Source organism: Hippopotamus amphibius, chromosome 9 (assembly GCF_030028045.1).
Source record: "Hippopotamus amphibius kiboko isolate mHipAmp2 chromosome 9, mHipAmp2.hap2, whole genome shotgun sequence".
Classification (NCBI taxonomy): Eukaryota; Metazoa; Chordata; class Mammalia; order Artiodactyla; family Hippopotamidae; genus Hippopotamus; species Hippopotamus amphibius.
This window is the reverse complement of record NC_080194.1, coordinates 35,664,718-35,736,806: the sequence shown is the minus strand read 5'-3', so window position 1 is coordinate 35,736,806 and position 72,089 is coordinate 35,664,718. Positions and strand designations below refer to the sequence as shown.

General features: G+C 41.1%; 2 protein-coding genes across 7 annotated transcripts in view; one reads left to right on the top strand and one right to left on the bottom strand.

The window, feature by feature from the left end:
* TUB (TUB bipartite transcription factor) overlaps window positions 1–10,271 on the top strand; it is a 24,496-nt gene extending 14,225 nt beyond the window's left edge. For both annotated transcript variants that reach the window (XM_057749738.1, XM_057749737.1), the window contains 8 exons: window positions 1–85; window positions 1,101–1,222; window positions 1,634–1,831; window positions 2,105–2,217; window positions 3,081–3,198; window positions 4,504–4,602; window positions 4,827–4,998; window positions 5,491–10,271. The exon at window positions 1–85 is cut by the window's left edge and continues 83 nt beyond it. In XM_057749738.1, coding sequence (XP_057605721.1) covers window positions 1–85; window positions 1,101–1,222; window positions 1,634–1,831; window positions 2,105–2,217; window positions 3,081–3,198; window positions 4,504–4,602; window positions 4,827–4,998; window positions 5,491–5,624 — 1,041 coding nt within the window. In that variant the 3' untranslated portion in view covers window positions 5,625–10,271. The remainder of the gene's footprint in view (window positions 86–1,100; window positions 1,223–1,633; window positions 1,832–2,104; window positions 2,218–3,080; window positions 3,199–4,503; window positions 4,603–4,826; window positions 4,999–5,490) is intronic.
* A 2,772-nt stretch (window positions 10,272–13,043) lies between these two features.
* On the bottom strand, window positions 13,044–71,413 carry RIC3 (RIC3 acetylcholine receptor chaperone). 5 transcript variants are annotated; one of them, XM_057749739.1, is made up of 6 exons: window positions 71,290–71,413; window positions 45,726–45,952; window positions 44,659–44,734; window positions 42,675–42,768; window positions 32,674–32,906; window positions 13,044–15,147 (listed from the first exon to the last, which is right to left on the bottom strand). In XM_057749739.1, the coding sequence occupies exons 1-6, from the start codon at window positions 71,411–71,413 to the stop codon at window positions 14,693–14,695; spliced, it is 1,209 nt and encodes a 402-aa protein (XP_057605722.1). In that variant the 3' UTR covers window positions 13,044–14,692. The 5 variants fall into 5 exon arrangements, with proteins under 5 accessions (XP_057605722.1, XP_057605724.1, XP_057605723.1 ...); XM_057749741.1 differs by having other exon boundaries at window positions 32,674–32,822; XM_057749740.1 differs by having other exon boundaries at window positions 32,674–32,819.
* Window positions 71,414–72,089: the final 676 nt, after the last annotated feature.

Sequence of the window (72,089 nt, the reverse complement as noted above, 5' to 3'; positions counted from 1 at the left end):
CACGCCCGGGATGCGGGGGAGACGGCCGCTGGTGGGGGCACACGGCCCAGCGGGCAGGACATTCGTGCCACGATGCAGAGGAAGGGTGAGCTCCGTGGGGGTCCAGGACACCCCCAAAGGTCAGCCACAGGTTCTCTGATGCACCCTTCTTGGGGAGCATGGCCTTCCTGTGTCTATTCTAGCCCCTCCCAGGCCCTGGTTGGGGGCACACTTGGAGACCAATGAGAAACTTGGACAGGGGCCCCTGAAAAGGTTAAGGGAAAGAAGTGTGAACAGAGGTAACCAGCCAGCCCATAGCCCGGCCCTGTCTCTCTCTATCCCCATCTCCTGCCCCCAGGGTGGCCCAGGTTTGGGGATAGATATCCTTTCCCTTTGGTTCCTTTGAAAAAGCTCCTTCTTGCAGAATGTTCCCCCTCTGTCTGCTGAGCTGGGGGAGCAGGGCCAGGAGGCTGAGATGCAAGGCAGATCCTCCAGGGAAACCTGCTGCCCACATAGTTTCCCACCATGAGCTCTGCCCCAGGGAGGTGGTGGAGGGAAGCCCTGCAGTGCACACATTCCAAGAAATCTCATTAGGGACAGCTTCCTGGAGAAAGGACTGCTGAGGCAGCTTGAGGTGAGGGAAGAAGGTGGGAGAAGCATGTAGACGGGTGGCCTGGGTAGGTTTCGGAGAGGAGTTGGTGGGCCCCATGCATCAGGCTGAGTAAGGAGTTGGGACTTTCCCGAGATATCATGGCCTATGCCAGCCAAGGCCTCTAGTAGGCCTGAGGCCAGAAATGGAGGCTCCCAGCGCAGGGCCAGCTCAACTCAGGCCTGGCTGCCCAGGAGATGGGGCACCCTGAGTGCTAGAGAGGGAGGGTGTGATGGCTGAAGCTGGGAGGGGTGCTGCGCCTGGGGATAGTGACCAGCCCCAGCTCACGTATGCACTGGGGAGAGAGGGGGTGTCCTTGTGTGCATCTGGATGTTATGTGTGGGAGTGTGTCGACGCACGTGTGTACCCGCAGCTCTGCATGTGTGTGTCCGTGTGTGGAGGGGTGACTCAGCCTGTAAACGGGTGTGCCTGTGTGACCACGCACCCCTTCCCGCTCCCCTTCCTGGCACAGGCGTCTCCAGCAGCATGAGCTTCGAAGAGGAAGAGGAGGATGAAGACGAGAACAGCTCTAGCTCCTCCCAGCTAAACAGCAACACCCGCCCCAGCTCCGCTACAAGCAGGAAGTCCATCAGGGTGAGTGAGGAAGTTCCTGCTCAGCAGGAGGGCGGATGGCAGCATCACCCAGGTGGGAGGGGAACCAAGGTGAAGTGGAGAGTTGGCTTTCCTGGGCCAGGGGTTGGGCCCAAGTGCCTATCAAGAGCTCCTCTGGCCCGGGCTCTTCTGTCCTTCCACGCTCTTCAGCCAGGCTGGAGTTGGACAGGATGGCCTCTGAGAACCTGCCCGTGTCCTCCATTCCCACCCCAGGGACTGCTGAGGTGAGGGAAGGGCTAGGAAGCTAGCTGCTGGCCTCAGGGCCAGGATAGCCGGGTCCACATCCTAGGGCACATCTCCTGCCACCACCACACGGGGGCAGTTTTGGATCCCAGACCACCCATTCCAGCTGCTCAGGGTCCCTATGGCTCAGGCCCCTCCTCTCCTCCACAGGAGGCAGCCTCAGCCCCCAGCCCCACAGCCCCAGAGCCGTCGGTGGATGTTGAGGTCCAGGATCTTGAGGAGTTTGCCCTGAGGCCAGCGCCCCAAGGGATCACCATCAAGTGCCGCATCACGCGGGACAAGAAGGGCATGGACCGGGGCATGTACCCCACCTACTTTCTGCACCTGGACCGCGAGGACGGGAGGAAGGTGAGGTTGGCCCGGACGTGCAGTTTCACCTGGTGGGCTTGAGGTGCCGGGGGCTGGAATGGGACTGGAAGCCTCAGCTCCAGCACTGACCTGCCGGTTCCCACAAAGAGACAGAAGCCTCTGTGCCTGGTCAGTGCATAGGTGCGCACACATGTATGTTCAAGAGCTGAAGCAAGGGAGTCACTCGAGTGAGCGCGGGTATGTGAATGGTACCCGTGACGGTATGTGGACCGGAGGCTGGGCCTGGAACTTGACCTTGCTCCACTCCCCAAGGTGTTCCTCCTGGCGGGAAGGAAGAGAAAGAAGAGTAAAACTTCCAATTACCTCATCTCTGTGGACCCAACGGACTTGTCTCGAGGAGGGGACAGCTACATCGGGAAACTGCGGTACCAGCACTCCCCCAGGAGGCCGGCAGGGGTGGGGCAGGCTCTGTAGAGGGCATCTCTTGTCCCTGAAGGAGATCCAGGCTAGGGGTCGGATCCTCTCCCAAGGTTCTCTCTGTCCATCAGATCAATCATAGGCCCAGATCTGTGCCAGCCTAGAGCCAGATTTGAAGACGGGCCTCACCTTGCCCTAACTTTCTCCCAGGCAGAGGGGATGCAGGCCCGCTAAGAGGGACAGATCAAACCCCAGCACGTCAGTGATGACGTAGGCCACCGTGGAGGAGCTGCTTGGCCCCATGGTCAGTGCCATAGGGGCAGGGCTTAAAGTGAGCCCTTGAGGGAAGAGAAAGCAACGTTAGGGTGGGGGAAGGCTCTGAGGTAGGCCTCAGGTGAGGGAGGGTATGTGAGGAAGAGTGCCAGATTTGGGAGCATAAATCAGGCTTAGAGGTCAGGAGCTAAAGCTGGAGATGGGGCTGGACCAAAACTCACAGGCTGAACGGGACAGAGTAGACTGTCTCCACCGTCCGTGGGGTGCTGAGTCCCCTCTGCAGTCTTGCCAGATGCCACTCTGGTGGCTCACCTTCCATGAGGGAAGCCACTCCTGTGCCTCCAGGGAGACTTTCTATGGAACTCAGATTTCCCTAAACTGAACTGAGATGCTCTTTGATTAAACTCAGAGTCTAAGTCGAGGCCTTCTGTCCATGAAGTGCCTTCAAACATGGGGATTCCGTGAGCAGTGTGCCCGCAGGTCTGCTCCTGGTTCAGCCCCGAATGCTTTGCAGGCTCCACATAGGACAGCCTCTGAGTTGCTCCCTGCCCTGGGGCAGAGGGTGCATGACCCTGTACTGATCGTGCCTGTCCTTCAGGTCCAACCTCATGGGCACTAAGTTCACCGTTTATGACAATGGAGTCAACCCTCAGAAAGCATCATCCTCTACTTTGGAAAGTGGGACCTTGCGTCAGGAGCTGGCTGCTGTATGCTACGTGAGTCGTGGGCTCCTGGGTCTCTGGTCTCCAAGTTAGACATGACACTTGGGACTCTCTACCCGTCTATGGCCTATTCCATCTAGCTTTATGGGCAGACAAGGAGGCACAGTGGAGTGGCCTCTGCCTGGGACAGAACACAGCTGGCCGTCTGCCTGGCAAGTTCTGGGAACTAGGCCTGGCTCTATGCAGCCGAGCCTGGATGCCTCCTGGAACGGAGGAGACAGGAGGCCTGGGTTCTTGCTGGTGCAGCCCTTCAATCCCCCCTCCGGTACTCAGGTCCTGAATGGACTATAACGCCCTTTGCACCATCATCTCATTGACTAATCAACCTAAGAGCTCGATCCTGTCTTCTTTATTATAGAGATGAGGAAACTGAAGATCAGAGGTTGGGTCACTTGCTAATGTCACACAGCTCACAGATGACCAAACTGGAATATAAACACGGGATTTCTCCATCTCATTTCAAAATGAGGGACTGGTGCCCTCAGCCTGGGGATCCATAGCTGTTTTGTGTGACCCAGTGGCGCCACCTGCTGGTCAGCTTTGGGGAGGCAGTCTGAATGTCCTCAGACGCGGAGCCCCAGGTGCTGTCTGAGGCGCGGAGGAGATAATGCTGTGAACAGAGAGGCACACGTAGACCCTCGTGGGGCCTGGACCCCTAGTGGGGGGAGATGAGCTGTACAACAGCCACATAAGAAAAACAGACATGACCTGATAGATGTGAGAAGGGAAAAATAAAGTAGGGAAGAGGGCCGTGAATGCCCTTTTAGGAAGAATGGCAGGGAGGGCCTTGCTGAGGGAGTGCTGAGGTAAAGGTCAGAAGGAAGTGAGAGCCAGCTGAGCAGGCGTCGGGGAGAACACAGAGCACGCACAAACCCTGGGTGCCTGGCGTGGGGGGACAGCAAGGAGGGCAGCGTGAACGCAGGGGAGGGTGAGTTCAGGTGAAGAGAGGCGGGTAATGGGGCCACAGTACGTGAGGGCTTGCAGGTCGAGGTGAGACCGTCCGCTTTTGCAGGATTAGAAATGGAGTATGATGGAGAGTGGGGAGTCAAGTATGACTCCAAGTAGTCTGAGCAGATGGTAGAATTGAGATGCCATGAACTGGAGCAAGGAGGGCTGTAAGAGAAGCTCGTTTGGGCAGAGTGGAGGTTCAGGAGCCCCGTTCTGGACGTGATACATTTAGAGATGCCTGCTAGACTCCCGGGTGGTGCAAGCTAGTTCATCTTTATTCCCGCCTCCCAGTCTCTCCAGCAGGTGAGTCCTCAGATGGCCAGTGTTGAGTTCTTTGTATCTATTTCCTAGGAGACAAATGTTTTAGGTTTCAAGGGGCCGCGGAAGATGAGTGTGATTGTCCCAGGCATGACCATGGTTCACGAGAGAGTCTCTATCCGGCCCCGCAACGTGAGTCTTCCCCCCCCATCCCACCCGCTTTCCCCGTCATCCCAGCCTCTGCATGAGCTTCTAAGGACAGGACTCCAGCTGGTGTGTATGTGTGGAGGAGACACGGTGTGAGAAGCCCTGGAAGTCTAGAGAAATCTAAGGGCTCCCACCCCTGGGGCAGATCCCTCTTTGGTCTGGTCATGGTGCCAAGGTCTGGCCTGGCTCAGCTGAGGCTGTCCTCCCAGGAGCATGAGACGCTGCTAGCACGCTGGCAGAATAAGAACACGGAGAGTATCATCGAGCTGCAAAACAAGACGCCTGTCTGGAACGACGACACGCAGTCCTACGTACTCAACTTCCATGGGCGCGTCACTCAGGCCTCCGTGAAGAACTTCCAGATTATCCACGGCAATGACCGTGAGTGTTTCTGCCCTGACTCAGTACTGTCCACATGATACTGGGGCCCTTAGCTCAGGGTCAGCTCACCTAGCCCTGCCGGTAGTAGAGGTCAGAGTTTAAGGACGTAGATTATACAGCTTAGATTAGATGTAAAGAACTTTCTAACCATCATGACCAGGAGGTCCTGGAAGAACCTCCTCTGGAGCCCTGACCCCAGATTCTGTTCACTCAGCAGAGTCTCATGTGTGGGAACACCCTTTCAATGGACTCTCTCTTCTTCCCTGTCTCCTGGTGTTCGTATGCATCTTTCTCCTTTGCTGTCTGTTCCATCTCTCCTGCCGCTTCTCCCAACTGGCCTGTGTTTTACCGCCTTTGGGATTCTCTTGGCACCTCTGCTTCTCACCTTCTCTTCCCTATCGTGATCTGGATGTCTGTCTGTCCTTCCCCATCTCCACCATCCCTGCTCTGCCCTTCTCTTCTGTCTCTGTCCACGCTCGTGCCTGGCTCCAGCGGACTACATCGTGATGCAGTTTGGCCGCGTAGCAGAGGACGTGTTCACCATGGATTACAACTACCCGTTGTGTGCGCTGCAGGCCTTTGCCATTGCCCTGTCCAGCTTCGACAGCAAGCTGGCCTGCGAGTAGAGGCCGCCTCTTGCCCTCTGGGGTTGCCCAGCCTGGAGTGGAGCTGCCTGCCTGCCTGTGGAGACAGTCCTGCTGACCCCCTGTACATAGGCCTCCTGCCAGGTCTGTGGGCTCCTGGGCCCAGCCATCCAGGAACTGGCTCCTCTGCCTCCGTTGCTGAGGCAGAGGAGTGGGGGGTCTGAGGGACCAGTGTGAATTGTTTCTGTGCCCCAAGATCAACACACACCCCCACTCTTGGGTTCGTATCCTGCTGCAATCACGTCTGCCAAGCTGAGCAGCCTCTTCAGCCGAGGAGGCAGGCGGAGGTGTAGAGGGACAGGAAGCACAATCCAGGGCTGCTGTGGCCCAACAGTCCACTCAGCCCAGGAGTCAGATGACAGCAGGGCCCCAACCGTGAGGGCCACAGTGAGTGTGTGTGTGTGAAGAGTGTGAGAGTGTTAGGGCACATCAGCTTTGTGTTAGCAGAGGGCTGGGCAGCCGAGCCTGGCCCTTACACCTACAGAAAGTCCGCCAGCTTCACGAGGCCTCAGCTGGACCTGGGAGGAGTTATGGGGGTGGGGAAAGGTGAGGGGCAGGACCTTGACAGGGTTGTAGGGGCCTGGCTGTGGTTGGGGGAATTGGCTGGTGGCCTAGGGTTTGAGCTTATTTGATTTCTCTAGGATTTCTCTGTGCGCGCAGAGGCAGCAGGAGGCAGGCCCCCAGGGCCAGATGTCTTAGAGGATGGGGCCTGCAGAATACAGGCTCAGCATATAGGCGGTGCATGGGACAGGTCTATCCTGGAGCCCTGTCAGCTGCCCCAGGAGCTCTCTGCTGAGTAGCCCCTGCACAAACCCCATGAAATCCCAGGACTGTGGCCCCAGACTGCACACAGGTAGGCGTGCCTGGGGCTCCTGCCTGTGCTTCAGCTCCCACTGCAGTCAGCCTAGGCTGTGGTTGCTGAGGGCTTGTATGTGGTTCTTCTTAGCTGGGAAGGGGACAGGGTGAAGAGAACAGGAAATATTTTAGAACAAGAAATCAGAGGTGGCAGGACCCTTAGAGATCATCTAGAAAATAGGACTTGCCCTGGGTCACCTGGCTAGTTAGGGGCAGAGTGTGGATTTTAGCTCCCTTGACTTCCTTGTTCTCACCAGCCCCCAAGAAACTGCTCTCTCTGGCCTTCCTGAGGCCCAGTTCACATGCCCATGCGCCTGATTTCAGAGACTTAGAAATGTCAAGAGGTGGTGAAATTGAAACCATTTCAGTGGGAAATCGGGCAGTTCCCTGCTCAGTGCTGTCTGAATTTTTGCACGTCCATCTGATCAGGACTGGCCTGGGTCTGGCTCCTCCCCGAGGGCAGGCCTTAGCAAGGCTGCTGCCCATTTTCCTAAGTGTGACACTGACAGGTGGGCTGTTAGTGTTCCAGGGCTGGGCCTGCTCCTCTGCCCTTCTCCTTGGATGGCACCATCTACTCTGGAGATGGGGAAGCGTGCATGTTTGTCGCTCACCCTGACAGGGGCTGCTGCCCAGATGGAGATGAGCATCGGTGAGAAGCAAGAGCTGTTCCTCAATTCCGAGCAGACATGTGCTTGGAAAGGCTACATAGAAGCTGGTTTTTTAAAAAGTAAAAATCATACTTTAAACACGTGAGCAAGGCTCTGAGGTGAAGGAATTGTTCTGACTGCAGTGGAATTAGCGTACTGTCATTTCCTGGTAATCTGGGTTTTCCCATGTTGAGTGCTTAAAGCAAGGCATTCTTGTTCTAGCAGGGATCTGCCCACACCTGGGGCACAGGTCTCTGTGAGAGGCCCCTCCAGTCATCCAGGCTTTAACATGGTCTAGTTTCTAGACAGCTCTTGACTTGGAACCATCTTGAGGGCACTAGAACTTTCTGTACTGCAGCTGGTCCACTTCCCAGTGAAATACTGTTGTGCTGTCCTCCTTTCCGTAGTCCCAGTTTGGCTCTTCCTTTCTTGACTTTGAGAAGAGAGACATGCTGACATTTAGAATGACGGAAACTAGATGATCTCTAAAGTCTAGTCAAGCTGTTTCTCTGGGTCAGTGATTTTAAGGTAGAATAGGTTGATTCTGGATCCTCGTGAGAGGGGGGATCCTGGTGGCAGAGTGGAAAATTCATCAGAAGCACAGTGGAGCACTCGTCCCCTGCTTTCTCCTCTAGTACACAGGGGAGGGGGTTGATGGGTGTTTTGGTAGGGCCAGGAATGTGGCCTGAGAGTTCCAGCCTAGGCAGAGAAAAGGGTAGCTCAGCAACAAAACTCTCTGTTGGGTACTGAGTGCCAAGCAAGAGCACTCGAGTCACCTGCTCAAGACCCCAGCCTCGCAAGGTCTGTTCTTAAGACCCCATCCTTGGTGATGCTGGTTTTCCTTGACCACCGGCCTCACAGCCATGGCCCAAAGACTCATAAAGCTGCCAGGGCCCCTGGAGATCACTTGGGCTCAGCTTCTCCCACAGCAAGAGTTCTTACCCTTCATACCCCCTACCCAGATGGTCCTTGGTTGGGCAGGGAACTTGGTGATGGAATGATCAATCCCTAAGGGTGTTGGGTAGCTGGGACCTTAGGCAGCTCCTCTGTAACTGCTCCTAGCTCTAACTCCTCCTGGGGCCACACCCCAAAACTCTATGCTCTCTGCCCCCAAACAGTTCTACAGAGCAGTGAAGTTCACTTCCCTAACTCTTCTCCAATTCTGGCTTTTCTTTCCTTCTGGCTCCAAGGTGCTCTGTGTCTGTCTGTGTGTCTCTGTGTCTCTGTGTGTATTTGGGGCAAAGGGCAATGTGTGAACAATCACTTGAGGTTTCCTATTATGATCGTATTTCTGTGGATGACTAGGAAAGGAATAAGGATGTAGTTATGATCACCCATGGATTTTGTTCATTCATTTCATGCTCTTTGATCAAAATGTATACTTGGGAAAGTACCAACTCTTTCTCCCAAGGCTGTGATTGGGAAGACACCATCCAAAAAAGTTTAGTTCTTCAGTTCCCACTTTGTATTACCTGAGGAAATTGGTGTGTTGTATGCATGCTTTTGGGTGAATTTGAACTTATTCTAGTTGAATGTGCCTTAAAAATCATGACACTAATTCAGAAGGAGCAGGTAAGGTCCTGACCCATGCTGAGGACAGGTGTTAGAAGCCAGGGAGTGTGAGAATCACAGGCTGGAAGAGACCCTTCGGGGCCCGCCTCCTTCAGTGACAAGAAGGGCAACAAAACTGTAGAAGTAGACATCTTTCTTTGCTCTGGAAATAGTGTGGCATTTACCTCTAAATGAATTTACCGTATATTTAGGGGCAGTTCTGAATTTAACAAGCCACAGTGATGATTTCAAACTAAGATGCCCGTGCTTTCCTTACAGTGAGGGGAGAGGCTGGGCTGGCCCTGTCCACAGCTCTGTTATGCAAGCACAAATTCCATCTCCTAGATGGAGTCCCTGGCTTTCCCTTCCTCCAGTAACACTGGCCTTCCCTCTCTATAGTTCCTCACCCCAGCTGAGATACCCCTGTGACCTCAGGATGCCAGGTGGTCCTCAGAGCACACTTTTCCAGATAGCCGAATGAGTCTGCTTTCTTCTGGTGCCCAGCACTGAATGGAGCCTGACTCCCCTGCACTCAGGGCCCAGTGTTGGGACCCTACACTGCCGTGGGCCCTGGTTTGTAGAACTGTAGCAGCCCCCAGGAACAGGCCAAAGGATGGGCTCTTGTTTGAGTACAGTGGGCACCTGTCTGCCATACCTCCAGTTTGCAATTTTCTGTCATCTCAGGATAAGGGGGGAAAGGTACAGCAGAAGCATGGGACAGGTTTGGTTTCTGAATTTTCCAACCAAGTTGAGAGGCAAGTGGGTCTTACAGAAAGCACTACTGCACTTAGTAACCATGCGGTTTTGAGCAAACCACGTGATTTTTCTAGGTCTGTTTTCTCACCTATAAAATGAGGAGGTTGGACTGTCATAGCTTGCAGTAGGATTCAGGGTGAATGGAAGTTGATCCTCACTTTCATCACTTTCTAGCTCATCACCGTGCCTTTTTTCTTTCCTAAGAAAGACGCCACACCCCTTTCCTCTTCTGTTCTATTGTCCCTGCCCCTTCCCTGTCAAGGTCCAGGCAGAGCTGGAGATGAGGCCAAGATCCAGGATTTCCTAGAGAGTAACAGAGTGGCTTAGCAAGGGAAGCCCAACTCTGGCCTCTTTAATCCTGCATTTGGTGACTGAGGGGACTTAGGATGGTGACACTTCTCTTGCTGGGAGCACACATATAGCCAGTTTTCATAACGCCTAGAATGTCTATGTCTATTTGCACAAGATTGTCTTTTCCTATTTGAGTGGTCAGACATTTTATTTTTGTTCAAAATTATCGAGTTTTAGACAAACTTGCAAAACTGTGCTTTTATTAAGTGACTTTTTGAATAAACTCTTTGGTATTCTGGAGCAAATGTATTTATTTATTGGTATGTGCAATGACAAAGTTGGTATTTTCCCATGTTGACATTATGTATGTTGTAGAACTTAGTGTTTGTCTAAGTACAGACCATATATCAACAAATTAAACTTGAACTGTTTCAACACTGCTGTGCACTTTTTTCCCCATATAAAAGGAAAAACGTTTCTTACCTAAAAAGTTTTTTCTACATCATTCATTCCTTCTTTTCTAAGAGCCTCAGGGGTGGGCAGGAGGGTGGTGGTAACAAGGGGATCTATAGCTTGTTTGGAAACGATCACATGTGGGAGGAAACTGTCTTTCCTCTGGCTGTGCTCTTCAAGTTTAAGGATGGTCAGAACCACACACACAGAGGCTGGGAAGGGCTGGAAGAAGGGTAAGGACAGAAGGTACTTAAGTTAGAGCATCCTCTGCAGGGTCGGCTGTGCCAGCTGGAAGAGTGGGCTGCTGCTTCCTAAGTAAACGCCTGTGGGCCTGGCCCATTGGAACAAGTATAGGGCCACAGAGCTGAAAAAAGGTGGGAAAGGCCCAAGTGGTAAAAATAACATGAAGACCCAGCCACTGGGATCCTCTAGCCCTTTGCAGAGCAGCCTAACCTGTTTAAACAGGACTTGGACACACTACACACTTGGGAATTTTCTTTTCAGCCTGTGGCAGATCTGAAGCCAAGAACAAGGCAGGCTGCAAGCAGACATGAAAGCTATGGGTCTGATCCTGAGGGAGGAGTCGAAACTGAAGTCACCAAGAGACTGCAGGACCTGTGCTCTGGGCCATTCCAGGTGGTCAGGCTAGCCTTGGAAGGTGTCAAGTGCGACAGCCCAGCAGCACAGGACTCGATGAGAGTGTGAGGCTGTTGATGACACTGGCATGAGCACGTAGCCCAGGCTACACCCTGGACAGACATTATACACAGCATCTCATTTAATCCTAACAACCCTGCACAGGGATATTGGTCCCAATTCATTAATGAGGAAATTGGTGCTTAGAGAAGTTAAGGAGTAATCTAAGAAAAAGGAGAAATTTGGCCGTTTTGCTTTGTATAAGAAAATGGGAAAGGAAAAACATTAGGTACATTTTAGAAAGATTTGTGTGAAAATGGTCAAGGCAAAGTCTGTGATACTTCAAAATTTTCTCATTGCTGGGTAGCTGAAGTATTAGGTTTTCCTCTGGAATATAAATAGTCTGAGTTGAGGGAATTTAAGAGTGTGATAATAAGTAGGGTTGGCTTATTTATTACCCCAGATCTGGAGTTTTTATGTGGTCAAGAGCATTTCCTACCTGAACTGTGGCCTCTCCCCTTGCCTCTGTCTCTGGGAAACAGCATATGCAGGGCACTACTAAAAAGGAAAGGTTTTTGTTGTTTAGTGGTCAGGTTAAAGACAAATCTCTTAAATAGCTCTGGGGAGGGTCCATAGAGAGTCCTGGTTTACAGCTATTATCCCAGCATAATTATTATTAAAGCTCCTTTTTCCCAAAATGTCCCAGTGTTGACCATAAGTCATTGGATCACCCAGGCCGTAGAAGGTTCAGAGAGTGGAGTCCTCACAAGCCATCTCTTCCAGAGGCCAAACGTGCCTCCACTCCTCAATGCAGCTCTCTGGGCCTGGCTCCTAAGCTCACATAGCACTAGTCCTGGAGCTAAGGAGGTACTCTCCTTGTGCTCTTACTCTGACCAGGAGAGGGGATCTCCTGGCTGGACCACCCACCTGATTTACTAAGCATGGTCCCAGTTGCTTCCTAGGCCAACTATCTGCCCACAGAGGTATGACTCTGTGTTCTGCCATGGTGCCTAAAATCCACTGCAGACCTAGGGCCAGGGGGCTGATCAAGTTCTCAGCCCAGATCAGTTCTGCAGAAATGAAGACCAGGAGGAAAGAGACAGCAGGCATGACGACAAAAACCAGTCCCGTGATTTTGGTCATCCTGGATTATATATACAAATATAGTAATCCCTGAAGAATAACATAATTCCGAAAAATCCAAAAAGGATTGCCTACTCGGAAATGATTGAAAAGTACATTAAAATTTTTGAAATATAAACACATAAATATATTCCTGCTATATAAACCCACCAAGAACCAGGGCAGCAAGAGCCATCATGAGGTCTTAGTACTTCCAGCAGGAACTATTTCCATAGAATAATTTCCCTCGAAGATTAACATTCCAAAAAAGAGTTCGATTATCTGACACCTTACATACCAGCCTCATCAAAATACCTGAACATCCTTTTATTTTCACACCCCACTGCACTCTGTAACACCACTCTTTCTGCCAAGAATGTCCTTTCTCTTCCTCGCACACCTGGAGAAGTTCTTAGCATCCCTCAAGACCCACCTCCTGTGTGAAGTTTCTTGGATGTACTTTAGCAAAAATGATCTTTTTTTTTGTGCTCCTATAGATTTGGGTCCATATCTCACTTACAGCATTAAACTCTGTACAATAAAAGTAAAGTAGCTACTGCTTATTGAGTGGTTATCATGTATGATATAGGATAGTGCTGTTTTATAGGCACTGATGATTTCACTTAATCCTCATAACTACCCTGTGAGACCTGGACTTTGACTCCCCAGCTTTAGAGATGAGAAAGCCAAGGTTCTTGGGGTTAAGGAGCTGGCCAGATTCTGTAAGTAGAGTAGACAAGGAAGGAATTGTGACCATTTCTCTGCCTGCAGAATTCACGATCTTGAGCCCTTTTATAGTTCACAGTTCATTTTTTAAAATAAATTGGATAAGGCTCCCACATTCCACTGAGTTTTCTTTTTTAAGGTAGGAATTGAGCTTTCTGTTCCCACTGCCTAGCTCTGCTAAATGAATAAATGAGTGAATAAGCTAGAAGGAAACAAATATATACCTCTAATAAGGGAATCATATCCTAAGGCAAAAAAGAAACTTGAACCAGGGTCCCAGAACTCTCCTCATAAATCAACCCCTCATTGTGAATGAAGAGAAAGAACACAGAAAATAATTTATCAAAGCAGTAAAGAGCACCTACATTTTTTTTTTACCTTCAGCATTACATTACATCTAGATTGTTTTCAGTATATTTTAAACTGCATTCTTTACAAGTGAATGAAATGTTCCACACAGAAACAGATATAATATGCTTTCTATAGACTCAGTCTTCAATGACTTTTCTCTGAAGTCATTAACAAGAAATGCATAGTGGTAGCTGACATATTATCTTAATATGATCCTGTACCAGTGACAGCAGTGTGTATGCTTATATGTGATTTAATAGTGATTAAACAATTTTCCTGGCCTCTTACTCAGGCACAGTGGAACTCTAAAAGCCAAGTCTACCTTTACATGATTTCTTAATTTTCAAGTCTTCCACATTTCATGACTGGGAATGTCCTCGGGAATGTGTCCTCTTTAAACTCAGGTCTTAGCTATAAACTGAATTCACTCATGCTTACTAGACAGAATACATCTTACCTCAAGGAGACACATGACAGGTGGCAGCTCAGAGATTAGGCTTTTGCTTTGGTCAAAATCCTCCCAGTCCTAACCTAGCTCCTACTGTGCCCAAGCTTTCTCAGTAGACTCAGATATCCAAATATGGAATGAATGATCCCTTCCCAGGCACTGCTGTATTGGGTCCCTGCAGCTTCCCTGCTGGGCTGGCACTTGGTCGACAAGCTTAGTCTTCCTCGTTTCTGTTCAATTCAATTTGTTGTGAGAACAAATTTCCCAGGGGGCACAACATTCAGAAACAGCATCTAAGCAAGGACTGCCTGTAAGCACACGGGGTCTCTCCCTGTCACCAGCTCCCTGGCCTTCCGAGCATCTCATGGCAGGACCACCACCCTTCGGCAGACTTTCCTGAAACCATAACAGCTTCAAACCTTGGCTCTGCTGGGCAAGGACTAAAGTCTCTATCTCAAGCTTCCTCTGGCCACTGAAGATCACAGGTACAAAGGTGCTTCTACGTTTGGCAGTTCTGTTAAGCAGAACAGGGATAAAGGAAGCTAGAGATCCAGGCAATACGAGAGCAAAACCGTCCCCCAGTAATCCTCTAGGCTCGTTCTCAGGGCAGGGGGCGTCTTCTGCTCTGGAGGAAAGTGAAGATCTGAAGCAGCCTTGGTGCTCCTACAAAGTCCCCCACTGTGAGGAAGGGGCTCCAGCTCAGACAGCAGAGTCTTATTCTGCTCTGGCCCCACCATCCCCACAAACAAAAGGTTTTCTTTTTGAACTCAGAAGACCACTAACCTGCTCAAGGCCCACAGAATAAGGCATTTTGGACTCTGAAATCTTCACTCTTAAAATCTGAAGTCCTCATCATGTGTAATCTGATGTTCATTCACAGGAAACCCATCTGTTACTCCTAACACGAAGAGTCAGACCTCTACCCAGAGTGGTCCCATCTGTAATTACAATAGGTGGACAATTACTCACTGGATCAACTGTGATGGAGGAAAGGCAGGAAGAGAAAGAGGGAAGCTGTCCTGTGTTCATACTGGTTTCTATGATGTTTTACAAGGTGACAGGTGTGTAAGCACCAGGAAGGATACATGATATCCACGGTAGTGGCCTGATTGGCTATGATGTTTAAAAACAGAGAATGGAAGTACAGGGCACAGGGCCAAGGATGAAATCAGAGAGGAGAGAAAGGTCACCTTGGGACTAGAGTAATGGGTACCTCACCAAACTGGCTGTCTGCACTCTAAACCCTGGGGGTTCCGCTTCCTCAGCGTGCCATCCGGATCTGCTCTATCAGCACGGATGGCCAACCCGTCATCTCTCAAGTCGTGGGGCCACACTTCTTTGGTGGGTTCCTCTTGCTCACTGTAACTGTCTGCACCAAATCCAGCATTCTCTGCCAAGACAGCAGGATCCTCTTCTTCATGAAAACAGCAGGGACATGTTTCTGGCTCTGGGTCACATGAGGTAACAGAATTATCTTCCTGAGCTCTGGGGTCAGTAGGCATTTCCCACCCCAAATGGTCTGATCCTGCTTCTTCTAGCGCTCCCATTCTTTCAGCTATTTCTTCAGCAGACGGCTCTTTTGGGCCAGGGTAATCCACCAGGATTGTTTGTTGCCTACGCTTGATGCAATCTGAAAGGTCATAAATTGGATAAGTCTCTTCAGGGTAACCTAGAGAAAAAAAGTAGCACAAAGTCTTACGAAGAATGTCTCTTCCAAATAAATAAAGTGTCAGGCTCAAAGAGGCTTCTCAAGCAGCAGCCATCCTATCCCAACAAATCCATTCAAGAAATCTCTAAGATGACTCTAACGGCTCTTAAGTTTCACTTGAGCAAATTCTTGGCGATCTTGCTGACTGTCCCCCAGCTCTCTGAAATACAAACCAATTCAGTTGAAAATCCCTTCTTAAGTGCAGGGTGGTTGGGGCAGAGCGTCAGTCTCACACCTCAAGCCTCTGCGGCAGTGATGAAGATTAAACAAACAACAGGAGCCTCCGTTTAAAAAAAAATGTACCGAACACCAGATGGCGAGAGCATAGCTCAAGGCTAATGTTTATAATTTCTATTTGGAACCATTTCCAAATCTTCCCAGGGGGGAGGGGGGAGGAGGAAAGGAATGCTGAGCTCTTTGAAAAATACATCACAAAGCCTTCTACTAATCAAAACAATTGAAATGGCTTGCAAGTGTCAGAAATACAGAGCACTTGCGCAATACATGCCCAAGATCCCCAAGGACAAGGACTGCATTTTCAGAAGACAGAATTCCCACTGTTGGCTTCATCTTCACAAAAGGGAACAAAAGAAAACAACAAACTGGTAAACAAAATGAATCCCAGCAATGGTAATGAGAAAAGAGAAAATGTTGCCAAATTAAAGAACAAAATGAAATAAATCAGCCAAGCCGAGCCTGAGCAGCAGATGGGCCGTGCTGGAGCTCATATGCCAGTGCTGGCAACAGCAGCCGTGCTCACTGCACAATGTGAAAGCTGGAGAATTCAAAATCCATTTGCACATTATGATAATTGGCAAATTGAACCCTAATGTAAACCATTTTTTTGCCTACAAATTCTGAAAAGCCGGGGTCTTTTTTGGTGCCACGTAGAGTGTGGAGAGACATTTTTACAACATTTATAATCAGGAAAAAAACTGTAAAAGTCACAAAGACTCGCTGTAGAAAGTTTGAAAAAAACAGACAAGTTTTAAAAAGAAAACACAAATCACCTAGAATCCCACCACTGATAACAATGTGTATTACCTCTGATCTTTTTATCACATATAAACATATATTTTTCTCTTTTTTAACAGAGGGATCATACTGTATATAAAATGTTGTACCCGGATTTTTTTGTTCTACGTTATATCACAAGCACATCATAGGCATTTTAAAGTTGTCTGCAAAATATCCCATCATACAGCTACATAATTGACATGATTTACCATGCCTCTTCTATAAGACATTTAGATTCTTTCCAATTTTTCATTACAAGTTTCATATAAGTTAAGATCCCTGAATTATAAATCCATGAACACTTCCCTATTTCTTTAAGATAGACTTTTAGAAATAAGAAAACTAGACTAAAGGGAACAGACATTTTTAAAGCCTTTTTTACACTCACCAAATTACTTTCAAGAAGAATGGTATAAATTTTTAGCCCTACCAGTTATGTAACAAACTGTCCATCTTATCACATCCTCACCAGCACTGACAGTAGTATGTCAAGAATCCTGCCAATGCAGTCTCAGTTCCCAGGCTTAACTTACTGTGGATGGAATGCTAGGTAAACTGGAGCGTAGTTAGCTACCCAAGGCCCTCACAGTCTTCTTGGTCAAGGGCAGAGGCTGGGGAAGTCCACTTGCTAGTTAGCTCCTAGCCACTGACTACTTAAGAGAAGTCAATTTTCTGGCATGTTCCTGCCTTGTCCCCACACCAAGAACAAAGCTTACTGTTGGAATTACATAACTATCTGCTTTGGTTTAAGAGGGGGAAGCCTGCTGAGGAAAATCAAATAGTGACTCACATAACTATTTAAGTAGCCCATATCAGCCAATGTACTGGTTATCCAAGAACTTCATTAAAAACATGAGCAAGCAACAAAAACTCACTGGTCCTATGAGGAAATCAGCAGTTCAAAATGGAAACCAAACTAAGCAAACTATGTAAATAGCCCCTAAGAAAAGTCAATGCAGGAAACAAGAGTTAATGTCAATCAGCTTATAACTGATATTCCAGTACTATTCAACAGGTTATTGCATGTATAAAAACCAACCAGGCTTCAATATAAAAAAGGGAGCAAACAGGATGTAACACAGAGCTGTTAGAAACAAAGTCATAATTACAAAAAAATTTAAACTTAATAGAGGAAGAAAAGAGTAGGTTGAAACAGACATGACTGAGAACCAAATTAATGTATTAGAAGTTCAAGGTGAGGAATTTTCCTAGGACAAAGATAAATATGACAAAGAAATGGAAATTATGAGGAAAAAGACAAGCTTCATAAAAGACCGATCCAAGATCCAATCTCAGAATTACTAGAATTACACAATGAGAGGGCAGAGTAGGTTAAATGGAAGCAATAATCAAAGAAATTAGGAGAAGAAAGATGGCGGTGAAGTAGAAGGACGTGGAATGCATCCCTCTCTACAGATGCATTAGAAGTACACCAAAAGATGCAATAATTCCCACATAGAACCAGGCGAACACCAGCAAACGACCTCGGACACCAGAAAGAACTGCAAAGATCCCAACATAACTCGGTAGGACAGAGGGAAAAAAGAAAAGAAGAAAGAGGAGGAGAAGAAAGGAAAGGGACAGGTCCCACACCCTAGGGTGGGGGGATCTGAAACAGAGGGGAGATTGCTGAATTCGGGGAAAAGTCCCTTATCTGATGGGGAAACCCCTTCTCCAATGGGGAATTTCCTTGGGTCAGTAGGGAGGCATTTATGACTATTCAAAGAGGGTGAAGCAGCTGAGCTGTGGCAGACGGGATAGAGTGAGAAACACATGGAGGGTCCGCACCACTGCTCAGTGTGCCGGGACTGAGACGTCAGTTCACAGCTGAACAGGGGGTCTGGGAGCTGGAACATGGGAACCGGAGAACTGGTTCAGGGTGAGAAACACTGTTGGCAGTGGGGAGACGGACTGAGAGGACAGGAGGGAAGAAATCCGCAGCGAAGAGTGCCTACCCCAGAAAGCTGCGAGACCATAGTGGCCGCTGGATACTGCTGACTCACAAGCAGGGGGGAGGAGCCACAGGCATAGCCTCTCTCTTGGCACCTGCAACAGACAGAGGAAGGACCCCTCTGGGCCAAGCTAACGCACTCAGAGATAACAAAGGCCCCCAGGCAGGACTGGCTTAGAGTGCCTGCAGCGGAGAGCCAAAAGCCCGCATAGAGGCCCAACTCTGAGACATTCTGTTTACACCTGAGCCACCAGCGTCCCTCTGCAACAGGCACTGCCACGCCCGACTGAACTGCCATGACCCAGACAGGGTGCCACTGCTCACTCACTCCCAGGGGAAGGAGCCACTATTGTACCCTCTCTCTCCCCACACACCAGCACTTACAGATGAACAATAAAGGAAGCTCTGCTGGTCGCAGAATAATACAAAAAACCCAAGGTGGGTAGAAGGACACTTACAGCTGAGACCCCAAGGAAACAAAAATATTAGTATTAATTCTATTGAACTGGTCCATTCTGGGGTCAGTTCTAGTTTTTTTGTTTGTTTTGTTTTGTTTTATTAATTATGATCTTAGTCCTAAGGGATCTAAAGTTTTATAACATTTTTTTTATTCTATTTTTATTTTTAGCCTTTTTATATATTGCTATTTCTAGCTAAGTTTTTTGTAATGCTGACTGTATCTCTCCTACCTTCTTTTCATCTCTATCTTTTATACATTTCTATTTCTTTCTTTTTCTTTTCATATTTCCAGTCACACTATGCTCTTCTGTTGGCCTGTCTTCTATCCTTTTCTGGTTTATATTATCTTAATATATGTATAAGCAATATTATCGGTCTGCTCTGTCTCCTTGCTTTATTCTCCAGATGACACACTGCTTTGGTATTTATTATTAGGTTTTTCTCTTTATCTTAGTTCTCAGTATAATTGCCAAATTTCATTCTGAGAATCTTCAGTCTGTCTGGTGGTACTCTACCTCTTTATTATATTTGATCCTAGTTTTCAATATCTCCCTGGATTTGTGTTTGTGTGTGTGTGGTGTTATTTGTTTGTTTTTGCTTTTGCTTCTGTTTTGTTCTGTTTTGGTTTTGAATTTCTGTTGGTTTTCTCTTTGAATGTCTGATAGCATACTGGGGCTCTTCTGTCAGGTCTTTCTAGTGCCTTATGTTCTACTGGATTCAGTATTTGTGTGTCTTATACATGTATGTGTTTCCTAGACTTAGTATTTGTTTGACTCAACACTCTGCCATTAGTCTTGGGCTTGGACAGTCTTCTTTAAACCCCTTTATTGCTGGGACAAGCAACCTCTGAAGTTTGGACTACCACGAGAAAAGAAAGAAACACCATGCAGGCAAAGGAGCAGGAAAAAACCCCACAAGACCAAATCAATGAAGAGGTAGTAGGAAAAATGCCTGAAAAAGAATTCAGAGTAATGATAGTAAAAATGATACAAAATCTTGATAACAAAATACAGAAAATACAAGAAACAGTTAATAAGGACTCAGAAGAACAAAAGAGCAAACAAACAGTAATGGATAACAAAATAACCGAAATTAAAAATACTCTAGATGGTATAAACAGCAGAATAACTGAGGCAGAAGAACGAATAAGTGAGTTGGAAGATAGAATGGGGGAAATAACTGCCACAGAGCAGGAAAAAGAAAAAAGAATAAAAAGAATGGAAGACAGTCTCAGAGACCTTGGTGACAACATTAAGTGCACCAACATTCGAATCATAGGCATCCCAGAAGAAGAAGAAAACAAGAAAGGGTCTGAGAAAATATTTGAAGAGGTTATAGTGGAAAACTTCCCCAACATGGGAAAGGAAATAATTAACCAAGTCCAAGAAGCACAGAGAGTCCCATACAGAATAAACCCAAGGAGAAATACACCAAGGCACATATTAATCAAACTAATGACAATTAAACACAAAGAAAAAATATTAAAAGGAGCAAGAGAAAAGCAACAAATAACATATAAGGGAAAACCCATAAGAATACAGCTGACCTTTCTACAGAAACTCTGCAGGCCAGAAGGGAATGGCAGGATATACTAAAAGTCCTGAAAGAGAAAAACCTACAGCCAAGAATACTTTACCCAGCAAGAATCTCATTCAGATTCGATGGAGAAATCAAAGGCTTTACAGACAAGCAAAAGTTAAAAGAATTCAGCACCACCAAACCAGCCTTACAACAAGTGCTAAAGGAACTTTTCTAAGTAGGAAACACAAGAGAAGGAAAACACCTACAAAAATAAACCCAAAACAATTAAGAAAATGATAATAGGAACACACATGTCAATAATCACCTTAAATGTAAATGGATTAAACGCTCCAACCAAAAGACACAGACTGGCTGAATGGATACAAAAACAAGACCCTTCTATATGCTGCCTACAAGAAACCAACTTCAGACTAAGGGATACATATAGACTGAAAGTTAAGGGATGGAAAAAGATATTCCATGCAAATGGAAGTCAAAAGAAAGCTGGGGTAGCAATACTCATATCAGACACATTAGACTTGAAAGACTATTAAAAGAGACAAGGAAGGTCACTACATAATGATCAAGGGATCCATCCAAGAAGAACATATAACAATTGTAAATATCTATGCACCCAACATAGGAGCACCTCAGTACATATGGCAAATGCTAACAGCCATAAAAAGGGGAAATTGACAGTAACACAATAATAGTAGGAGACTTGAACACCCCACTTACATCAATGGACAGATCATCCAAACAGAAAATCAATAAAGACACACAAGCTTTAAATGACACATTAGACCATCTTGACTTCATTGATATTTATAGGACATTCCATCCAAAAACTACAGAATACACTTTCTTCTCAAGTGCACACGGAACATTTTCCAGGATAGATCACACCTTGGGTCACAAATCAAACCTCGGTAAATTCAAGAAAACTGAAATCGTATCAAGCATCTTCTCTGACCACAACGCCATGAGACTAGGTATCAATTACAGGAAAAAAACTGCAAAAAATACAAACACATGGAGGCTAAACAATACACTGTTAAACAACCAAGAAATCATTAAAGAAATCAAAAAGGAAATCAAAAAATATCTAGAAACAAATGACAATGAAAACACAACAACCCAAAACCTATGGGGCACAGCAAAAGCAGTTCTAAGAGGGAAGTTTATAGCAATACAGTCTTACCTTAAGAAACAAGAAAAATATCGAATAAACAACCTTACCTTACACCTCAAACAATTAGAGAAAGAAGAACAAAGAAACCCCAAAGTGAGCAGAAGAAAAGAAATCATAAAGATCAGAGCAGAAATAAATGAAAAAGAAAGGAAGGAAGCAATAGCAAAAATTAATAAAACTAAAAGCTGATTCTTTGAGAAGATAAACAAAATTGATAAACCATTAGCCAGACTCATCAGGAAAAAAAGGGAGAAGACACAAATCAACAGAAGTAGAAATGAAAAAGGAGAAGTAACAACTGACACCACAGAAATACAAAAGATCATGAGAGACTACTACAAGCAACTATATGCCAATAAATTGGATAATCTGGAAGAAATGGATACTTCTTAGAAAAGTACAATCTTCCAAGATGGAACCAGGAAGAAACAGAAAATATGAACAGACCAATCAGAAGCCCTGAAATTGAGACTGTGATTAAAAATCTCCCAACAAACAAAAGCCCAGGGCCAGATGGATTCACAGGCAAATTCTATCAAACATTTAGAGAAGAGCTAACACCTATCCTTCTCAAACTCTTCCAAAATATTGCAGAAGGAAGAACACTCCCAAACTCATTCTAAGAGGCCACCATCACCCTGACACCAAAACCAGGCAAAGATGTCATAAAAAAGAAAATTACAGACCAATATCACTGATGAATATAGATGCAAAAATCCTCAACAAAATACTAGCTAACAGAATCCAACAGCACATTAAAAAAATCATATGCCATGATCAAGTGGGGTTTATCCCTGGGATGCAAGGATTCTTCAATATATGCAAGTCAATCAACATGATACATCATATCAACAAATTGAAGGATAAAAACCATATGATCATCTCAATAGATGTGGGAAAAGCTTTTCACAAAATTCAATATCCATTTATGATAAAAACTCTCCAGAAAAAGGGCATAGAAGGAAATTACCTCAACATAATAAAAGCCATATATGAGAAACCAAAAGCCAACATCATTCTAAATGGTGAAAAACTGAAAGCATTCCTTCTAAGAACAGGAACAAGACAAGGGTGTCCACTCTCACCATTATTATTCAACATAGTTTGGGAAGTTTTAGCCACAGCAATCAGAGAAGAAAATGAAATAAAAGGAATCTAAATTGGAAAAGAAGAAGTAAAATTGTCACTCTTTGCAGATAACATGATATTGTACATAGAAAACCTTAAAGACTCTACCAGAAAACTGCTAGCACTAATTGATGAATTTAGTAAAGTAGCAGGATACAAAATTAATGCACAGAAATCTCTTGCATTCCTATACACTAACAACGAAAGAGCAGAAAGAGAAATTAAGGAAACTCTCCCATTTACTATTGCAACAAAAAGAATAAAATACCTAGGAATAAACCTGCCTAAGGAGGCAAAAGAACTGTATGCAGAACTATAAGACGTTGCTGAAAGAAATCAAAGACGACACAAACAGATGGAGGGACATACCATGTTCTTGGATTGGAAGAATCACCATTGTGAAAATGACTGTACTACCCAAAGCAATTTACAGATTCAATGCAATCCCGATCAAATTACCAATGGCATTTTTCACAGAACTAGAGCAAGAAATTTTACTATTTTTATGGAAACACAAAAGACCTCGAATAGCCAAAGCAATCTTGAGAAGGAAAGATGAAGTTGGTGGAATTAGGCTTCCTGACTTCAAACTATACTACAAGGCCACAGTGATCAAGACAGTATGGTACTGGCACAAAAACAGAAAGCAAGATCAATGGAACAGAACAGAGAACACAGAGGTAAGCCCAAGCACATATGGGCACCTCATCTTTGACAAAGGAGGCAAGAATATACAACGGAAAGAAGACAGCCTCTTCAATAAGTGGTGCTGGGAAAACTGGACAGCAACATGGAAAAGAATGAAATTAGAACACTTCCTAACACCATACACAAAAAAAAACTCAAAATGGATTAAAGACCTCAATGTAAGGCCAGGCACTATAAAACTCCTAGAAGAAAACATAGGCAGAATACTCTATGACATACATCAAAGCAAGATCCTTTTTGACCCACCTCCTAGAATCATGGAAATAAAATCAAGAATAAACAAATGGGAGCTAATGAAACTTAAAGGCTTTTGCACAGCGAAAGAAACCATAAACAAGACAAGAAGGCAACCCTCAGAATGGGAGAAAATACTTGCCAATGAAGCAACGGACAAAGGATTAATCTCCAAAATATACAAGCAGCTCATGCAGCTTAATACCAAAAAAGCAAATAACCCAATCCACCAATGGGCGGAAGACCTAAATAGACATTTCTCCAGAGAAGACATACAGATGGGCCAACAAATACATGAAAAGATGCTCAGCATCACTCATCATCAGAGAAATGCAAGTCAAAGCCACAGTGAGGTATCACCTCACACCAGTCAGAATGGCCATCATCAAAAAATCTAGAAACAACAAATGTTGGAGAGGGTGTGGAGAAAAGGGAACTCTCCTGCACTGTTGGTGGGAATGTAAGTTGGTACAGCCACTATGGAAAACAATTTGGAGGTTCCTTAAAAAACTACAAATAGAACTACCATATGACCCAGTAATCCCACTACCGGGCATATACCCAGAGAAAACCATAATCCAAAAAGAAACATGTACCGTAATGTTCACTGCAGCACTATTTACAATAGCTAGGACATGGAAGCAACCTAAATGCCCATCAACAAATGAATGGATAAAGAAGATGTGGCATATATATACAATGGAATATTACTCAGCTATAAAAAGGAATGAGATGGAGCTATATGTAATGAGGTGGATAGACCTACAGTCTGTCATACAGAGTGAAGTAAGTCAGAAAGAGAAAAACAAATATTGTATGCTAACTCATATATACAGAATCTAAAAAAAAAAAAATAATGGTACTGATGAACCCAGTGACAAGACCAGAATAAGGATGCAGATGCAGAGAATGTACTGGAGGACACGAGTTTGGGTGGGTGGGGGGACGAAGGGGAAGCTGGGACAAAGTGAGAGAGTAGCATAGACATATATATACTACCAACTGTAAAACAGATAGCCAGTGGGAAGTTGCTGTATAACAAAGGGAGATCAACTCGATGATGGGTGATGCCTTAGAGGGCCGGGACGGGGAGGGTGGGGCGGGGGGAGTCACAGGAGGGAGGGAATATGGGGATATGTCTATAGATACAGCTGATTGAATTTGGTGTACCTCAAAAAAAAAAAAAAAGGCAAAAAAAAAAAAAAAAGATTACCACATCCCTGGGGAAAAAAAAAAGAAATCATAAGAAAATACGCTTTAGTTGAAAAAAGACAAGTCTTCAGACAGATAAATGCTAGGGAAAGAATACTCTGAAAAATCCGTACATTAATAATACACACTCAGACATATGCTGATGAACCTGCACAAATTCAAAATTTTAAGTATAAAAAGAATACAAATTTCCATACATAAAACAAAAACTAGCTAACTAAAAACAGGCTATCCATTGAGAAAGAATCAGACTGTGATAAGATCTGTTATTTTCAGCATCACATGAAAGTAGAGAATGAAGCAATGTTTTTAGGCTTATAAGCGAAAAGGGCATGATCGTACAATTTTCTACCCATCCAATCATTTATATAAAGGTGACAAATGGTATGTGTAGTACTCAGAAAGCACACCATTCTGTTTTGGGGGGTGGGTGGGGGAGGGGCTTAAGGAAGTATTCTGACAGATACAAAAATTTATTAAAAATTTAAATTCAAGAAAGAAGATCCTGTATACAAGAAAGCAGTAAAAAAAAAATGAAATCAAGAAATTATTAATGTAAAATAAGTAATTATTGACAATGTGGTTAGAAATTTAATGCCATTGTTAAGAAATACTTGAAACAGAAAAGGCTAATATCTTTTAAAAGCTAACATCATTTGCAGCTAAAATTCTACATAATTTCTACAAAACCTAAGTAGTAGGTAGAAAATAGACATGATAAAAATTTTACCTTATTTGGGAACAAGGTTATATAATGAAGTTTTGCAAGTTGGAAGAAAAAAAGGAATTCCAATTTTCATTTCATTGATTCTAGTGAGAATGAAATAATTTTTCTTCTGTTTTGTGGCCAGCTGCACTTTTTTTCTTCTGTGCATTGCATATCTAGGCAGATATCAGTGTTTTCTGAATTAGTTGTAGAGTTTTTTACATATTAAAGGTATCAGCTTCTTTGCTGATATCAGTCATATTTGTTACAAATATTTTTCCAGTTTAGTGTTGGCTCTGAAAATTTTGTGACCTTCTCTGATCTACAGAAGGTAAAAGTTTTATGTTACACTATTCTTTCCCTTAAAATTTCTTACATTGCTTTTTTAAACTAATTTTTTATTTTGTGTTAATCGCAGATTCATGTGTAGTCATTAGAAATAATACAGAAATCTCATGTACCCTTTACCTAGTTTCTTCACCTTGCAAAACTATATACTACAATATCACAACCAGGATATTAATACTGATATAGTCAATGTACAGAACATTTCTATCACCACGAGGATCCCTTATTCTGCCCTTTTCTGGCCACAACCACTCCCTCCTGCTCCCATTCCCTCCTCAGCCTCTGGCAACTGCTAGCCTTTTCTCCATTTCTATAATTTTGCCATTTCAAGAATGTTATGTAAATAGAATCACATTATATAACCTTTCGGAATTAGCTTTTTTTCATTCAGCATAATCATCTGGAAATCCATCCAAGCTGCTGCATGTATCAACACTTCATTCCTTTTTATTGCTGAGTAGTATCTGACACAGTATGGATGTACCTACACAGTGTTTAACCATTCACCTGCTGAAGGATGTCTGGGTTGTTTCCAGTTTGGGGCTATGACAAATAAAGCTGGTATAAATATTCAAGTCCAAGTTTTATCTGAACAAAAACTTTGCATTTCTCTGGGATAAATGTCCAGGAGTATAACTGCAAGGCTGTATAGTAGCTACATATTTAGCTTCTTAAGAAACTGCCAAACTTTTTTCCAGTGCGGGTATATTTTACATCCCCACCAGCAACGTAAGAGTGAATCCAACTTCTCCTCATTCTCACCAGTATTTGGTGGTGCTACTGGGTTTTGTTTGTTTGTTTTTAAGTCATTCTGATAGGTGTGTAGTGGTATCTCAATGAGATTTTAATTTGCATTTCCTAAACGGCTAATGATGTTGAGCAACTTTTCATGTGCTTATTTTCCACCTGTATATCTTCTTCTGGGGAAATGTCTATAACTTCTGCCCATTTCCTACTTGAACTGTTTCTTCTTTACTGTTGAGCTTTGAGAGTTCCTTACATATTCTAAATACTAGTCTTTTGTTGAATATGTGATTTGCAAATATTTTCTCCTACTCTGTAGCTTGTCTCTTCATCATCCTAAGAAGGTCTTTTGCAGAGCAAACGTTTTTAATTTTGATGCAGACTAATTTATCAAATTTTGCTTTCAGGAACTGTGCTTCTGATGTCAAACCTAAGAACTTTTTGCCAAAGATTTGATCCCAAAGATTTTCTATTTTTTTCTAAAAGATTTATAGTTTTACATTTTACATTTATGTCCACGATCTATTTTTAGTTATATAACACGTGGGACTTTGGTTAAGGTTAATATTTTTTTTGCCTATGGATGTCCAATTTCTCAAGCACCATTTGTTGAGAAGGCTAACTTTCCTCCATTGAATTGTTCTTGCATGTCTGTCAAAAAACAGTTGTGCATATTTATGTGGGTTTATTGCTGGGTTCCCTGTTCTGTTCCATTGATCTATGTGTCTATTCCTGTACAACACCACAAAGTCTTGCTTATGGTAGTATGTAAGTCCTGGAATAGGTAGACTGTTTCCTTCTACTTCTTTCTCAAAATTGTTTAGCTATTCTACTTCCTCTGCCTCTCAATATACATTTTAGAATAATCTTGCCTATATCTACAAAACAACTTGCTGAGATTTTGACAGGGACTGTGTTAAACCTGTTCATCAGTTTGGGAAGAACTGACATTTGTATTATGTTGAGTCCTCCAATCAATGAACACAATATGTCTCCCCATTTTTATTTAGATCTTTGATTTCTTTCATTGGTGTTATATAGTTTTCAGCATGCAAGTCCTGTACGTGTCTTGTTAAATTTACACCTAAGTCTTTCATTTATTTGAATGATTACAAATTTTCATTTTGATGTCAGCATGTTCATTGCTAGTGTACAGAAATACAATTGATTTTTGTATGTTTGTCTACCTTGCTGAACTCATTTGTTAGTTCTAGTTTTTAAAATAGATTCCTCAGGGTTTTCTCTATAGACAATCATGTGATCTGCAAGCAGGGATAGTTTTATTTCTCCCTTTTTAGTCTGTATGCCTTTTGTCTCCTTTACTTGCCTTCCTGCACTACCTAGAACTTTCAGCACCATGCTGAATAAAAGTAGTCACCCTTGCCTGTTCCCAATCTTAGGGAGAAAGCATTCATCGCTCACCATTAAATATGTTAGCTGTAGGTTTTTATAGATTCTCTTCATCAAGTTGAAGAAATTCCCCTCTAATCCTATTTTTCTGAGAGTTATTATTATAATCAGATCTTGCATTGCTTTTATGCTCAAGAATTTTTTTCCTGCTAAAGAAACAGTACCTATTCACAACCATTTTTTTCTAGTTTTTGAGGTTCCTTTCCTCCATCCTTAACTATTTAGTATATCTGGGATTATTTTGATGATAAATATGTTGGCTCTTACTTCTGCTCTAGCAATAATGAAGGCATGAGGACTCCCCACATTAAACAACTAGAAAACCAAATGAAACATATGAAGTACCAATTTTCAGACATTACAAAATAGGTAGTGCAACATGATCTTTGAGAAAAGGGAAATAGAGCCCAGAAGTCTCACTGAGCTTGGAAAACAGATTATAGTTCAGGGAGGCCAGGGCAGTGAGAATTTACAGGGAAGAATACTGGGAAGAAAGGAGCTTCACAAAGAGAGCTCCAGAGATCTGCAGAGGGAACTCTTCATGTCTTTAGCTGTGTTTTGATCTGTACATATATGGGATAAAACTAACCAAGGCCAGGAAAAGAAATACTGAAAGCATTACGCCTAAAAATTCCTGGAGCTCACACATAGCTGGGAATAGTCATGTCCTGACTAGCCAGGGTGCAAAGACCTCGTGAAGCATCATGCAGAGTCCAGAGAAAGGTGCTGCTTTACTAGTGGGGCTAAATTGGCCACAGAGTAAAGGTTGCTTTGGACCCACCCTAACAAATCTTAAAAACAAGCACTGAAGGATCCAGTTGATTTTTGGTAACTTAAATGTGTGTCAGAAAGAAGTTCAACGCTATTTAAAATACTAAAACAAAATCTAGCATTCAACAATGTAAAATTTGCAATATCCATCATCTAATCATAATTTACCAGGCATGCAGAAAGGGAAACCATAACAAGGAGAAAAATCAGTCACTAGAAACAGACCCAGAAATGACACAGAAAACAAGAACAGAAGTCAACTCTGTTAAGAAAGCTGTTATAAATATGCCTCATACGTTTAAGAAGGTAGAAGATATGAATACATGAGAGAAATGAAAGACATAAAAAAGACCCAAACAGAACTTCTAGAGATGACAGTATAATATCTGAAATTAAAAATACACTGAATGAGATTAAAAGCAGATTATAGACTGCAGAAGAAAAGCTGAAGACACAGTCAGAAAAACTATCCAAAATTAAGCATGGTAGGGGAAAAAAAAAAAGACCAAAGAAAAAGAAGAGACCATATGTCACCTTTGGAACAATATCAAAGAGTCTAACAAACACGCAATTGGAGAATCAGGAGAGCACATGAGTGCAAGAGAACTATCTCGTTAATGAAATAATGGCCAAAAATAGATCAAGGATCTCAGCTTTCTCCTTGAGAAACTAGAAAAAGAATGTCAAACCTTAAGTAAGCAACAGAAATCAATGAAATAGGAAACAGGGAAAAAAAAGATAGAGAAAAAAAGAGAACCAAAGTATAGTTCTTGAAAAGATCAACAATGTTGATAAACCTCTGATCAAACTAATCAGGAAAAAAAAAATTACAGAAAGGCCCAATTACCAACATCAGGAGTAGAACATTATTATGAACAATCTTATACTAATAATATATTTGATAATGTGAATAAAATATGTAAACTCATTGAAAGATACAAACTATCCAAGTTCACTCAAGAAGAAATAAACTGAAACAGTGCAATTCATGTAAAGAAATTAAATTCATAGCTATGTAAGTTTTGCCACAAAGAAAACTCCAGGTCCAGATGGTATCACTGGAGAATTCCACCCAACATTTAAGGAACAAATAAGTAATTATATACAAACTCTTCCAGAAAATAAAAGAAGGAACACATACAATGCATTTTATGAAGCCAGTACTACCCTGAAATCAAAACCAAAGACATTATAGAAAAGAAAAACCACAGACAAATATCCCTCATAAACACAGAAATAGAAAAACCCTTAGCAAATTGAATCTAGCCATATATATAATCATGACAAAGTAGAGTTTATCCTAGGAATGTGAAGTTGTTTAAACATGTTTTTAAATTAATATAGTTCACCATATTAGTGACTAAAACAGAAAATAATATGATCATCTCAGGTGATTAACAAAAAGTATTCATAAAAACTCAATACCCATTCATGATGAAAAACTCAGCAAAGTAAGACTAGAAGGAAGCTTCCTTAACTGAAAAAGAACATCCATGAAAAACCAAGAGCTCACATCATACTAATGGAGAATGTGTGAGTACTTTCCACCTAATATCAGGAAAGCGAGGATGTCTGCTTTCACCACTTCTATTCAATATTGTGCAAGGAGGTTCTAGCCAGTGCAATAAAGCAAGAAAAATAAAAGACCTATAGATTGAAAAGAAGTAAAACTTTTTATATAAATAATTTGAAACTATCTACATAGCAAGTTTTAAGAAATTTAATCCTAAGAAATCTTAAAAAAAAGGAACATTACTAGAACTAAGTGTGTTTAGGAAGGCTTTGGGATACAAGATCAGAATACAAAAACAGTGTTTTTATGCAAATAGCAATAAGCAATTTAAAAATTTTAAATATCACATGATATCAAAAATATGAACTTTAAGGATACATTTATAAAACATGTGCAAGACCTATATGTTGAAAACCATAAAACATTGCTGAGAAACTAAAGATCTAAATAAATGGGGAAATATAAAATGTTAATGGATTGGAAGATTCAATATTGTTATGATGTAGATGTTTCCAAACTGATCTAAAGATTCAACATAATGCCAATCAAAATCCCATCAGGCTATTTTTGTAGAAAGTGACACAATGATTCTAAATTTATATGAAAATGTGAAGGGCCTAGAATTACCAAAATAATTTTGGAAAAAAACATAGTCGAAGAATTTGTGCTACCTGATTTCACCACAATATAAAGACAGTGATAAAGATATTGTGATACTGGTATAAGTATAGACACATAGATCAATGAAACAGAATAGCAAGTCCAGAATATACCAACACATACATTGTGAAAGATAACAGATGTCTGGTGATTCATTTCCAAGGAATGTAGTAAAAGTTTGCAGACATGACCCAAGGCTCATACCAGAAAGTAACAGGCAAAGGTTCCCACCAAAGGTAGCAGAACAAAGGGGGGTGTGGTAGCTGTCACGACATCATGGAGAAGGCCTAAGCCCTCCAGCCAAACAGTAGTAGAGTACACATTGTAACCTCATTGGTAGGCAACGTTGGGGAAAGCGTGTGAACCCTGTAGTACTCAGCCAATGAGGAACCAGGGGAGGGATTTGTGGACTAGGGATAAAAAGAATTTCTGTGATCATCATGCGTGTGCCTGTATGCAGACACCCATTCTTGTAAGACCAATATTAAAGTATTGCCTTACTGTGCTCTGGGCTTCCATGTCCTTTCTTTGGTAATCGGACATGTGAGCCTTGTTTCTCCCATACTTGGTAATCCATTTTCCAAGAGGGGACAGGTTGCTTGATTTCCAAACAACACACCAAGGTAATTAAATGTAACAAAATAAACTGGAACAATAGGATATCAACATGGAAAAATATTAACCTCAGTCCTGACACCTCACACCATATATAAATAACTAAAACTAGATCACAGGTCTAAATGTAAGAGCTAAAACCATACAATTTCTAGGAGAAAACAGAGGAGTTAGGCAAACTGAGTTAGGCAAAGATTTCTTAAAAGCACAGAAAGAAAGTGAATCATAAAAGAGAAAATAATAAACTGGACTTCATCAAAATGAAAAAAACTTCTGTTCTTTGAAAGATGCCACTAAGAAAATAAAAAGACAAGCCACAGATTAGGAGAAAATATTTGCAAAATTCATAACAGACAACTTATATCCAGAATAGAGAAGGAACTCTTGCAACTCAATAAGAACACAACCAACTCAATTAAGAAAGTGGCAAACACTGTGAACAAACACTTCATAGATATACAGATGGCAAATAAGTGTGGGAAAAAATGTTCTACATCATCAGTCACTGGGGAAATGCATGCTAAAGTCACAAGCTAGATACCACTATATACTCACTTGAATAGCTAAAATTAAAAAGACTGGTGATATCAAGTATTACCAAGGATGTGGAGTGACTGCAATTCTCATACATTTCAAGTGCGAAGGCAAAATGGCAGAGCCACTTTGGAAAGCAGGTTGAGTTTCTAACAAAGTAAAACCCGCAAACCTCATTCCTACATATATACCCAAATAAATACAAATATATGTTCCATCAAAAACACGTATGCAAAAGTTTATAGCAGATTGCTTCATAATAGCTCAAAGCTGGCAATCCAAATGTTCCTAAACCGGTGAATGGAGAAACAAACTACATCTAGACAATAAAACACTACTTAGCAATTAAGAGAGAGAGAGAACTACTAATACAGTCAACGCATGAAGCTCAAAAGCATTACACTAAATCAACAAAGCCAGAAACAAAAGAGCATGTGCAGTATGATCCATTTACATAGAAAAGGTAAAACTATAGGGACAGAAAGCAGTTCAGTTGTTGCCAGGGCAGGAGGGGACTAGCAGCAAAGAGAGCGGGAACTTTCTGAGATGATGGAAATATCATGACTAAATCATGGCTGTGGTATAATTATACAACTCTACACATCTGTCAAAACTCATCCAACTATACACTTAAAATTGGTGAACTGTACTGTATCTACAGTATACCTCAGTAATAAATCTTTAAAAATAAAGATTTTTTAAAATTTTGTAAGATCTCTTTTTTGGGCTGTTGGTTAACAAAGAAATAAAGAGACACTGTTTACCTTCCCAGTCCTCCATGTAAGGAGCCTCTTCAGCTTCTTTCTCTGGAGTGGGTCTGTCAATGAATTTTCCTTCTTTCATGACCCTGGTAATTTCTCGGAGCTGATGCAGCAATTGTTTTTCTTGGTCAGAAGTCACAGTCTGTGCTCTGCTTAGAAACAGCAGACAATCCAGGCAGTTAGTGGTAAATACTCCTAGGCAGTGAACACAAACATCACTGTGATCTGTCTGGACTCTAGAATAGGAATTTCAATAGCAACAGATAATTACTCTAGAAATTGATCCTGGAACAGCATAGCTGGGAACTAGAGATGTTAGTTCAATGTTTTGATTTTATAAATGGGAAAACTAAGGCCCAGAATAGATCAAGTAATTGTCCAAGGTCCCAGAATGATTTAATGTCAATACTGGGACAAGACCCCAGATGTCTTAGCCTTCAGTTCAGTCTTCTTTCAGTACACCTCACTGCCCTGATTCTCTAATCTCAAGCAATTTCACCATTACTTACTTTATTCCATTTACTACAAGCCACTTTTCTCTGAAGTAATGTCATCAAAAGAAAATGTGCTGGATCATTTGCCTCAAATAGGGAAAAATATGCTACTAGGCCAACCCTAGAATTATCAGGCTGAATCTACTTGTGCAGAAATAAAGACATATCCCAAAATTTCAGAGCTGGATCATTCTGACAAGTCATCTAGACCAGAGAAATTAGGGAAACTGAGGCCCACGCAGGCAAAATTACACATTTATTCACATTGTTAATGTCAGCACTGTTAACTAAAAATAAAGTCTCCTGACTTCTGATAGCATTCAGAGCAATTCTTGAAGCACAGTGCTCTAGTTCCACAGTTTAGAAAATCTGCGTGTGACCCCTAACTTAGCTGTGTGGCTCTGGGGAAATGCCTATACAAGTAAGATGAGGCTCAAGGATAATGGTGTGACTCTTTGAGAGGGAAGTGCTGCATCGCACTGACAGGGAAGCAAGACCCTACTCAGAAGACTGGGAACTGTCTGCTTTGGGACCAGTTTTATCTAGTGGCGGGATTTAACAGAGGCTACTTACTCTCCTCTTAAAAACCCAAAGCACCCAAAGTCAATATAACACTCATGAAGAAGAAATGATACATTCTATACCAGCCTCATGGAGGTGCCATCAATCTTTCTAATAGTCCAATCCCGAGCCTACGTTTCTTTTTATATTTAACCTACATTATGTTACCCTTAATGACTAATAAGGAAGGAGAAAAAACTGCTTCTCCTGCCAACATTAAGACAGTAACTGAGGAAAATGAAGATGCAACATTTCTACAGACCTCAGTGGGAGGAAAACAAAAACCCCATCAGCTCCACTTTTTCTACAATAAATGGCCTCAAAGCCATGAACTGAAGAAGCTTGTCTGTTCTAAGTGCAGCTGAACAGCTGCTTTACTCTTCCCATCAGTACAGGAGTCCTGGCTCACCATAACTCTTTATCTGTTCTGTAGCCTCTAATTCTTACTGTTACAACAACCCACTTTGTGGGAGGCTTCTGGGGCAGCTAGGTCACCCCTAGCTAAAACAGCCTGTGTGATTATCACAACATGCTGCACATGTTACTTCTCTGGACTGTACTTAGTACATTCTGATTTTTACTGAACTAAACAGTCTTGACTTTGTTTCCTAACTCATGGAAAATCAGAACCCTTAATTAAAAGGGGGATGGGTAGGCTAAATGTGAGAAGCAGAAACAGACAAGAGAAGCTTTCTTAGAGAATTCCAAACTAAAATGGACACTGAGTAACACTTGAGGACACATCATGCATTAGGCAATTAATCATGGTCCACCTTACATCTTCTGAATTTATTGCAATGAACACTTTCATGGATTCCTCATGGTTTCAACTTGGTGTAATACTCCTGGAGGGCAGTGGTAAGTTCACAACAGTGCAGGCACAGTGCCATGAACATTTTAAGTGCTCAATAAACATGTGTTAGTTTGACTGGTCCCCATTTCTTCACCATCCATTTTCTTCGACCTCCCTGAAATCTGTCTTCCTCTCCATCATTTTATCAAAGCTTGTGAAAATCAATGACAACTTGACTTTTTTTTTGGCCATGCAGCATGCGGGATCTTCGTTCCCCCAACCAGGGGTCGAACCCATACCCCTGCAGTGGATACACGGAGTTCTAACCATTGGATTGCCAGGGAATTCCCCAATGACCACCTTACTCTTAAGTTCAAAAGTCTTTTTCTCACATTTCATTCCTCTTGACTTCTCTGTACTATGGACCATCCTCTCCTTGAAATGTCCTCCTCTCTTGGCATTTGTATTCCTCCCATTTATTTAACTATTCCTTGCATCTCTGATCCTGGCTCACTTTCCTACTCCTACATCCTAAAACATGGTTTTCCTGAAGGCTCAATCCTAGGACTCTTGTTTCTCCACTCCTACAGGCATGCCCTCAGGAAGCTGACCCAATAACACAGAATAAACCATCACCTCTACACAGACGATGCCCAAACTCTACGTCTAATCTTGATTTCTCACACAAAGGCCAGTCTCATAACTCCAGTTATCTCTTGGGCATTTCTACTTCGAGGCCTTGTCACTATAATAAAGATAATCTTAAATTCACCCTTCAGAGCCATGTCCTAGTTGGCCAAGGATCATGAGCAGCTGCATGAACAGGTAAGCTGGGTGAGGCTGGGAATGGCAGATTCCAAGATGTTAGAAAAATAAAAGCTCAAGTTGGGAGATAACTCAGACTTTTAAATGCTATTGATACAAATCCAGAGGAATCATCAAGTTCTGAATCCAAGAGTTAAACACAGAGAGAATGAAACAGTTTCTTACAACACCATTCATGATGAGAACAGAAATCAGACCAGAAAAAGAATGCTGGCAACTGCCACACAGTATATGAGGGTGAGTCAAAGATTATTCACACTCCAGTTACACTAAAACTTCTGTCTGCCGCACTGTCTTATCAGTGCTTTCTGTTCAAGGCTATTGTCTCCCCAGTCACTACTGTGCAGGTATGAACGTGTTACATCATTTGTAACTGCGGTGCAAGCAAAAATTGATGGCTCACTTGTGATTTGCACAAAAGAAAAGCAGTGTGCAGTGATTTGTTTTTTGTGGTCTGAGGGTGTGCATGTCCACACACTTCTGTCCACACTGTTGACACTCTGCAAAAACTTCATTTTGAGGTGTTAAAGCATCCTCCCTATAGTCCTGATCTTGTTCCATTGGACTTTCACCTGTTTGGTCCCCTGAAAGCAGCCCTACGAGGACGAGGATTTACTTCTGATGAAGAAGTGAAAACAGCAGTGCATTTTGTGGCTCACAGCTCTCCACTTAAAACATTTTTTAATGAAGGAATACGAAAGCTTGCTGACAGATGGACTAAAAAGCAAGGAGATAATGTCAAAAAATGATGTATTTGCCTTTTCTAAAAGTTAATTAAAATAAATTCTACAGCCAGAGTACGGATATTTTTTGACTCACCCTCATAATATGTCTCAAGGATTTGGTGGTCTCATCTTTCCCCCATGGCCCTTACCTCTTACTGCCAGCCAAATGACTCCCAAACTTACGTCCTTTGCTCTGACCTCAATACCCAAATTTCCTATTGCTGCTGTATATCATACACGGATGTTCTGCTGGCACTTCAACCACACTCAAAGCTGAACTCATGAGCCCTATCCCAAAGCCTTATCTTCATTCTTCTGTGTTTTTATTGTGGTTGATGCCATAATCTTCCTCCAGTTCGAGCTGTAAATCTCCAAATCATCTGTCTCTTCTCCTTCATTTCTCTTATCAAGTTAGTGTTTCTTTGGGAAACCAATCCCTCTTCTGCTCACAGTGCAGAGGCTGAAGCCATCCATCCCCTCACCTCTCCATCTAGAGTGGCCACATGGCCCATGGCCTATCATCACATTCCATCTCCTTGCCTGCAGGACCCAAGCTGGGTTAACTGTACTTTCTCCTAAAACTGGATCTAGAACACAGAGAAGCCTGAACTGAAAAGTTTTCACATTAATTCAGCCTGGTAGCGGTCCTTGAAGAGACTGTCCATTTGTTCCTGCTCCCTAAATCCCTAGAGCTGCTCAGGTTCCCACTCTTCCTGAAACTTGGATCTTCAGCTATTCTTTTGATACTGTAATGTACCCCATACTCTTCCAATAAACTGAGCCTCCCCCTCCCCCTCCAAAAAAACCCAAATTTTTGCTACCCAGAGCTGTCTGCTTGCAACCAAAGAATCCTGACACAGGCTGTGATTTTTTTTTCCTCCTTGAAGTCCCCTCAATTTGCCCCCCACTTCTTTTCTACTGTCACTGGCCTGTTTATTACCTTTGCTAGAACTTTTTCAATATCCTACCATATAGCCACCCTACACATAAGAGTTATTTTTCTAAAGCACAGCAGATTGTGGCATTTCTCTTCAAAAGCCTTCAGAGGCATTCCTCTGTAAAGACAATAAACTCCAACTTCTCAGCCTAACATTCAGGACCTTCCAGTCTGGCCACAGTTTACGTTTCTAGTTTTTTCTCCCATTAATTATCTCCCTAACCATTTACCACAGCCCTGGTATACTCTTATTCCAGTTACTTCGAACACTTGCTATTCCAAAAAACATGCCTTCACCTCTCACCTTGTTTGCTGCTTGTGCTACCCTCTCCCTCTGAAACATATTTCCCCAATCTCTGCCTGAGGGAATCCTTCCATCCTGTAAGGCTTATATAAATTCTCCCTTTTCCTTAAGACCTTCTGTGGTAGGCAGAATAATGTCTCCTCACTACCTACCAAAGATGTCCACATCCTAGTCCCTGGAACCTATAATGATGTTACCTTATACATAAGGGGACTTCAGGTTGCAAATGGAATAAAGGTTGCAAATCGGCTGGCCTTAAAATAGATTATCCTGGATTATCTGGGAGGACACAATGTATTTATGAGGGTCCTTAAAAGCAGAAGGGGGAGGCAGAAGAGGCCAGAGTAACAATGTAATGTAAGAAAGTTTCAACCCACTGTTGCTGGCTTTGAAAGTGGAGGAAAGGGTCCATGAGCCAAGGAATGTGGGCAGATTCTAAAACATGAAAAAGGCAAGAAAATAGATGTTATCCCAGAGCCTCCAGAAGGGAATGCAGTCTGGCCAACACCTTGATTTTAGCCCAGTGTAGGACTTCTAACATACAGAACTGTAAGATAATAATGTGTGTTGTCTTAAGGCATTAAGTTCGGGATAATTTCTTACAGCAGCCATAGAAAACTAATATGTTTTCCTAGAGCATACTTTTTCTGAGATGCAGTTCCTTACAGAGAATACCTGCCATTGACAACCATAGAGAGCTATGCAGAATGAATCAAAATAGGTACCAAAGATATTCTTATTATTGCTGAAAATGCCTGCTTTAAAGTATTTTCTTTACATCTACCTCATTCATTCTTTCAACATGTATAGATACTGTCAATGTGTCAGCACCAGGAATGCAAATTTGAACAATGAAAACTCCCTGTCCTCAATAAGGTTACAGGGCATTAGGGAAGACAGAAAAGTTAACAGAAGATAAAGGGGGTTTCCCTGGTTGAACAGTGGTTAAGAATCTGCCTGCCAATGCAGGGGACACAGGTTCGATCCCTGGGCTGGGAAGATCCCACATGCCGTGGAACAACTAAGCCCGTGCGCCATAACTATTGAGCCTACGCTCTAGAGCCCATGAGCTACAACTACTGAAGCCCATGTGCCTAGAACCTGTGCTCTGCAGCAAGAGAAACCACAGCAATGAGAAACCCATGCACCACAACAAAGAGTAGCCCATGCTCACTGCAACTAGAGGAAGCCTGTGTGCAGCAATGAAAACCCAATGCAGCCAATAAATTAATTAATTTAATTAAATTTAAAAAAAAAGAAGATAAGGAAGTAATATGATGCTTACAATATCCAGCAAACAAAGGTGGCCTGGGAGCATATAGGAGGAACACCTAACCAAGTTATGGGTTCTGGGAAAGACTCTCAGAGGAAATGATGTCTAAGTTGAGACCTCTAAGACAAGCAAAGGTTAAAATAAGTGTGTGTGGGGAGGAGGTCACAGGTGACACCCAAGCAAAGGAAAATGGTATGTGCGAAGTCCTATAAGCAAAAGTGCACAGGTATTTCAGAGGAACGGCAAGTAGTCAGTGTGGCTGGACCACAGACACAGAGAGAGAGTAATGGGGAAAGACAAAGCAATTGAGGTATACAGAGCCACGTCACCCAGGACCATGTAAGTCATGTTAAAGATTCTGATCTTTATCAAGAACAGGGACCTACTGAGGGATTAAAACAAAAGACACAATCCACCCATTTGGAAAGCAGAAGGTGAACTGAAGGGAGGCAAATTAGAGGAAAAGAAACCACAAGAGATGGTTCTGACCTATGTCAAAAGTAAAGGCATTCTCCATTCACTCACTTACTTATTCTTCCATTCCAACTAATACTTTTCTAAAGCCTACTAGTGGCTTGTGCTACCCTGCCCTGGTAGAGTTTAGAGTGTTTTACAGGGAAACAGACTTATTGATTAGGAAGAAATGACAAGACCTGGTGATTAATGAGATATGGGAAGCTACGGAAAAGGTGAAACAGAGATGGCACCTAACTTCTGCTTTGCGCAACTAAGTAGATGGAGGAGCCATCTGCTAAGATGGGGAACATTAAAGGTAGAATAGGCTCATCTTGGGGTAGATGATGAGTTCCATTTTGGACGTTCATTCACTCAAGGGACACTTACTGTCTGACGAGGATAAGAGTAGCCATCTGTGCGACATGTCCAGTAGGACCCTGAATATACAAGTCAGCAAATAAAGAGAAGGATCTCAACAGGAAATGGCCATGATTTACTTTTCTACCATGATAAGTACAAATACTTGCATCAAAAGTGAATATCTACTCTCTTTCAATGATATTTACTTAGTACCTACTATGTGAACACAGTGAACAAATGAGACTAAGCCTGTCCTTAAAGAGTTTACATTCCAACAATGCCAGCCAGACATCTATAGTCCCACATATATACTCAACCTGCCTGCCAAGGTGTTTGCTGCCAGAGGTTGCACCCTCATTTCTCCTCTTGGGCCACTCCATGCTTCTAGGTAAGTAATTACAGTTGGACATGCTGCTTTAGGAAGGAAATTTTGCTGATCACAAGGACAGAAATGAGGACACCTTGATTCTGATTCCTAGATCCTTTCCTTAGTCCTATGTCCTTGGGCTAGAGAGTCTGCTTAATATCAGACATAACACGGCACAATACCAACCTTCCAGGAGGCTTAATTATTTAAAAATGTATGCAGAGTTATACTGCTTACAGGTGATAGCTGCCTGAAAAGTTTTATTAGATAATATTAAAAACCTTTCCCATATTTTGATTCTTACATAAGCATTAAGACGAAGTATCAGAAACAGCATATTTTGGGAATTTTAAGCAAAATCTTACAGTTATGGGGTGATATTATAAAAAGGGACTTAGGGACTTCCTAGGTGGCGCAGTGGTTAAGAATCTGCCTGCCAATGCAGGGGACACGGGTTCGATCCCTGCTCCAGGAAGATCCCACATGCTGTGGAGCAACTAAGCCCATGCGCCACAACTACTGAGCCTGCACTCTACAGCCTTGAGCCACAAGTGTTGAGCCTGTGTGCCGCAACTACTGAAGCCACACGCCTAGAGCCCGTGCTCCGCAACAACAGAAGCCACCACAATAAGGAGCCCGTGCACTACAATGAGGAGTAGCCCCCGCTCACCGCAGCTAGAGAAAGCCTGTGTGCAGCAATGAAGACCTAATGCAGCCAATAAATAAATACATTTATTAAAAATAAATAAAAATAAAATGAAAGGACTTAGAAGGCTGCAAATGAACATGTCTTCTTTGTCTTAATTCCTCTCCTTGACCCCCAAAATACTGGGGTATTCTGGGCTCTTTCTAATAATCCTAGAAGCACAGACTTGTAAAAGAACAAATGCCACAGAAACTAAGGTTAAAGGATTTAAGTATAAAAAGGAAAAGAATGTAAAACATGCAGCTACCTAGCCCTTGCAGTTTTGAAGGTGGAAGTCCCACAGGGCCTACCTATAAGGATAAAAGGTTTCAGATTAAGGAGTTTCAGAGAGAAAGTCACCTCTTTATGGACTGGAAAATGAGACACCTGGGAAAGAGAGACACAAGCTATGCTCTCTTGAGTGGAAGGAGAGCTGCTCCCTGGTTCCTGAGACATACTGTGGAAAATATTTTACACAATCGTTGCCATGTGGCAGCGGAATCAGTATGTTCTCAAAGAGTCCACACTCCACCTCTTAACAAGGAGTAAATAATCTGAGCTAGGACCTGCTGCCCCAGAAACAACGAGATGGCACAAGTCCAGGTGCGGTGGTGGTGGTGGGGACACACAACTCTTCTACCTTTGCACATGAAACGTGGAGAAGCAATCCTGGCTGGCACAAAGAGGACAGACAGTAGTTAGGGGTCACAGTATTGCATCCCTGGCTTGGGCAATGGACAGATGGTATGCACGGTGAGGTTATTTGATTTGAGCTAAGAGAGTCTGACTAGCAGTGAAGAATAGTGAGAAAATATCTTCACATGGTTTCTTACCCCAAAGCCCAGGGGTTGGGTCTCCCAGGTGCAAGGCCCTGCCCACAGATACTCACCTATAGTTATCCTGACCCTTAGGTGTGGTCTAGGGCTTCAAACAGATGAGGGCCAGGGTAGAGAGATTTTCTGAGGCACAGGGGTCTATAAAAGCCTGGTACTTCCCCACCCAGACTGTGAATGGTACAGGATAATGGCAGAAAAGTCCAATTGCACAAATTGGTTTAGTCACACTCATACAAAACAACCAAACATCAGATAATGTATATAAAGCATTTAGCTTAGAGCTTGGTTCTTAGTAAGTGCTCAATAATACCAAATAGTATTATCCACTCACACAGATATACTCACATATAGATGTGTACACCTATCTCTACCGCTTTGGAGAAGTCCAAATAGTCACTCTGCTTTCCGGATCAAAAGAAGGTCAACGGTCCTGGGCCAAATAGGCAAGGTTCACCCTCATAAATGTCATTTCAGCAGCAATGCAGACATTGCAGGGAAAGGCCAAGACAGCTGCAATTCGAGGATGTTTACTCTTCTCCTATCCAGCCAAAGATGGGCAAGGCAGGAGCCAGGAAGCAGGGAAAAGAGTATGGGGCACTAGTAGCACCAAGGATGGCAAACAGAAGAGGCCAAGGCAGAGCAGTTTGCTGAGGCAAAGACGCTACACTGAGCCCATGGGGCTATAGAAGCGGCCTCTCAATACATCCTCCTGTATGGGATTTTGCCACTCACCCCCAGTTCTTCCTCCATTCTTGTCAGAAGGCCTTGCGCAAACTGAATTCCTCTCTGTTCTCAATCTCATATTCTGGTTTCTCCTCCCTGGCTTTCCTACATACACATTTTCTTAGTTGATGCCCACTTCTATCAATCCCCTGAAGCCACCTTTTCAGATCCCCAGCCAGCCCTGTGGCAAGAGGAGTGTGTCTTCACCGCGGGGCACCCTAAAGGGCTAGTTTGGCTCCTGACACCTACTTTCATGTCTAGTTCTGTTCTGGCACAGTTTGGCACAAATGCCTGTGCTGATCATACTTGCTCTCTCTTCTCATTTTGTCTCAAACAGAAAGCACAATATTTAACAATTTGGTTTTACTTAAAACTATGCCTTTTTAAGACATCTAGGAAATTGTCTTCCTTAAAATCCATTTTTGTACCCTGTAGTATGTGCTCACAAATGTACTCACTCACAATAATGTTGCACAACACTGAACAAACACTCTTGAAAATGAGACTGCTTGAAAGTGTGAAAATGGAAATGTTAAGGGAAACATAATATGTAAATGACAAATACGATGACAATGAAAGCAAGTGGGCCAGAAATCAAAGAAAAACAAACTTTTGAATTGACTCTCTACGGGGAACAGTCTGATCCCTGTTATGTGAAAACGTACCTCTCACCATTAGGCCCCACTCTGTTGATTAGTTTTTCCATGGCTTCCTCTGTCTCCTTCAGTTTTTCTTGCAGCTGAACAAGCTCAAAATTGGCTGAAAAATAAGCATCAATCTAAGAACAATCACAGACAACTCCCTAAGCCCTTTTCTGAAACACGGCTGGCTGTTACACTCTACAGTAATCCAGGCTGGTCCTGAGACTCAGAGAAGAGACTGAGAGTCTCTTCAGCTAATCCAATCAGGACACAAAGGGTGCAGAGGTCTAGGTACCCAGATCTAAAGAGTACATGTTTAGAAAGTGATGAATAAACCACTCTCTCACACAGCAATACAGCAGGGCCAGCCAAAGAAAACTCCCAGGAGTGAACAACACCGCCCTACACAATCAGCCAAGAAGAAATGAAGATGAACATCTCCTTTCTAATTCAAATGATATTTGAGGATAAAATACCAAATCTGGTAAAGGACTTCAGAAAAGGTGTTAAAACCTTGAAATGAACAATATTTCACCTGTACCTAAGATCTGAAAACTTGTATGGAAGATAACAGTTTAAAAGTTAATCTTCCTCAATAGAAGAAGTCTTGAACTAGGGCTGAGACCTTCCTGCCCAAGGTTTTCTACTTTAGTCATCTGGGGTGACTGATGCAACCCTGTCTCTCAGAAGCAGCTTTCTCAACAAGGGTCAAAAAGGAGCACATCTTCTGAAACTAACGTTAAGACCCTAAAAGTAGAACGTAAAAAATAATTCAATCAGTACACAAAATGAACTTTAAGGCAATAGGAAAATAAAATGTTGTTTATTATGTAGATAATCTAATTATTCTGTTTCACACCCGAGTATCATTCTATGCCTATATACTTTGAGGGTCGCTATAAAATATAATATTTCAAAGGCTTTTTAGTACTTCTACAACAAATTCTTAATGCATTCAATTAACATCTGTGCCACATAAATGCTTAGATTATTTTTATTTTCTGTATGATTCAAAATTGAAGCATAAGAAGATATAACTGCTACTACATGATAAAACAGCTACTCTTAGAAATTCATTTTATTTACTTCTTTCTGTTTTAAATGCATTATGTGATGATACAGAATTTGCTACTCTTTAGTTCATAAATCTTTAGAAACATTTTCATATGCATTTACAATCACTTTTAGTTATACACTATCTCAATTAAGAATATAGCAGGGATCACAGTCATTTTGCTGATGTCTTTCTTTTAGAAACCTCTGATGAGGCTTCAGTATCCACAGGATAGTTTGGCCTTCAAAGCCTTCAACGATACAGCTTATCCTACCTACTTTTCATGCCTTCTTTCCCACAGCTGCCCTCTGTCAGGCTGTGTCTTACTCAAGCACCCTATCTAGTAGGCTCTCCTTCACAGCTAGACGTGATTTCCCAGAAGAGTTTCACCAAGTCCCTTCTTTCTAGGTAGTAAACTTTTCACATGTTATTTTTTCCTGACATTCATCTTATACTATAAATTCTCAGAGGGAAGAGCCATGCCATATATTTCATTTCCAGAGAACACAGAATATTCTAGTTGGTCAGTAAGTATTTGATGATCAAGTTTCCAGAGTCAGAAGTGTTAAATTGTCCCTAGATCTAATAACTGACTTTGGCAATGACTTGATCTCACTGCCTCAGTTTTTCTCTGTGTGAAATAAAGAGATTTGCTACCAATATTCTGAAGTCTGGAAATGAGAAGTAACCCATTCCAAGTGTAAAATATTAATTTGCTAGTATACAAAAAAGCAAACAAGCAGCTGTGTACTTTTTATAACTATCTTTCCCTTAAAAGCAACATCAATATGGAAACTTTTGAGAATTCCCAAAGCTAAGGTAAAATCGGCATCAGATTAATCTGGGACAACTTTTGAGAAATGCTTTTAAGACATATTCATAGATTGTCCGTCTGGCTGTATTATAGCTGTTTGACTCAATGAAACTTACAAATATACTGAAAGGGGCACTTACTAATTTTCCTGTGGGTGTTTCCAGGTGTGGCAGTAGAGCACTTCCGATCCTCTGCAGTACTTTTCCCCTTTGAGAGCTGAGAATTGAAGGAGGTACAGCACATCAACAGCAGCTCAGAACCTCAAAGTCACGGAACCCCTCATATTAAATGGAAAAAAAAAAAAAGGTTGGGATAAAATCAAATCAAATAGTAATATTAGAGAAATATCTTTAAAAAAAAAAAAAGCCAACAGAAGGTTTCCAAGTAAAAACCTATCAAGGCACAAGAAAAAAATCTCTTCACAAGTCATCTGCCTTGCCCATGCTCATCTAAGACTCAATTTGGGCTGCCTGCAGAATTCCTAGGTGAGAACGAAGTCACCTCTTACTCTAGTTAGGAGGGCAGAGTGAATCTCCTGCCTCCACTCACAGTGCCCAGGCCCACAGCTGGCCAAAGCCTGCCTGGAGGTGGAACTTCATTGGGAGTCTACTTTTAAAAGGACCCAAATCATGTCTCCCCAGAGCCAGGACGCATCAGGCTTAGTTTCAGGATGTGACAATTCTGTTTCAGGAGAATTACTACACCTGATGTTAAAAATAGCACTTCATACTCCTGGGGGTAAAGGGAGGAAAAGGGTGTTGGTACAGGCATTATTTGGTCTTACAGTGGCTACTTGGAAATCATTATGCCAATCCTAATGATAAAGTTCTTCTTCGAACATCTTTATGCCTTTACAGTTTGCAAAGATGCCCAGTCAAGAAAAAATTGGGGCTGGGCAGGGGATAGGCTTTGAACTTCATTGCTCAGTGGGTTAGGAACTAGAAGATCCAGGTTCAAGTCCTAGTTCTGCATTTTTAGTTGTGAACTCTGGGGCAAACTGTTTAGGTTCTGAGTGAAGATTTTTCTCATCTGTAAAACTGAGATAACAGCTATCCTAAGTACCTCATAAAGAGGAGGCAAGATTTAAAGAGATGATAGATTTGAAAAAGGGTTATGAACTGTAAAGGATTTTAATGCTGACAATGAATTTTATTATGATGATATTAGATTTTCATGGATGTAATATGATCAGGATGACTCCACTTACCTTAAATAGAATGTACAGTATATACAAAAAAATCCCAAAACCATAGATTGGAATAATCTGCCCCATCAGGCCTCTTCCACTACCTCCTCCTCCAGTGCCTCCACCTGATCCTTTGGCCTTTGCAAAGGCCTCTGCAAGGTGAGACCTCTGGAAACGAGCCCCAGGGGTCTGGCCATCTGAGGGTGCCTGGTGATGATGCATCATAGGTGGAAATCGACCCAACTTCCCTGAGAAAATAAATTAATCAGTCTTTATTTCTTCTACTATTTTAAATATGGCTATTATGAAAACACCTCACACACTGAGATACAAATAACAGAAGCCAACTCAAACAAGTTTAAGAAAAAACAGGAACTTGATAATAGGATATAGAGGCATCACAAGAGTATCACACATATAATAAATACGACGCGGCAATCCCTAGCTGTTCACCAAACCCATTTTCTCTTCCTTTTGGGTCCACAGGTAGATGACATTTTTCAGCTTCTCATACAGTTAAACATGGCCATGTGCTGAGTTCCAGCCAAAGCAATGTGAATGACAGGTGCTAGTTCAAGGCCTGGCCTATACAACTTCCCATGTATTGAACTCCGTGTTCACTTCCTTTCTGCAGGCTGGATGCTGACACCTAGGGAGAGGTTGGAAGTTGTGTGTTGAAAATGGCAGAGCCTCCATCAATACAAGTTCCTGAATAACTGTGTGGCACACAGCCCTCCACTGCCACCGCCCCACCAGCTTAGAACCACCTGGACCCGTTTATGTGAGTGAGAAATAAAATTCTATTGTGTTAGGGCCATTATACACATTTGAGTCTATCTGTTAGAGCAGTTAGCCACCCCTAACTAATACACATAAGGAAATGCAATCTGGTCTCAGAAGAGAACACAACCAGAAACTGGAAAGCCATCAGGATCCAAGACAGCTACTTTCACATTCTACCTCAATCGTTCTCCCTCTCTCTATGGGGTCAGAAGGCTTTTTTCTCTGTTACTCTGTGCCTATCTTCCTTATTCTCATTTCTCTGACAGCATTTCTCTACCTTTTCTGTGAATATGAAGGAAGATGTTCACCCCCAAACCCCTCAATTTGTATGTCCTTCAAGGGGCCAGCAGAGACTGGTCATAATTCCAAATTCCTTGCAGGAAGATTTTGAGTACTCAGCTTGGGTAGGTATGCAGCACTTTCCAATCAGCTGTAGCTGAGCAGACAGGATTCATGTAGTACAAACAGGGTCACAGGGGCTCATCCCTGTGAGTGGAAGTGCAGGGCTTAGAGAAAGGAGCGTGCATCAATTTTCTCACATTTTTTCCCTCCATCAGGGCAGCCAAACATTAACAGCAACTGTCAAGCTTCCTCCAAGTCACAGGTGAGAAAGAAAGGAAAGACATCTCTTCAAAAGGCCATGTAAACAGGCTTGTGTGGATAAACCATTGACAGAAAACATTAAGGAGCAGAAAGACTTCCTGATTCAGGCTCTAAAAATACAAACTATACAGAAAAAACTGTTGGATTTGTCTTCAATAAAATTATGGATTTCTGCTCAATAAAGAATACCATGAACAGGGTTACGACAGATGACAGACAAGAAAAAGCTTTTGCAACATCTAAAATTGACAAGGGATTAAATCTCTAGAACAGACAAGGGATTCCTACAATTTGATATGAACATCAGAGGAAACCCAATAGAAAAATGGCCAACAGATATGAGTAGGGAACTCACAGAAAGAGAAGTTCAAATGGTTAACAAGTATATAAAGACATAAAGTAAAACCAATGAGAAAAATACTAATTAAAACAATGAGATTGCACTTATACCTATCAAAAGGGCAAAAATTAGAATGGTGGGTAACAGCAGGTATTGGCAAAGGTGGGGAGGCAAGAACTCTAATGCATTATGGCTAAGATTGTAAATGGATACAGCCACTCTGCTGAGTGATCTGGCCATACTTAATGACATTAAGGCTCTGTCCTATGATCCAGTGATCACACGCCGCTGGATAAATTCCAGAGAAATTCTCAAGGCTGTCTATATCCGAATTCAAACTATAGACTTTATTGACCTGTGTGAGAATGTCCACTGTGATGATGTTGTAGCAGGGAGTCTGAAGTAAACTTTTATTTCCATTAGTGTTGGAATGGAAAATCAAAATGGAGTAGATACAAATATGGGATTCCATGCAGCTTTTAGAAAACACACTTTAGATGTACCTATAGCAATATGAACAAATCTTAAAAAGCACAGCACTGAGTTAAAAGCAAATACCATATGTAAGCTAAAGACATACCATAATTATACTACATATCTTTCAAGCAAATATGTAGCTATAAGAACATAAAACAAACACACTGGAGTACATGTGCTTGGAGTGCACATGAACGGAGAAAGGAAAGGACATGTGGACTCAAGGTAAAGGGTTTAAAAAAAAGTAACGAAAAAAGAAAGCAACCTTGCACTGATGCTGTTAATCAGGTGCTTTGAACTGAGGACTATCTTCAAGCCAACTCTCTGCTCTTGAGGTAAGAGAGATGTGGGTGGGCAGGCAGGGAGTGACACAGCCAGCCACTGCGCCTGGGAGCTGCCCTCCGCCTTGTATTCTCTCTCAGCCAAGCTCCACCCCAATAATCCTTTTCTCCCTCCTTCTACTGACTTCGGATGATATGGAAAATTAAGGGAAGAAATGCTTCTTTTTAAGAGGAGGTCAGCAACAGAAGCATAACTTCAGCCACAACTTCAGTAGAAGAAAGAAAGCAGGTCATGACCCCTTATTCTTGGTCCTGGTGACTATTTGGCTAGTAAATTGTAAAGGATCTTAATATCTTAAATGGTACTAGCTTTAAGGCTATAATGCACTTTGAACAAATGCCTAGTCAGCATCTAAGAAGCTAAACTTTCTCTTGAGAGAATCTGATATATCGGGTGGTTAGCAGTCAATAAACTAGATTTAATATCTATAGTAATATGTTGTTGAACTTCATTTTACTGTACTGAGAAGATCATTTTCAAAACTTGGCATAAAACAAAATATAAAAAATTAAAACCAAGGAATGGCACACAAGGCATTATTTTGCATTTCTAAAACTGAAAAATGATGATGATGCTAAACATCACACATCTCCCCCCAAGACTTTTACAGCTCTGTCAGCCAAGAAGATTTACGGGACCACTATTATGCTTGAGACTCTGTGCTGCAGGTAGGAAAGGATGAGAGCCATAAGTGAAGCAGAAACGATGGTTCCCACATGAAGCAATGCTTTTAAAAAGTAGTATAGCCAAAACAAATAGCAACAAAGGAACAGGGTATCACGGATCTCATTACTAAACAAGCTAAATGTCTAAGTATTGAAAGGATGCACAAAAACAAAAACAAAAAAAGAGCAGAGGAGTCAGATGGGATCAATTATGGAAGGGAATGAGATTCAGAATAGAAGAGAAGCAAAGGCACACTAGAAGAAAAGAGGAATGTGTGCAATGAGAAAAAGATGAGAACAAAGAAATAAGAACAAAGAATAAATAAGACTAACTGCCAAATCCATTTAGGGAAGTAACAAGAGATAAGGAGAGGAAAGTAGAGGTGGGTTAAATGTTAACTTGTGTCATATAAATTTAATACTGTGGATCTAGGATCAGGGAAATTATTTAATGAGAAGGGTGTTTGAGGAGGATTATTCTAGCAGTTGAGTAAGGACCTAACACACAGAGAAACTAGGGTCTGGGAAATCACCAAGAAGACAGCTATAGCTATAGAAAGGAAAGATGGGTCCAAGGGCTTTTACCACATAATGACCAGCAGCATTTAATAATGAATGGGGGGTGGGGGGGGGTGTTGGAAAACATGAAGGTTAGTTTAAGATACCAAGAGAAGACAACGAGGAAAACTGGGAGGGTTTATGGTTAGGGGAAAACTGAAAATCTATTTTTCACGTGTTAAATTCTAGGTGTCGGTGGCACATTAAGAGGAGAGTTTCATTAGATTGTAGTTAGGCTTGAGAGAAACTCTGAGCTACCTAAATAGCAAAGCTCATTAAAATTAAGTTGAGTGAACTTAGCAAAAAAGTTCCATACCAAAAAAGCTGGGGGGATATGTGTACTTATGTGCAAAGTGAGGAAAGGAAAACAAAACTGAGCTGTTCAAAGAGGACCAGAAGCAAACCAGTATCATAAAAGTCAAAGGAGGACAGACTTGAAAGCAACTGAGAAATCTAGAACAAACTGATAAAAGACTAATGGCTATCCCTGTTTTTAGACACAATGTATTCATGGGAAAAGGATGGCCGTCATATGAAATCTTGACTGTCCACTTGTTTGGACAATAATAGAAACCAACATACTACAAAGCATCATAGAATCTTCAGAGTCAGAAGGAACCTTAAAAGTCATCCAGTCTCTCAACAAATGCTATGGGGACAAGACATCTACAAGCAAAAGAATGAAGGTGGACCCCTACCTCACACCATATTAAATTTCTAAAAATTAGCTCAAAATAGATTGGACACCTAAATATAAGAGCCAAAACCATAAAAAGTCTTAGAAAAAAACATAAACGTAAATGTTTGTGACCTTAGATTTGGCACTGTTTTCTTAGATATGATACCAAAAGCACGAAAGGAAAAATAAATGGACTTAAATTTTAGAGCTTTTGTGCTGCAAAGACACCATCAAGAAAGTGAAGACACCCACTGAATGAAAGAAAATATCATATATCTGATAAAGGTTGAGTATCTGAAATATATAAAGAACTCTTACCACTCAAAAAAAAAAAACAAACCCAATTAAAAAAGAGCAAAATGTCCTAATAGACATTTTTCCAAAGAAGATATATATAATGGCCACTAAGTCCATGTTCAACATCATTAGCCATCAAAGGAATGTGATTTAAACCCACAATGAGATACAACTTTACACCCACTGGGATGCTATACTCAAAAAGACTGCTAATAAAAAGTGTTGGCAAGGATGTGGAAAAAATGAACTATCATACACTGCTGGGTAGGAAAGTAAAATAGTAAAGCTGCTTTGAAAAATAGTCTGGCAGTTCCTCCAAAAGGTAAACAAAATTTCCATATGACCCAGTAATTCTACTTTTAGGTATATACCCAAGAAGGTTATGCTTATGCAAAAACTTACATACAAATGTTTAAAACAGCATTTTTAATAATAGCTAAATGTTCATCAACTGACAAACAAAATGTGCTATAGCCATACAATGGAATAGTATTCAGCCATAAAAGAGGAAGGAAGAACAAACACATGCTACAGTATGGATGAACTTTGAAATCATAATGCTAAGTGGAAAAAAAAAAGCCAGTCATGCAAGACTACATATTATATGATTCCATTAATATGAAATGTCCAGAATAGGCAAATCCATAGAGACAGAGAACAGATTCATGGTTGCTTGGTGGGAGGAGGTAGGGAGGGTGGTGAGGGGGCAAAGGAGAGTGACTGCTAATGGGTATGGGTTTTTTTTCTTGAGGGGTGATAATTAAAATGTTCTTAAATTGATTCTGATGATGGTTGTACAACTTTGTGACTATATTAAAAACCACTGACTGTGCACTTTAAACAGGTAAATTGCACGATATGTGAATTATATTTAAATAAAGTTGAAATTTTTAAAGAGTCATCTAGTCTAACCACCTGTGTTCAATACCCTCACCTTAAGTGGTGTTCCTGACTCTGCTGAATATCATCAAACAGAAAACTCAGTACTTTCCCCCCAGGAAGCCCATGCCACCTCTGTACAGCTCTGATTGTTAGAACTGTCTTCTTTACATTGAGTTAATGGTGAGTAATGGGAATAAGAAAGGAAGCATAATATAGGGTTTCAAAAAGCAACACTGAATGAATGGTAATGTGGCAAGAAGTACAGAAACATTAAAATTGATTTTAAAAGAGATTATTGATAAAGAGGTTATAGACTAGAATCAAAGAAGCACTGAAAAAGTAGAGGATATTATTTTCAAAGGTAGGAGGGGGAACTGAGAGCAATGGAAGAGACAGCCTAGATAGTAAAAATGTTTTATATCCTAGGAGAAATCTGTGCATTTTATATTCAGTGTAATGGTTCACATATTTACTACTGAACACTTAACAATATGCCAGGTACTATGCCAGAAACTGAGATTAAAATGATAAATAAAACAGAATTCCTGTGTTTAAAGAGTTTATAGACAAAACGTATAGTTACAGCAACATGGTAACTGTATGGTAACCATCAAATCCAATGGCTTTTACTCAGTTCTCACTCTTAAGACTCCTCTGCTACACAAGAAAGTGATTACCACAAGTCATTCAATAAATATTGGATTAATCTGAACAAATCCTTGTCAAACTTTCCTGCCTTGATATCTGTGGCACATCACTCTCCTGATCTCTTCTTTGCCCAGTGACTGGTCCTTCAACCTATTTCTTCTCATCTCTTTCACTGGTTCTTCTTTAATCCTCTTTCCCCAAGGTTTCATTCAACCTCTGTTCTTTCCTTGTTCTTTTTCCTTTGGTAAACTCATTCATTCTCAAGGCATACACTATAATTTCCAAAATGTATAGTTCTAGTTCTGACCTTTCCTCCAAGCCCTTGTCTCATATCTCTAAATCCCATTAGTGTGTATGTCCGTGTGTCTATCAACTCAAACCTAAAAATGAAACTCATTTTCACCTTCCAAAACCTGCTCTCCTCCTGTGTTTCTTTTCTTTGTAGAGTCATTCTCGCAAACCTTAGGCTTCAGACCTATAACTTCTGCCACCTGTGACCAAGGGTACACTTGAGATGGCAGGCTAGGGTCAGAATGCTGAATTTGGAAGAGATTTTTCTCTTCATAAAGTTAACTGTTCTCAATAGGGAGTAACCTCACCTCTTGGATCTTGGTACCACCATGTTTCTTAGAACTGAACAGCTCAGAATGCCTAAAAAGTCAATGGCTAGCAAACACTTCGAGATCTCTGGTTGAAATGATTTTTTAAGAAAAACAATTTAAAGAAAATACTCCAAGTGTACAAAAAACTACAGATAATACACGAGCACTTGTATACCTACCTACCACACAGACGTAACTGGAGTTCCTTGTGTCTCTTCCTCCTATCCTTGCTGAGATACTCACAACTCCGAATTTGGTTATTATTAGAATGTGTGCTTTTAGACTTTACTATGTAGGTATACATCCATGAACAATATACAATATTGTCTGAGTATTTTAAAACATTTTATTATGAATGGATGGTGGTGATGGTTGTATAACAATGTGAATGTATTTAATGCCTCTGAACTTATACCTAATGGCTGAAATGATGTTAGGTTATGTACACTTTAACCACAATTTAAAAAACTTTATATTACAGTATCATACTGTACTGACGTTTCTGCAACTTCTCTTTTTGCCTTTTCTCGGTGAGGATCAATATTTTGACCTAGAAATGTATCCATGTTGATACATGTAGCTCCAGTTCATTCACTCAAACTGCTATATAGCATCTCCTTGTATATCACAATTTTTCACTATTACAAATGTTCTGCTTCATAGCTACATTACAAAAAGGATTTGTGGGTTTTTTTTTAATTGAAGTATAATTGGTTTACAATGTCATGTTAGTTTCAGGTATACAGCACAGTGATTCAGTTTTATATGTATACACACACACACACACACACACACACACATATACACACACTTTTTCAGATTCTTTTCCCTTATAGGTTATTACAAAATATTGAATATAATTCCCTGTACTATACAGTAGGTCCTTGTTGATTATCTATTTTATATATAGTAGTGTGCATATGTTAATCCCATATACATATGGTAATATATACACAATGAAATATTACTCATCCATAAAAAAAGAATGAAATAATGCCATTTGTAATAACATGGATAGACCTAGAGATTATCATACTAAGTGAAGTAAGCTAGACAAAGACAAATATCATATATCGCTTATATACGGAATCAAAGAAAAAAGATACAAATAAACTTATTTACAAAACAGAAACTCACAGACATAGAAAAAGTTATGGTTACCAAAGGGGAAAGGGGGGAGGGGAGTGATAAATTAGGAGGTTGGGATTTGTGATTTTTTTTTTTACTTCTTTAAAACAAACAGCTAAAGAGATCAGAACATTAAAGATGTTAGAACATTAAAATTGCAGACCTTCCAAAATAGAAAACAGCTGTGTTCTCTCTCTTTATATGTACTTAAGCATTCTATAAAATGGACTTGACTAAATCCCAATTGTTTATTGAAAGCTTTCCCCATATTTAGGTTTATTTAATTATTAAAATTTCACTTAGCAAATCATTTAAGCTTGACTAAAAACTTAATGGATTTTATAGAGTGAAGCTCTACTTTCCCTTGTTAATAACCATCCCTATTGCTAAAAACAAAAACAGAAACTCTAGCACTGTTAACAAAAGAGCTCTCTGAAAGCAACATTAAACCATCTGCAGCATTTCATTCTTAGGGCAAATAAATCAATAAAGATCTGGATGTGTTTATATTTCTGATTACGGCAATACAAGAAAGGTCTTAATGGCCAGTCCTTTAAGATATGAAAGCTTCTCCCTAAATACTGAGGAAGTTCTCGAGGCCATATTTAATTCAGCATTACTTAAAGTGGCAGCTCCAACAACAGCTGACTGTTTCTTCTTCACAAGACTCCTCCCAGGGCCCATCTTGTCACAATCCCCTCCTACCTAATTCTGCTTTGCTGACCACTGCTTTAATGTTTTCTGCTTGTTTAAAGATATTTTTCTTCATCTTTTACCAGCCTCCCCACCCCCAAATTCATCCTACATATAACTAAAAGAGATATTTGTGTGTCTAAGTTGCTTAGCACAGGGCCTGGTCTATACACTCAATACATGTTAACTATCACTATTTGTTACCAGAGCAATCTTCCTAAAGCATAATTCTAACTGGTCTTGCCATTTCTTTGATCAAAAGCTTTTAATGGTTCCTATTAATGACAAGAGACTGTGTCACAAAGGAGGCAGGAGAGGGAAGCAAAATGAGTACCACCTTTTCAGTCAGAGTTATTAAGGTCCTTGCTGTACATCCAACTATTTAAGCAGAGGCTAAATTAACCTTTCTAGAGCTCATTTTCATCATCTGTAAAATGGCTATCATGAGACCTACTTCTCAGGGTTGTTACAAGGGTTACAGATTAAATAACAACATAAACAAAGCACCCAACACACACAGTAAGTATTTAACAAACTCTGATTTTTCCCTCCCTACAAACCAAACTACTAAACAAATGAATTTCATAATCTAGCCCAAAAGTACTTCTTCACACTTCTTTCCCATTACATACTCCTGATTCAGCCAAACTAGACTTCTCACCATGCTTTGAGACTGCCTTGTGATTTCTTACCTCTCAGCCTTTGCTTATCACAATACTTTTGCTTTCCCCTCCAACTCCACATATCTAAATCCAGCCTATCCTTCAAGCTCAGGCCAAATACTGCCCTTGTCCCTGAAGCATTTTCTCTTATCATCCCCATTGCTTAGAACAGGGGTCCCCAACCCCCGGGCCACATAGGGGACCTGGTCACACAGCAGGAGGTGAGCAGCAGGTGAGACAGCGAAGCTTCATTTGCCGCTTCGCCATCGCTTGCATTACCACCTCAATCATACGCATGCCCCCACCCTAGTCCGTGGAAAAACTGTCTTCCACGTAACCAGTCCCTGGTGCCAAAAAGAGTGGGGACCACTGGCTTAGAATACACTGTCCAAACCTCTTTAATTGCATTTATCACACCTGGCCTTATTCAAGAGTTACATTTATGTGTCTTACAGCCTCTACTTGAATGGGTTAGAACAAAAATGGGTAACATCCTCCACTAAGTACCATTTCTACCCAATTTCAGTTAGTGCTGATTGAAACCTAAAATCATATCTGAGAACAAGAAAAGCAGCCTCTGATATCCAGAAGCTGGCCTGGTGTTGCTATAACCTGGCCTGGCACTCACAGTTAGGTCTTGGTGTTCTCCTGTTAAACATAAGCAATTTCAGACAGCAACATCAGACAAGGCCATTCTGTGACCATGATGGATCAAGACAAAAAAATAAGAACATTCTGTAATCTGTCTGAACACACAAAACACGAATACTGTCCAAACCAAAACAATATCAAATAGCCCCTATTCCTGGATAACGAGTGACTGTGGCTTCTTTGCCAATCATAGCTATAGCTTTCCTTTAGATTGCCCTCTCTTTACATAAACTCTAAGATACCCAGTCATAGAATTTGCCCCACTTTATGACAGCACCCAATCCACAGCAAAGCCCCACATCCTTAAACCTTCCTCAAAATCTTGTAACATAAGCCTGAATCCTGTAGTAAGACTTTTCTAACACTCTCTTACGGAGATGTGGCATGCTTCCTCATGGAGTGAATTCTCCTTTGCTGCAATGAGTGATAAACCCAATTTATCCAACTATAGGTGCCTTCATGGTGCTCTGTGACTGGAGGACAAACTATGAACTTCTCGGATAAAAGTCTAGTATTCTCTTTATGTCTACAGGACATGCTCTGGGTCTCGCATGCTGTACACTTTGTTGAGCTGATCTGAATGACTTACACTAGGCCTGTTGGCTCTTACTGGAATCTCAAGACCCAGCCCAGTCACTCTCAGGGCTAAAAATAGTTTTTTACTTCATTGTGAGTTTTCAATTTCACAGTTCTGAGAATAGAAAATGGCAGTCAGGGTGACTGATCAAGGTTCCCCACACCCACCCACCTCTGAGTGATTAGACACTTCTCTAAACTTGAAAAGTGTCTAATTTACATGCACTCACAGGCTCTCCAATTGTCTCCTGTCTTTGTACACTTTCAGTAAATGTCTGATGTTTCATTAGGAGAAAAGTAAACGTAAGGGACCAATCCATTTGTCTCAGGCACTTACATACCAACACATAAAGAGCTAATTTAAGACAACAAAGAATTATGTATATATGCATGTGTTATATATGTATGTATAAATATGTATACACACATATATATGTGTGTGTATGTATTTTCACATCTCAGAGAGCTTAAGAGTCAGTGAGCAGGACTCACTTGAGGAGAACATGGTGACAAAAAGAGTCTGAACTATTCCAGAGAAACAGGTTTACTGGGGAGGGGCTGGTAAGGAACCCTGTTTACAGGCATTCAAAGTGAGATGCTCAATGGAAAACAACGCAGGCAGAGTCAGCAGGAGAGATGCCAGATGTAACATTACTGTGGGAGCCCCATAGGCCCCAGACAATGGAGGTGGAGGGTAGGACTCTCTCGAAGCCAACTCTGTCATAGACGCAGCACACTGTCATCTTGGAGGACTTCAACTAGTCTGGCACCTGTTCAAAGTCTTGGTCAGCTAACCGCAAACAAGGGACAAGTTCCTGACATTTTCATGTTCCACAGGTATGTAAGGTGAGTGTGGGAATGGCTACTCTGGCCAAAGACGACACTGGCTGGTGAAATGAAAGGAGAACCATATGAGAAAGAAACCATGCCATCTCAGAATTTGTGGCAACAACGTAGGGGTTGGATGGCATGGGCTCTAGGAAGGCAGAATTAAGAAGTCCTGAAAACAGAGCCACGTGGTTCTGTGGCACGAGACTCTAAGAAGAAGGCTCTTAAAATGCATTTTTGCTTGGGCACTTCAAAAATTCTTAAGCAGGTGCGGAAGGCAGAGGAAAACTGTAGATGTATTAGTAGCTCTTCTAAAAGAACAGACTAAAGATGAACAGAAGAACACATAAGCAATCAGCATGAAAGAGAGAGCAGTGAGACTTGAAAGAACCATGAGGCAAAGGTCTAAAATAAATTAAGGTTTACGAAAAGGCTAACAAAAGCTAAGAGGGTATTTTTAGAGTGAAAAAGCAATTTACTGGATGATAAAATGTAATGATGAGATAGCACAACTTCTCAACCTCTATTCTGCTTCACATTCTCTATCAAAGAGTATGAATTTGGGGTTAAATGGGAGAGAATTAACAATCCTAGAGGGGAAAAAAGTCCCAGATGGGTGAGAAGTTCAAGTCTGTTCACTAAATAATTTCTACCATGAAAACTGGTAAAACTTGCAAATAAGGTCACTGAACTAAACAAAATTTTAAGCAATTGTATTTGTAAAAAGAGAAATCTTGAACAAATAGAGCTAGATAAGTATTGCTCCAGTTTGCAAAAAGCAGAAAGCAGATAGCGGACTTTTCAACTATAGAGAAGTGAACACACTGTAGCTCTTGGGTTCAATTCTAAAACGGATCCTTTTTTTTTTTTTTTTAATGGCGTGGACACAGGAGGGAAGAAACTCATTTTCTGGTTATAAAAGAAATGTATACCTATGGAAAATTGAGAAAGTACAGAAAAGTGTAAATAACAACAACCCATAATTCCATGACCCAGAAATAACCACTGTAAAATGTTGACCAACTGCCAACCCAGGGGTGCAAAAAAAAAATTGACTTACTTCTTTCAAGTGAATATGTATAGTGAATATATCTTTATTTTCCATTTATAGCATACAATTTCCCATATTATTTAGAACTCTTCATGAGGGAAAGAAAGAGAAAAGGGGATCGAAAATGTATTAAAAGAAATTATGGCTGAAAACTTCTTAAACCTAAAGGAGGAAATATATATCCAAGTATAGGAAGCACAGAGAGTCCCAAACAAAGTAAACCCAAACAGACCTACACCAAGACATATTATAAAAAAAAATGGCATAAGTTAAAGAGAGGATTCTAAAGACAGCAAGAGAAAAACAAAGAGTTCATTACAAGGGAACCCCCATAAGGCCATCAGCTGATTTCTCTACAGAAACATTGCAGGACAGAAGGGAGTGGGAAAATATATTCAAAGTCCTGAAAGGGAAAAATATGCAACCTAGGATACTCTACCAAGCAAAATTATCATTTAGAATAGGAGAGAGAAAAAACTTCTCAGATAAGCAAAAACTAAAAGAACACAGCAATACTAAACCTATCCTAAAGGAAATATTGAAAGATCTTCTCTAAACAGAAAAGAAGTAAGAATATATAGGAAAGGTTAAATCACAATTGGAAAGCAAATCATCTAAATAAGCCAGTACATAGGGAATCCCCTGACAGTCCAGTGGTTAGGACTCTGCGCTTCCACTGCATGGGGCATGGCCTCAATCCCTGATCAGGGAACTAAGATCCCGCAAGCCGCATGGCATGGCCAAAAAAAATTGTTTTTAAGTTAAATCTTCCAATTAAAAAATTAAATAAATAAGCCAGTACACACATTAAAAAAACAATTTCTGTGAAAGTGATGATAACCACAGTGAACAGCAAAACAATGAACATGTAAAAGATGTAAAAGAGGACACCAAAATTCTAAAATGTCAGGGAGCGTAAGAAAATGTAGATTTTTCTTCATTTCCTAGAATGTGTTTGAGCCTATACGACTACCAGTCTAAGGCAAGTAGATACAGGATGGGGTTAACATACTTGAAAAATAGGGTAACCACGAATCAAAAACATACAATAGATTCACAAAAATGAAAAAGAACACAAGTATAATACAAAAGAAAATAATCAAATCACAAAAGGAAAAAAAAAGAAAGAAAAAGAAATGAACAAAGAAGAAACATAAAATGAACTGGAAAACTTTAAAATGGCAATACATACATATCTATCAATAATTACTTTAAATGTCAATGGACTAAATGTTCCAATCAAAAGACACAGAGTGGCAGACTGGATAAAAAAAAAATCAAGAGTCTATAACATGCTGCCTATAAGAGACCCATTTTAGGGCAAAGGACACAAAGACTGAAAGTAAGGGGATGGAAAAAGATATTTCATGCAAATGGAAATGACAAGAAAGCAGGAATCACAATACTCATATCAGACAAAAGACTTTAAAACAAAGGCCACAGAGAAAGATAAAGGACACTATATAATGATAAAAGGATTGATCCAAGAAGAAAATTTTACCTTTGTCAACATATAAGCACCTAATATAGGAGCATCCAAATACATAAAATGAACAGACATAAAGGGAGAAAAATGACAGGAATACAATAATAGTAGAAGGCTTTATAACACCTCATTCACATCAATGGACAGATCTAGAAAGAAAATCAATAAGAGAACAGAGATCCTAGATGATACAATACAGCAGTTAGACTTAATTTATATTTTCAGGACATTACATCCAAAAGACCAGAATACACGTTCTTTTCAAGTGTACATGGAACATTCTCTAAGATTGACCACATACTGGGGCACAAAACAAGCCTCAACAAATTTAAGAGTATAGAAATTATTTCAAGCATCTTTTCTGACCACACCACATGAAACTAGAAATCAACCACAGAAAAAGAAATGAGAAAAAAAACCCAATTACATGGAGACTAAACAACATGCTACTAAAAAAACCGATGGGTCAATGATGAAATCAAAGAGGAAATTTAAAAATACCTCAAGACAAATGACAGTGAAAATACAACCATACAAAATCTTTGGGATGCAGCAAAAGCAGTTCCTAGAGGGAAGTTCACAGTGATACAGGCCTTCTCAAAAAATAAGAAAAATAAACAACCTACTGCTTAAGAGAATTAGAAAAAGAACAAACAAAACCTAACATCAGCAGAAGGAAGGAAATAATAAAGATCAGAGAGGAAATAAATAAAACAGATTAAAAGACAATAGAAAAAAAAAATCAATGAAGCCAAGAGCTGGTTCTTTGAAAGAGTAAACAAGACTGACAACCTCTGACCAGGCTCACCAAGAACACAATAAACAAAATAAGAAATGAAAAAGGAGACTTAACAACAAATGCCACAGAAATATAAAAAACCATAAGGGAATACTATGAACAATTATATGCCAACAAATTTGACAACAGAGAAGTTTCTAGAAACACACAGCCCACCAAAACTGAATCAAGAAGAAACAGCTAATTTGAACAGACCAATCACTAGAAGTGAAATAGAATCTGTAATTTAAAAACTTTCTACAAACAACAAAAGTCCAGGACCAGATGGCTTCACAGGCAAATCCTACCAAACATACAAATAAGAACTTACACCAATCCTCCTCAAATTTTTCCAAAAATTGAGGAGGAAGGAACACTCTGAAAGATATTCTATTCTATGAAGAAATCATCACCTTGATATGAAAACCAGACAAAGACACCACCAAAAAAGAAAACTACAAGCCAATGTCTTTGATGAATAAAGATGCAAAAAATTCAACAAAATATTAGCAAACTGAATCCAACAACACATAAAAAAGATCATACATCATGACTAAGTGGGATTCATCCCAAGTTCACAAGGATGGTTCAACATACACAAAATCTGTGTGATATATACCATATAAACAAGAAAAGAGAAAACCCACATGATCATCTAAATAGATGCAGAAAAAGCATTTCACAAAATTTAACATCCATTCATGATAAAAACTCTTACCAAAGTGGGTAAAGAGGGAACATATCTCAATGTAATAAAAGCTATTTATGACAAAACCACAGCCAATTTAATACTCAACAGTAAAAAGCTGAAAGCCTTTCCGCTAAAATCCAGAACAAGACAAGGATGCCTACTCTCACCTCTTTTATTCAACATAGTATTGGAAGTCCTAGCCACAGCAATCAGACAAGAAAATGAAATAAAAGGTATCCACATGAAGGGAAGAGGTAAAATTGTCATTATATGCAGATGACATGATACTATATAGCAAAAACCCTAAAGACTCCACACAAAAACTACTACAACTGATAAACAAATTCAGCAAGGTAGCAGGATACAAGAATAACATATAAAAATCAGTTGCATCTCTTTACACTAACAATGAAATATCAGAAAGGGAGTGTAAAAAAAACAGTACCTTTCAAAATCACACACTCCCAAAATAAAATACTTAGGAATAAACCCGACCAAGGAGGTGAAAGACTTATATACCAAGAACTATAAAACATTAATTAAGAAAACTGAAGATAAAAAAAAAAGAAAATTGAAGATAACATGCTCTTGGATTACAATAATTAATATTGTTAAAATGGCCATACTACCCAAAGTAACCTATAGTTTTAATGTGATCCCTATCAAATTACCCATGACATTTTTCACAGAACTAGAACAAATAATCCTAAAATTTATATGGAACCATAAAAGACCCAGAATTGTCAAAGCAATCCTGAAGAAAAAGAACAAAGCAGGAGGCATAACCCTTCCAGACTTCAGACAATACTACTAACCTAAAGTAATCAGAACAGCATAGTACTGGCACAAAAACAGACATATGGATCAATGGAACAGAACAGAGAGCTCAGAAATAAACCCACACACCTATGGTCAATTAATTTTCAACAAAGGAGGCAAAAATAGATTCAATAAAATGGAAAGACAGTGTCTTCAGCTAGTGGTGTTGGGAAAATTGGATAGCCACATGTATATCAATGAGGTTAGAACATACCCTCTTACCATACACAAAAATAAACTCAATGGCTTAAATATAAGACATGACACCATAAAACTCCTAGAAGAGATCATAGGCAAAACATTCTCTGACATAAATAGTACCAATGTTTCCTTAGGTCAGTCTCCCAAGACAACAGAAATAAAAACAAAAATAAACAAATGGGACCTAATCAAACTTATAAGCTTTTGCACAGCAAAAGAAACCATAAATAAAATAAAAAGAGAACTTACAGAATGGGAGAAAATACTTGCAAATGACGCGACCAACAATGGCTTAATCTCCAAAACATACAAACACCTCATACAACTTAACAAAAAAACCAAACTACCCAATTGAAAAATGGGCAAAGACCTAAATAGACATTTCTCCAAAGACATACAAATGGCCATTAGGCACATGAAAAGATGCTTAACATTGCTAATTATTAGAGAAACGCAAATCAAAAATACCATGAAGTACCACCTCACACTGGTCAGAATGGCCATCATTAAAAAGTCTACAAATAACAAATGCTAGAGAGGATGTGGAGAAAAGGGAACCCTCCTACACTGTTGGTGGGAATGTAAGTTGATATAGCTACTATGGAAAACAGTATGGAGGTTCCTCAGAAAACTAAAAATAGAATTACCATACGATCCAGAAATCCCACTCCTGGGCACATATCCAGACAAAACTCTAACCCGAAAATATACATGCACCCCTATGTTGATAGCAGTACTATTCACAATAGCCAAGATATGGAAACAACCTAAATGTCCATCGACAGATGACTGGATAAAGAAAGGGTGGTACATATATACAATGGAATATTAGCCATTAAAAAGAAGGAATTAATGCCATTTGCAGCAACATGGATGGACCTAGAGATTATCATACTAGGTGAAGTCAGAAAAAGAAAGAAAATATCATATAATATCACCTATATGTGGAATCTAAAATATGACACAGACTTCCCTGGTGATGCAGTGGTTAGGAATCTGCCTGCCAATGCAGGGGACATGGGTTTGATCCCTGGCCCGGGAAGATCCCACATGCCGAGAAGCAACTAAGCCCGTGTGCCACAACTACTGAACCCTGCGCGCCTAGAGCCCCTGCTCCGCAACGAGAAGCCACTGCAATGAGAAGCCTGCTCACTGCAACAAGGAGTAGCCCCACTCGCGAAAACTAGAGAAAGCCCGCACGCAGCAACGAAGACCCAACGCAGCCAATAAATAAATAAATAAATGTATAAAAAAATTTTTAAAAAATATGACACAAATGAACCTATCTACAAAACAGAAACAGACTCACAGACATAGACAACAGACTTGTGGTTGCCAAGGGGGGAGGGTTGGGGGGAGGGATGGAGTGAGAGGTTGGGGTTAGCAGATGTAAGCTATTATACATGGAATGGATAAACAAGGTCCTACTGTATAGCACAGAGCACTATATTCAGTATTGTATGATAAACCATAATGGAAAAGAATATTTTAAAAAAGAATGTATATACATGTATAACTGAATCACTTTGCGGGAGAGCAGAAATTAACGTAACATTGTAAATCAACTATACTTCAATTAAAAAAAAAATCCCTCAAAAAAAAATAGGTATGGTGCACAGTATCAGATTTCAGGTTCAGATATAATTAATTCTGTATTTGTATTATCACCCTGTTTACAAATCCATATCACTGTTTTAGTGATCCTGGACAAAATGGTATTTTTTCCCCTTTGATTTCAAAGAAAAAGAAACCTGGCCATAGAAAAACAAAAAACAAACAAACAAAAACCTCTTCATGAATATAATTTACTGGTTTCACAAAAGTCTATATCATACGGATATACAATAATATATGTAACCATAAAATAATAATGTAATAGCTTATAAATGCTAATAGAAGAAACCATGATCCCTAGGAGCCAGTATTCATTAATTCACACAATTCACTAACTCTTTAACTCATGAATACTGATTTTCTACTATGTGCAGACCTGGTCTAAGGCTGGAGATACAGCAGTGAACAAAACAAACAAAAATCTTTACCCTCATGGAGGCTCCTTTCTAAATAGGAAAAGAGATGATACATAAGATACTGATAAATACTAAAGAGAAAAAAATGAAGCAGGCAAAGGGGATAGGATGTGTTGGCGGGAAGTAAAGATTTTAGCTGGAGTATCCAGAGAAAGCTCAGATGTCTTTTAAGTGAAGACCTAAAGCTGAAGGAAAGGCACACAGCTATCCAAGGAAAAGCATTTCAGGCAGAGGAAACAACAAATGCAAAGGCCCTGAGGTGGGAGCACACCTTTCATGCTCAAGCAACAGCAAGCAGCAAATTGAAAAGGAGGGAAAAGTAGAAGGAAATGGGGAAGAGGATTAAGTAGGGCCTTGTAGGTCATGTACAGACTTTTTTTCATCTGAGTGAGTCAGAAAGCCACTGGAGGGTTTTGTGGAGGGAGAAACTAACGCTTTAACAGAATCATTATGGATGCTATGTTGAGAATAGACTTAAGGGGGAAGGGAGGAAGCAGGTAGATGGACAGAACAAGATGGAGTAAAGCAATCAAATGAACAACTGGTTGAATGACTACACAAAAGACTTCAATGAATAGACTGGGGTGACCCTAAGAGCAGTTTCAAATGACTGACATATTTTTTTTAAATAATTTGAATGATCTATCAAGAAGACATGCTAATCACAATCAAGAGTGAAATTGTGACAGAAGTCCTGATGAGACTGTGAATCTCTGGATCAAACCACACAGGAGGCCAATTCTAACACAGGGTCTTTTCATTCTCACTAGTCAATATATTCTCTTTTTGACTTGACAGTTCAGCTGAATATTCTGTCACTAATCATGAGAATCCTAATTGATGAGCCCAAAGACACTGGCTTAATGATGCTCATGATGTCTCAACTGAATTACTGCAACAACATTCTCCCTGAAGGAAGCCTCACGATAGAGCCTCTACACTGCTGCCAAGGTGCCCTTTCAGAAACTTACAATGGCCTCCTCTCTCTTTAGTATAATTTCCAAACTCCTTAAGTATGGCAGAAAAAAAAAAAAATCTTTACAATTTGGCCCCTGGTCTCATCTCTTATAACTCTAAAGCTATTTTAAGGCTTTGGGTGTTGTTTTTGCTCTGTGTTCCTTCTGCCTGAAATGTCCTTCTTAATCTAGCTAATAAAACACTTTAGGGACTTCCTAGGTGGCATAGTGGTTAAGAATCTGCCTGCCAATGCAGGGGACACAGGGTCGATCCCTGCTCCAGGAAGACCCCACATGCCACAGAGCAACTAAGCCCGTGTGCCACAACTATTGAGCCTGCATGCTAGAGCCCGTGAGCCACAACTATTGAGCCCGCATGCTAGAGCCTGTGAGCCACAACTATTGAGCCCATATGCCACAGCTACTGAAGCCCATGTGCCTAGAGCCTGTGCTCCGTAACAAGAGAGGCCACCACAATAAGGAGCCCATGCACCACAACGAAGAGTAGCCCCCGCTCACCGCAACCAGAGAAAGCCCATGTGTCACAATGAAGACCCAACACAGCCAATAAATAAATAAATTTATAAAAAACAAAAAACACTTTAGAGTTCTCTCTTCAATTTAGCCAAAAAATGCAAGATTGGTTTAACATCCAAAAATCAATTATGTAACGTATCATGTCCACAGAATAAAGGACAAAAACCCCATGATCACTTCAATAGACAGAGAAAAAGCACTTGACAAAATTCTACACCCCTTCATAATAAAAATACTCAGCAAACTAGGAATAGAAGGGAACTCCCTCAAGCTGATAAAGGGCATCTTTTAAATAATCCATAGCTAGCACCACCTTTAATGGTATGAAAGCTTTAAGATTAGGAACAATCAAGGTTGTTCACTCTTCACTACTTCTATACAACATTGTACTAGAGGTTCTAGCCCACGCAGTTAGGCAAGAAAAAGAAATAAAAGGAATGTAGATTGGAAAGAAAGAAGTAAAACAATCTCCATTTGCAGACAACATGATCATGTATTAGAGTTAATAAACAATTCAGCAGGTTTGCAGAATACAATATTAATATACAAAAACTGTGTTTCTAAAAAATAGTAATGAATAATCTGAAAATAAAATTAAAATAATTAAATTTACATCAAAAATAAAATACTTAGAAATATATTTAACAAAATAAGACTTGTACACTGAAAACTACAAACTTATTTGAAATCAATTAAAGACCTAAATAAAAAGAAATGCTGTGTTCATAGATTAAAAGACTTAACATTGTTAAAATGGCAATACACTCCAAATTGACCTTCAGATTCCACACAATCAAAATTCCAGCTGGCTTTTGCAGAAATTGACAAGCTGATCCTAAAATGTGTATGGAAGTGCTGGGCCATAGGACTCAGAAATCAATCTTGAAAAAAGAACACAGTTTGAAGACTGAATGCTTCATAATCTCAAAACTTAACTACAAAGCTATAGCAATCAAGACAGTGTGGTACTGGCATGAGGACAGTAATATCTGATATTTATATCAATGGAACAGAATTGAGAGTCCAGAAATAAACTCTCACATTTATGGTCAATTGAATTTCAACAAGGGTGTCAAAACAATTCAATGTAACCAGAATAGTCTTTTCAACAAATAATGCTGGGATAACTGTATATCCACATAAAGTTGAACTTCTACCTCACACCATATACAAGAATTAACTCAAAATGGATCAAAGACTTAAATATAAGAGTAAATACTGTAAAACTTGAAAACAATCTTCATGACCTTGGATTTGGCAGTTATTTTTTTTAGATCTGACACCAAAAGCAGAAGAGTAGAAAATAAATGTTAGACTTCATCGAAATTAAAAACTTTTCTTAAAAGGACACCATCAAGAAAGTGAAGACAACTTACTGAATGGAGGAAAATATTTGCAAATCACACATCTGAGAATGAACTTGTACCTAAAATACATAAAGAACTCTTACAACTCAACAATAAAAAGACAAGAAACCCAGTTTAAAAACAGGCAAAAGTCTGAATAGATATTTCTCCAAAGAAGATATACACATAGCTTATAAACACATGAAAGGATGTCAATGTTGTTAGTTATCATGGAAATACAAAAAAAACCCACAATAAGATACCACTTCACACCCATTAGGGTGGCTATAATCAAAAAGGCAGGCAATAACAAATGCCAGCGAGGATATGGAGAAATTGGAACCCTCATACATTAATGGTGGGAATGTAAAATAATGCAGCCACTTTGGAAAACAATCTAGCAGTTCCTCAAAACTGCTCATAGAGTAATCATATGAGCCAGAAATTCCTCTGTTAGTTTCAACCACACTAAAGTGCTCACACTTCCCAAATGCATATACTCAAGAGACATGAACGCATATACCCAAGAAAAATGAACGCATATATCCACACAAAAATTAGTACACAGATGTTAACAGCAGCATTATTCATAATAATCAAAACCCAAAATGCCCACCAACTAGTGAATGAATAAAATGCAAGTGGAATATTCCATACAATGGAATATTATTCAGCCATAAAAAGAAATGAAGTACTGACACATGCTACAAAATGGATGAACCCTGAAAACACACTATGTGAAAGAAACCAGTCACAAAAGATCACATATTGTATGATTCCATTTATATGAAATGTCCCAAACAGGCAAATCTATAAAGATAGACAGTAGATGAGTGGTTCCCTAGGGCTGAAGGGATTGGGGAGGTGTTGAAGGGTGATAACTAAAAGAGTATGAGTTTTGGGGGGCAGGGATGATGAAATGTTCTAAAACTGATTGTGGTTATGGTTGCACAATTCTGTGACCATGCTAAAAACCATTCAATCACACGCTTCAAGTCGATGAATTGTATGGTATGTAAATTATATCTCAAGAAATCAATTACCAAGAAAAAAAAAGGCTCTCCTCCTCCATGACACCTTTCTTGAGCCACCAATAAAACTAACCATGCTAACATGTGTTCTCCCTTTCCCTGCAAGGACTTGAGTACCTGCAAATGGCACTTTTTTGCACTTATTTAATGTCTGTTTCCCTCTCCTAAACCGTGGGTTCCTCAAGGCAGGGATCTGGCTCATTTATGGAATTAACAGTATTTATACATTATGTGTAAACTATGTTAAAGGATACATCATAAATATTTGCTGAAAGACTACCTTAATGGCTGTCATGTGGAAAAGGGACTGCTTGTTTCACATATGCCAATGGGCAGAAATGGAAGCTATAATGACATGAATTTTAAGAATTTTCAAATAATCAGGGTTGTCCCTTTCTTCAAAGCAGGGGTTTCTGGGTTCTGTGGATTCTGAGTTGATACTCAATATTCATATAATCCAATAATGGTTAGGATTCACCATTTTAAAAATGTCAGCATACCAGGGCAGGGATTTTAGTTAGCAAATTCAGTAATAACATACATCATTCAAGGTAGGTTTTTACCTAGATTATACTACTTTGGTAATTAATGCAAAAAGAGAACTCACAATATTAGTATCTTCATAACCTTATTCATTTAAAAGTATTTATTGACTGTCCATTATATGCCAACTGCTAAAGAAACAGTGGTAAACAAGACAAAGTGCCTGCCCTCAAGGAGCTTACATTCTAGAAGGTGGAGACAAAGAAATGAGTAAATAAGAAAATGTTATGTGATATAGTAATGCCTTCAATAGAGAAAATAAAACAACATGATGGAATAGGGAATGATGGCAGTGTAAAGAGTTATTTTAGCTAGAGTCATGAGGGGAAGTCTCTCTGAGGGGATTACATCTGAGCTGAAACTTGAGCAATAAGAAGGAAGCCAAGGAAAGAACCCTTCAGGAATGAGGAGAAAAGAAAGTGCAAAGATTCTAAGATGAGAACATTGATTATTAGCAGTTGAGTTCTTAAAAAACCATGTTTAATCGCCTCTCTATACAACATTCAGAAGAGTGTCTCCTACTCGCATTGAATAGAACATATTCAAGATAATTCAGCATTATGAAAATTCAGTGTGGTAAGAGACTATTCTAGACGAACTGTTACTGCTTATGGTCATCTCGAATTTACTCTTCTTCAATGGAGACAATATCATTAAACAAAATGAGTAAAACCTTTGAGGTTTTGTAATAAGACAGAAAGGAAAAAAAAGAAAGAAAACCAAACATAAGAGGGTCTTTTTGTTTTTGTTTTCGGAAGTCTCCCAGGTAGTTTTACAAGACCTAAATAGACATTTCTCCAAAGAAGACATACAGATGGCCAACAAACACATGAAAAGATGCTCAACATCACTAATCATCAGAGAAATGCAAGTCAAAGCCACAATGAGGTATCACTTCACACCAGTCAGAATGGCCATCATCACAAAATCTGGAAACAACAAATGTTGGAGAGGATGTGGAGAAAAGGGAACTCTCCTGCACTGTTGGTGGGAATGTAAGTTGGTACAGCCACTATGGAAAACAGTTTGGAGGTTCCTTAAAAAACTACAAATAGAACTACCACATGATCCAGTAATCCCACTACTGGACATATACCCAGAGAAAACCATAATCCCAAAAGAAACATGTACCATAATGTTTATTGCAGCACTATTTACAATAGCCAGGACATGGAAGCAACCTAAATGCCCATCAACAAATGAATGGATAAAGAAGATGTGGCATATATATACAATGGAATATTACTCAGCTATAAAAAGGAATGAGATGGAGCTATATGTAATGAGGTTGACAGATCTACAGTCTGTCATACAGAGTGAATAAGTCAGAAAGAGAAAGACAAATATTGTATGCTAACTCATATATACAGAATCTAAAAATGGTACTGATGAACTCAGTGACAAGACGAACAAGGACGCAGATGAAGAGAATGGACTGGAGGACACAAGGTTGGGGGTGCGGGGGGTGAAGGGGAAGCTGAGACGAAGTGAGAGAGTAGCATAGACATATACATACTACCAACTGTAAAATAGCCAGTGGGAAGTTGTATAACAAAGGGAGTTCAACTCGAGGATGGATGATGCCTTAGAGGACTGGGACGGGGAGGGTGGGGGGGAGTCAAGGGAGGGAGGGAATACGGGGATATGTGTATAAATACAGATGACTGAACTTGGTGTACCTCAAAAAAATAAATAAAAATTAATAATAATAACCAAAAAAAATTATCAAGCAAACTCTACAAACAGAATTCTGGGTTCAATCTGCCCTCCACCCCTAGAGCTTGGTGCTTTGCATCTGTGGTATTTATAATCTATGATGTACAAGAGGGTGGAGTTAAAGCCAGTGTGCACAAATTAGACGGAAATGAGTTTCAGTTCAAAAGGAGCTGTCCAACAATCAACAGGTTGAATATTAGTGTGGAGACTGTAAAACCACAGTTTTTTGTCTCGAGGATGTTACACGACAATTTCCAGGAGAAAGTTACCAGAACTTCATGACCTACAGAGACCTGTTCTAGTTCCTTCTCTAGGTCCTTCTAGTTCCTTCTTTGGCATCCCTGTCGAGTTACCCTCACCCATTATGTAAAAGCCCCAGAACGCAAACCACAGGGTGGATTTTTAACCACCACATACACCATGCCAATAACAAAGGATTAACAAATACTTGTTCAGGTGAGGAGAACGCAGAGCTCTGTTCATGTCAGTAACTGAAATTCGGATTATTAAAATCCTCAAGTTATATTTACAAAGGCACAAAAAGAGCCTGAAGCAGTGCGCACCCAACACAAAATTGAAAGTACACAACGAACTAAGATTAACAATAACAATTCCAATTACTTCATTCAGAAGCACGACAGGAAGCACGGAAACCCTAAAGAGGGGAATCCAAGTGGGAGCCCTCCTGACTCAAGGCACCTGAGCAGATGGTGTTTGGTTGAGTTAGGCCAGTGAGGGGAAGGAGCTGCGAGCAACCCGTGTGTCTAGGCTTGTCTACGTGCGCTCCTGGTCCTGCCTGCGGTGGAAGGTCAGGAGGGACCCGGTCGGGCAACTGCCCGCCGGTGCCAAGAGAACCCTGGGTCTGGGCACCTCCTGAACGCCGCCCGATCCTCCTTCTCCGGCGGGGTCAGAGACTCCCGGGGCCGCCCGCCCTCCAGCAGCGCTCTCCGTGCTCCGCTGGCCCGCGGGAGCTGGCCCGCGCTTACCTTCGGGCGCCGGCGGTGGCTCCTGCCGCTTTCCGCGCGACAGGAAGGCCTTGGGCAGCAGCAGAGACACAGCCAGGACGAGCCCCGAGGCCAGCGCCACCCTCCGCACCGTGGAGTACGCCATGGCCGCCCGCCCTGGCCGCAGGTGCGGGCTCCAGCCGGAAGCGGAACCGCAGCGCCCGCGGCCTCCGCCGACCCCAGCGAGGGCTGCGCGGACGGCGACGCGCGAGGGACAAGTGAGCCGGGCGCCCGCGCCTGCGACTCGGCGACGTGGGGCCGACCCGCTCCTCCTGCGCGGTCACCAAGTGCGATCAGTGGTACCCGCGCCCTCTCGTTTGTACCAGCTGGAAACTCCTCCCCCTGCCCCACGCCCACTTGGGCGTTCTACCGCGTAAACAACGGATGGTCGTGCCCTTCTCTCCATCCCGCTCACCACGCTGCTCACTCCCCGCCCCAGAACACACCATCAGTTTCCTCGTTTAGGCCCCACTCAGGCCCCGCACATCCATTCTCCATCTGCAGCCCTAGGTGATGATGCGCAGGTGTAATGCGTTTTAATCTCTCCACAGCTTCAAATCTTTCAAAAACTCCTCTCTATCCTCATAGAAACCTCAAACTGCTTTCTATGACCTCAAGGCCCTGCGTGATCTGGTCTTACCAACGCTCCACCCAAACTAGATCACTTGCTATTTCCCCAGCATATTTCTTGGCTTCAGGGAATCTTTGCTTGTCCTCTTCCCTCTGCCTGGAAAATTACTAACGCATCTCCACCTGTTAAAAACTTCTCTGAAGAACAGCTG

What these genes read in the sequence shown, in the direction of transcription:
- RIC3 (XM_057749739.1), bottom strand. Translation starts at nt 71,413, where the DNA reads ATGGCGTACTCCACGGTGCGGAGGGTGGCGCTGGCCTCGGGGCTCGTC. An exon ending in GCCACCGCCGGCGCCCGAAG is followed by an intron (nt 45,953 to 71,289) that starts GTAAGCGCGGGC and finishes TTATTTTCTCAG; the next exon opens with GGAAGTTGGGTCGATTTCCA. An exon ending in GTGGGGCCTAATGGTGAGAG is followed by an intron (nt 32,907 to 42,674) that starts GTACGTTTTCAC and finishes TTCCTATTCTAG; the next exon opens with AGTCCAGACAGATCACAGTG.